This window comes from Lolium perenne, chromosome 4 (genome assembly GCF_019359855.2).
Source record: "Lolium perenne isolate Kyuss_39 chromosome 4, Kyuss_2.0, whole genome shotgun sequence".
Classification (NCBI taxonomy): Eukaryota; Viridiplantae; Streptophyta; class Magnoliopsida; order Poales; family Poaceae; genus Lolium; species Lolium perenne.
This window is the reverse complement of record NC_067247.2, coordinates 392,447,175-392,519,263: the sequence shown is the minus strand read 5'-3', so window position 1 is coordinate 392,519,263 and position 72,089 is coordinate 392,447,175. Positions and strand designations below refer to the sequence as shown.

The following is a 72,089-nucleotide window of genomic DNA, read 5'->3' as shown; positions in this document are numbered from 1 at the left end:
AAGAAGAGGAGGGATGGGCGATATGTCTGAAACAACCAGCGCAACTCACCAATTGTAGAATCCGTCCCTAAACCTAGACAATTCCAACAGAGAATCACCAAACCTGCTAAAGTCTGAAGGTGGTGCCGGTCCATATTTGTTATCCCGCCTTCCTATCTCCAGATTGTTCACAGCTGTGTAAGCCGATGTGTAGAACAATCAGGGGCTCCTACCAATAACCCAAGGAAGTGGAGCAGTGCTTTGCAGGAGGAGTTCGACTAGGGAGCCGGGAAGCACGCGAGGCTGGTGCATTGGTACTTGGTGAGGCAGGCAGCATGAGTAGGGAGAGGACATCGTCATAGCAGCGGATGATGGAGATGCGTCCACCGCGGAAGGTGGATGGGGAGTCACGGATGGGGAGGATGCTGCTTGTAAAAGGAAACGATGCATGTGCTGGCGATTTGGTGGTGGAGAAGCAAGATCGCCTACGGTGGTGAAAATGGCGGAGAACACCTTGTTTGCGTGTCGGATTTTTTCTCTGCTTCTAGTGTTTCTGGACCTTAAAATTTGGGATTTTTCAGTGTGAAGAACAAACGAGTAGGAAGGAATCAGGAGAGAGAAGAGGAATCAGAGCAGATTGAGAAAGAACTAGAAGGGAGAGGAGAACGGCATCCACCAGTCGCCGGCAAATCGCCACAATCACCACAGGGGCAGCCAAGGGAGGAGAACACAAGGAAAGGCCTACGGTCCCTCTCCATGATAAGTTCAGGATATATAATTCCTCTCTGCTGTGACTTGTGACTCACATAGTGAGCATAGCATAGCAATGTCCTGTCATTTTTTATCCTCTCTACTGTCACCGTTGCAATATTTTGGACGGGCTAAAATAATCTTGCTTGGTTGGTAAAGCCATATCTCTGAAATAATCTTGATTCCAAGCATAATTTTTTTTTGACATTACTACTGCAAACTTGGAGGTTAGGGTTAGGAAATGCACTTTTGTTCCCAGGTGTGTGTGCTCCCGCTATTTAAAAAAGCATTTTAAAATGTTCAAAAAATTCAAATTAAAATTTCGTGCATACATGTTGCCATTTTAGGTGTGCGCGCTAATTTTCATGGAAAACCGATATTTTTCGTGTCATGTGTAAAAAAGATAAAAAAATATCTCAATAAAAACTATTTTTAGCACCGGATTTTATCTTTTTACACATGGCACAAACAATATCGGTTATTGTAAAACAACTTTGCGAGTGCATAAAATGTTGAGATGTATGTGCAACATTTTTAGCATTCTAAAATTTCTTTAAAACTTGAAAAACAGGAACATCTACACCGAGGTGAAAAAAACCTTGTCCGTTACGATTCTGTCCCAGGATAGAGTTCCTGCGTTGTTTTTCTTTTGAGCATCACACACACCCCTTTTACTTAATTTGTGATATAACTAGGGATACACATGTTCAGAGGTGGCGTTAAGAGCCAGATCATTCTACCTATGTCCAGTGACGTGCCAAAATGAGCTAACAGATTCGCGCTTCATGACACAAAGCAGTCTTTTAAAATTGTTTCGCCCACTCCTGGCACTCTCGTACGATGGTGCCAAAACGTGCTCTGTCAGTTTCTATAGCAGCAGCAGCAACAACAACAACCAAGCCTTTCAGTCCCAAACAAGTTGGGTAGGTTATAGTTGAAACCCATAAGATCTCGAAACCAAGTCATGGTTCCGGAACGTGGATAGCTAACTTCCACGCACCCCTCTCCATGGCTAAATCTTTTTCGATATTCCAAACCTTCAAGTCTCTCTTAACGGACTCCTCCCATATCAAGTTTGGTCTACCACAACCCCTCTTAATATTCTCAGCACGCTTTATCCGTCCGCTATGCACTGGCGCGTTCGGAGGCCTCCGTTGGATATGTCCAAACCATCTGAGACGATGTTGGACCAGCTTCTCTTCAATCGGTGCTACCCAACTCTATCCCTTATATCGTCATTCCGTACCCGATCCATTCTTGTGTGGCCACATATCCATCTCAACATGTGCATCTCTGCTACACTTAACTGTTGGATATGTCGTCTCTTCGTTGGCCAACACTCCGCGCCATACAACATCACAGGTCGGATAACTATCCTATAAAATCTGCCTTTTAGCTTTTGTGGCACTCTCTTGTCACAGAGTACGCCAGAAGCTTGGCGCCACTTCATCCAACTAGCCTTGATTCGGTGACCCACATCTTCATCGATATCGCCATCCTTCTGCAACATGGACCCCAAATATCGAAAAGTGTCTCTCTCCGGTACCACCTACCCATCAAGGCTAACCTCTCCCTCCTCGTGCCTAGTAGAACTGAAACTGCATCTCATGTATTCAGTTTTAGTTCTACTAAGCCAAAAAGCTTTCGATTCTAGAGTTCGCCTTCACAACACTAACTTTCTATTAACCCCCGCTCGGCTATCATTGACTAGCACCACATCTTCCGCAAAGAGCATACACCATGGGATATCTCCTTGTATATCCCTTGTGACCTCATCCATCACCAAATCAAAAAGATAAGGGCTCAAAGCTGATCCTTGGTGTAGCCCTATTCTAATTGGAAAGTCATCAATGTCATCATCGCTTGTTCGAACACTTGTCACAACATTATCATACATATCCTTGATGAGGGTAATGTACTTTATTGGGACTTTGTGTTTCTCCAAGGCCCACCACATGACATTCCGAGGTATTGATACGTCTCCGACGTATCGATAATTTCTTATGTTCCATGCCACATTATTGATGTTATCTACATGTTTTATGCACACTTTATGTCATATTCGTGCATTTTCTGGAACTAACCTATTAACAAGATGCCGAAGTGCCGATTCTTTGTTTTCTGCTGTTTTTGGTTTCAGAAATCCTAGTAAGGAAATATTCTCGGAATTGGACGAAATCAAAGCCCAGGGGCCTATTTTTCCACGAAGCTTCCAGAAGTCCGAAGATGAAACGAAGAGGGGCCACGGGGTGGCCAAACCCTAGGGCGGCGCGGCCCCACCCCTGGCCGCGCCGGCCTGTGGTTTGGGCCCCCCGTGCCGCCTCCTGACTTGCCCTTCCGCCTACTTAAAGCCTCCGTGACGAAACCCCCAGGACCGAGAGCCACTATACGGAAAACCTTCCAGAGACGCCGCCAACGCCGATCCCATCTCGGGGGATCCAGGAGATCGCCTCCGGCACCCTGCCGGAGAGGGGAATCATCTCCCGGAGGACTCTACGCCGCCATGGTCGCCTCCGGTGTGATGTGTGAGTAGTCTACCCCTGGACTATGGGTCCATAGCAGTAGCTAGATGGTTGTCTTCTCCCCATTGTGCTTCATTGTCGGATCTTGTGAGCTGCCTAACATGATCAAGATCATCTATCTGTAATTCTATATGTTGCGTTTGTTGGGATCCGATGAATAGAGAATACTTGTTATGTTGATTATCAAAGTTATATCTACGTGTTGTTTATGATCTTGCATGCTTTCCGTTACTAGTAGATGCTCTGGCCAAGTAGATGCTTGTAACTCCAAGAGGGAGTACTTATGCTCGATAGTGGGTTCATGCCCGCATTGACACCGGGACAAAGTGACAGAAAGTTCTAAGGTTGTGTTGTGCTGTTGCCACTAGGGATAAAACATTGATGCTATGTCTAAGGATGTAGTTGTTGATTACATTACGCACCATACTTAATGCAATTGTCTGTTGCTTTGCAACTTAATACTGGAGGGGGTTCGGATGATAACCTGAAGGTGGACTTTTTAGGCATAGATGCAGTTGGATGGCGGTCTATGTACTTTGTCGTAATGCCCAATTAAATCTCACTATACTCATCATGATATGTATGTGCATGGTCATGCCCTCTTTATTTGTCAATTGCCCAACTGTAATTTGTTCACCCAACATGCTGTTTGTCTTATGGGAGAGACACCTCTAGTGAACTGTGGACCCCGGTCCAATTCTCTTTACTGAAATACAATCTACTGCAATACTTGTTCTACTGTTTTCTGCAAACAATCATCTTCTACACAATACGGTTAATCCTTTGTTACAGCAAGCCGGTGAGATTGACAACCTCACTGTTTCGTTGGGGCAAAGTACTTTGGTTGTGTTGTGCAGGTTCCACGTTGGCGCCGGAATCCCTGGTGTTGCGCCGCACTACATCCCGCCGCCATCAACCTTCAACGTGCTTCTTGGCTCCTCCTGGTTCGATAAACCTTGGTTTCTTTCTCGAGGGAAAACTTGCTGCTGTGCGCATCATACCTTCCTCTTGGGGTTCCCAACGAACGTGTGAGTTACACGCCATCAAGCATATTTTCTGGCGCCGTTGCCGGGGAGATCAAGACACGCTGCAAGGGGAGTCTCCACTTCTCAATCTCTTTACTTTGTTTTTGTCTTGCTTAGTTTTATTTACTACTTTATTTGCTGCACTAAATCAAAATACAAAAAAATTAGTTGCTAGTTTTACTTTACTTGCTATCTTGTTTGCTATATCAAAAACACAAAAAAATTAGTTTACTTGCATTTACTTTATCTAGTTTGTTTTATTTACTGTTGCTAAAATGGCCAACGCTGAAAATACTAAGTTGTGTGACTTCACAACCACAAATAATAATGATTTCTTATGCACACCTATTGCTCCACCTGCTACTACAGCAGAATTCTTTGAAATTAAACCTGCTTTACTGAATCTTGTTATGCGAGAGCAATTTTCTGGTATTAGTTCTGATGATGCTGCTGCCCATCTTAATAATTTTGTTGAACTATGTGAAATGCAAAAATATAAAGATGTAGATGGTGATATTATTAAACTAAAATTGTTCCCTTTCTCATTAAGAGGAAGAGCTAAAGATTGGTTGCTATCTCTGCCTAAGAATAGTATTGATTCATGGACTAAATGCAAGGATGCTTTTATTGGTAGATATTATCCCCCTGCTAAAATTATATCTTTGAGGAGTAGCATAATGAATTTTAAACAATTAGATACTGAACATGTTGCTCAAGCTTGGGAAAGAATGAAATCTCTGGTTAAAAATTGCCCAACCCATGGACTGACTACTTGGATGATCATCCAAACCTTCTATGCAGGACTAAATTTTTCTTCACGGAATTTATTGGATTCAGCTGCTGGAGGTACCTTTATGTCCATCACTCTTGGTGAAGCAACAAAGCTTCTTGATAATATGATGATCAACTACTCTGAATGGCACACGGAAAGAGCTCCACAAGGTAAGAAGGTAAATTCTGTCGAAGAAACCTCTTCCTTGAGTGATAAGATTGATGCTATTATGTCTATGCTTGTGAATGGTAGGCCTAATGTTAATTCTAATAATGTTCCGTTAGCATCATTAGTTGCTCAAAAAGAATATGTTGATGTGAATTTCATTAAAAATAACAATCACAATGATTCTAGGCAATACCCTGCTAATGGTAATTCTTATGGTAGATATGCTTCACCTAATGAAGAAAAGATGCTAGAAATTGAAAGATCCACCAAGAGCTTTATGCAATCACAATATGAGCAAAATAAATTGTTTACTAAAACTATGAATGAGCAATCTACCTTGTTGAAGAATATAGGGAATCAACTTGAAAATCTGAATAGGGAGATCTCAAGTTGCAAACTAAACTTGCTAATGCTGAAACCCGAATCTCATACATGTCTGCATCACAATCTTCTTTAATTAATAAAATGGCTGCTAAACCTGAGGATTTAGATGATAAAATTACTACTACAGCAAATGCCATCCAAGTTAGAATTAATGAGAATATAAGATTAATGGCTGAACTGCGTGCTAGGTGGGATAGAGAAGAAAATGAAAAACTAGCTAAAGAGAAGAATGTAGCTAAAGTTTGGACTATTACCACCACTAGTAATGCTAATGCTACACATGTTGCTGCACCTCCTACTACTAATAATAAAAGAATTGGTGTTAGCAATGTTTCCACTTCTAATACAAAGCGCGAGAAACTGCCTGAAACTGCTAAAACTGCTGAAACTGCCTGTGATAAAGCTGCTGAAATTTTTTCCAACATTGGGGATGATGATCCCATTGCTTTAGATTATAATGGTTTGAATTTTGATGATTGCCACATCTCTGAAGTTATAAAGTTCTTGCAAAAACTTGCTAAAAGTCCTAATGCTAGTGCTAAAAATTTGGCTTTCACGCATCATATTACAAATGCTCTCATAAAAACTAGAGAAGAGAAACTAGAGCGCGAAGCCTCTATTCCTAAAAAGCTAGAGGATGGTTGGGAGCCCATCATTAAGATGAAGGTTAAAGATTTTGATTGTAATGCTTTATGTGATCTTGGTGCAAGTATTTCTGTTATGCCTAAGAAAATTTATAATATGCTTGACTTGCCACCGCTGAAAAATTGTTATTTGGATGTTAATCTTGCTGATCATTCTACAAAGAAACCTTTGGGGAAAGTTGATAATGTTCACATTACCGTTAACAATAACCTTGTTCCCGTTGATTTTGTTGTCTTGGATATTGAATGCAATGCATCTTGTCCCATTATATTGGGAAGACCTTTTCTTCGAACTGTTGGTGCTATCATTGATATGAAGGAAGGTAATATAAAATATCAATTTCCTCTCAAGAAATGTATGGAACACTTCCCTAGAAAGAGAATGAAGTTACCTTTTGATTCTATTATGAGAACAAATTATGATGTTGACACTTCGTCTCTTGATAATACTTGATACACACTTTCTGCGCCTAGCTGAAAGGCGTTAAAGAAAAGCGCTTATGGGAGACAACCCATGTTTTTACCTACAGTACTTTGTTTTTATTTTGTGTCTTGGAAGTTGTTTACTACTGTAGCAACCTCTCCTTATCTTAGTTTTGTGTTTTGTTGTGCCAAGTTAAGCCGTTGATAGAAAAGTAAGTACTAGATTTGGATTACTGCGCAGTTCCAGATTTCTTTGCTGTCACGAATCTGGGTCCACCTCCCTGTAGGTAGCTCAGAAAATTAAGCCAATTTATGTGCATGATCCTCAGATATGTACGCAACTTTCATTCAATTTGAGCATTTTCATTTGAGCAAGTCTGGTGCCATTTTAAAATTCGTCAATACGAACTGTTCTGTTTTGGCAGATTCTGCCTTTTATTTCGCATTGCCTCTTTTGCTATGTTGGATGAATTTCTTTGATCCATTAATTTCCAGTAGCATTATGCAATGTCCAGAAGTGTTAAGAATGATTGTGTCACCTCTGAATATGTTAATTTTTATTGTGCACTAACCCTCTAATGAGTTGTTTCGAGTTTGGTGTGGAGGAAGTTTTCAAGGATCAAGAGAGGAGTATGATGCAACATGATCAAGGAGAGTGAAAGCTCTAAGCTTGGGGATGCCCCGGTGGTTCACCCCTGCATATATTAAGAAGACTCAAGCGTCTAAGCTTGGGGATGCCCAAGGCATCCCCTTCTTCATCGACAACATTATCAGGTTCCTCCCCTAAAACTATATTTTTATTCCATCACATCTTATGTGCTTTTGCTTGGAGCGTCGGTTTGTTTTTGTTTTTTGTTTTGTTTGAATAAAATGGATCCTAGCATTCACTTTATGGGAGAGAGACACGCTCCGCTGTAGCATATGGACAAGTATGTCCTTGGTTTCTACTCATAGTATTCATGGCGAAGTTTCTCCTTCGTTAAATTGTTATATGGTTGGAATTGAAAAATGATACATGTAGTAATTGCTATTAATGTCTTGGGTAATGTGATACTTGGCAATTGTTGTGCTCATGATTAAGCTCTTGCATCATATGCTTTGCACCCATTAATGAAGAAATACATAGAGCATGCTAAAATTTGGTTTGCATATTTGGTTTCTCTAAGGTCTAGATAATTTCTAGTATTGAGTTTGAACAACAAGGAAGACGGTGTAGAGTCTTATAATGTTTTCAATATGTCTTTTATGTGAGTTTTGCTGCACCGGTTCATCCTTGTGTTTGTTTCAAATAAGCCTTGCTAGCCTAAACCTTGTATCGAGAGGGAATACTTCTCATGCATCCAAAATACTTGAGCCAACCACTATGCCATTTGTGTCCACCATACCTACCTACTACATGGTATTTTCCGCCATTCCAAAGTAAATTGCTTGAGTGCTACCTTTAAAATTCCATCATTCACCTTTGCAATATATAGCTCATGGGACAAATAGCTTAAAAACTATTGTGGTATTGAATATGTAATTATGCACTTTATCTCTTATTAAGTTGCTTGTTGTGCGATAACCATGTTCACTGGGGACGACATCAACTATTCATTGTTGAATTTCATGTGAGTTGCTATGCATGTTCGTCTTGTCTGAAGTAAGAGCGATCTACCATCCTATGGTTAAGCATGCATATTGTTAGAGAAGAACATTGGGCCGCTAACTAAAGCCATGATCCATGGTGGAAGTTTCAGTTTTGGACATATATCCTCAATCTCAAATGAGAAAATTATTAATTGTTGTTACATGCTTATGCATAAAAGAGGAGTCCATTATCTGTTGTCTATGTTGTCCCGGTATGGATGTCTAAGTTGAAGAATAATCAATAGCGAGAAATCCAATGCGAGCTTTCTCCTTAGACTTTTGTACAGGCGGCATAGAGGTACCCCTTTGTGACACTTGGTAAAAACATGTGCATTGTGATGATCCGGTAGTCCAAGCTAATTAGGACAAGGTGCGGGCACTATTAGTACACTATGCATGAGGCAGAACTAAGCTTGGGGATGCTGATACGTCTCTGACGTATCGATAATTTCTTATGTTCCATGCCACATTATTGATGTTATCTACATGTTTTATGCACACTTTATGTCATATTCGTGCATTTTCTGGAACTAACCTATTAACAAGATGCCGAAGTGCCAGTTGCTGTTTTCTGCTGTTTTTGGTTTCAGAAATCCTAGTAAGGAAATATTCTCGGAATTGGACGAAATCAAAGCCCAGGGGCCTATTTTTCCACGAAGCTTCCAGAAGTCCGAAGATGAAACGAAGAGGGGCCACGGGGTGGCCAAACCCTAGGGCGGCGCGACCCCACCCCTGGCCGCGCCGGCCTGTGGTTTGGGCCCCCCGTGCCGCCTCCTGACTTGCCCTTCCGCCTACTTAAAGCCTCCGTGACGAAACCCCCAGGACCGAGAGCCACGATACGGGAAACCTTCCAGAGACGCCGCCAACGCCGATCCCATCTCGGGGGATCCAGGAGATCACCTCCGGCACCCTGCCGGAGAGGGGAATCATCTCCCGGAGGACTCTACGCCGCCATGGTCGCCTCCGGTGTGATGTGTGAGTAGTCTACCCCTGGACTATGGGTCCATAGCAGTAGCTAGATGGTTGTCTTCTCCCCATTGTGCTTCATTGTCGGATCTTGTGAGCTGCCTAACATGATCAAGATCATCTATCTGTAATTCTATATGTTGCGTTTGTTGGGATCCGATGAATAGAGAATACTTGTTATGTTGATTATCAAAGTTATATCTACGTGTTGTTTATGATCTTGCATGCTTTCCGTTACTAGTAGATGCTCTGGCCAAGTAGATGCTTGTAACTCCAAGAGGGAGTACTTATGCTCGATAGTGGGTTCATGCCTGCATTGACACTGGGACAAAGGATGTGAGAAAGTTCTAAGGTTGTGTTGTGCTGTTGCCACTAGGGATAAAACATTGATGCTATGTCTAAGGATGTAGTTGTTGATTACATTACGCACCATACTTAATGCAATTGTCTGTTGCTTTGCAACTTAATACTGGAGGGGGTTCGGATGATAACCTGAAGGTGGACTTTTTAGGCATAGATGCAGTTGGATGGCGGTCTATGTACTTTGTCGTAATGCCCAATTAAATCTCACTATACTCATCATGATATGTATGTGCATGGTCATGCCCTCTTTATTTGTCAATTGCCCAACTGTAATTTGTTCACCCAACATGTTGTTTGTCTTATGGGAGAGACACCTCTAGTGAACTGTGGACCCCGGTCCAATTCTCTTTACTGAAATACAATCTACTGCAATACTTGTTCTACTGTTTTCTGCAAACAATCATCTTCTACACAATACGGTTAATCCTTTGTTACAGCAAGCTGGTGAGATTGACAACCTCACTGTTTCGTTGGGGCAAAGTACTTTGGTTGTGTTGTGCAGGTTCCACGTTGGCGCCGGAATCCCTGGTGTTGCGCCGCACTACATCCCGCCGCCATCAACCTTCAACGTGCTTCTTGGCTCCTCCTGGTTCGATAAACCTTGGTTTCTTTCTGAGGGAAAACTTGCTGCTGTGCGCATCATACCTTCCTCTTGGGGTTCCCAACGAACGTGTGAGTTACACGCCATCAGGTATCTTATCATAGACCTTCTCCAAATCAATGAACACCATATGAAGGTCCTTCTTTTGCTCCCTGTATCTCTCCATCAGCTGTCGTACCAAGAAGATGGCTTCCATGGTAGACCTCCCAGGCATGAAACCAAATTGGGTTTTGGTCACGCTTGTCAACCTTCTTAAGCGGTGCTCAATGACTCTCTCCCATAACTTCATAGTATGGCTCATCAGCTTGGTTCCACGGTAATTAGTACAACTTTAAACATCCCCCTTGTTCTTGAAGATTGGTACTAAAATACTCCACCTCCATTCTTCGGGCATCTTGTTTGACCGAAAAATAAGGTTGAAAAGCTTAGTTAGCCATACTATCGTATGTCTCCAAGGCCTCTCCACTGCTCGATGGGGATACCATCAGGACTCATCGCCTTGCCTCATTTCATCCTCCTTAACCTCAGACTCCTGGATACGTCGCACAAAGCACATGTTGGCATCATCAAAGGAGTAGTCTAGCTCAATGGTAGAGCTCTCAATCTCTCCATTGTAAAGGTTGTCAAAGTACTCCCGCCATCTACGCTTGATCGCCTCATCCTTCACAAGAAGCTGATCCTCTCCGTCCTTGATGCATTTGACTTTGTTGACATCCCTCGTCTTCCTCTCCCTAAACTTGGCCATCTTGTAGATGTCCCTTTCGCCTTCTTTCGTGTTTAAACGTTGGTAGAGGTCCTCATACGCCCAACCCCTTGCTTCACTCACCGCCCGCTTTGCAGCCTTTTTTTGATCAAAATTAGTTGGAGAGGCTCCTACTAGGTATTGTATTAAAACCAAAGGATTACATCATCTTGGGTGCATACACCCACTCACAAAGATCAAACACTAACACAAATGGAGAAGTCTAGAGTGTAGCTATAAACAAAGAAATTGAATTTTCCAGGTTTTGGTTAACCCTGAACTTTACACCCGCTTTGCAGCCTTCTTTGCCACCTTGTATTTCTCCATGTTAGCTGCACTCCTGTCCAAATATAGGCATCTGAAACAGTACTTCTTCTCCCTAATAACCTTCTGAACCTCATCGTTCCACCACCAGGTATCCTTAGCTTCCATTCTACTTCCCTTAGTCACCCCAAACTCCTCTACATTGACCTTCCGCAAGCAGGTCGCCATACTCGTCCACACCATGTTTGCATCGCCTCCTTCCTCCCAAGGGCCCTCCTTAATAACCCTCTCCCTGAAAGCTTGGAATGCCTCACCCTTGAGCTTCGACCACTTCGTTCTAGCGACTTTGGCGTGCTTACCCCGCTGGACACGGATCCTCAAGCGAAAGTCAGCAACCACCAGCTTATGTTGAGGGACAACACTCTCTCCAGGTATCGCCTTACAATCAATGCAGGCGCGTCTGTCTTCTCTTCTAGAGAGGACAAAATCAATCTGGCTAGAGTGTAGACCACTATTGAACGTCACTAGGTGGGATTCTCTCTTTCTAAAGAGGGTGTTAGCTACGACCATGTCATAGGCTAGAGCGAAGCTTAGGACGTCTTCTCCTTCTTGGTTCCTGATGCCATAGCCAAAGCCCCCATGCACCCTTTCAATACCTGTGTTAGATGTACCCACATGGCCATTGAGGTCTCCTCCTATGAAGAGCTTCTCACCAATAGGTACCCTCCTAACCAAGTCCTCCAGGCCTTCTCAGAACTCCCTCTTGGTGCTCTCATTGTGGCCTACTTGTGGGGCATACGCGCTAATAACATTGAGGACTAAGTCCCCAACAACCAGCTTGACAAGGATCATCCGGTCCCCTTGCCTCTTGACGCCCACAACTCCATCCCTCAGGCTCTTATTGACCAAGATGCCTATTCCATTTTTGTTTGAAGTTGTTGTAACACCCCAAATTTCAATGAAAAGAAAGTTAGAGAATTCAGAAAGCAAAATTTCAAACCAACAAAAACTTTTCTTTTGCATATAGTACCATGCATAGGACTTGTGCGTTTGAGTGATATGCCATGATGATTGCTATTACTTGTATTAGATATACTCTAAAACCCTGGAGTGATCCTATGAAGATCACCAACCAAATAAATCAAAGAAGAAGAAAATCCCTAAAATGCAAAACCCTAAAAACTCTCACATATGCCCTATGGCATTTTTATAAATTTTGACCCTAGACCTATTTGGTCTTCACCATTAGTTAAATAATGTTGTTAAACACTTATTACCACTTTTGGAATCAAGGGTTCACAATTCAAATGAATTTCCAACACTTTTCCCACTCACATGTGATGATGGCCAAATCTGCCAATTTTAGTCTGATCCCCACTTTGAGCCCCTGCATTTCAATTTTCTCAAACAAATCCTTGCTAACTCTTTGCACCCTTTCAAAGTAAACATCAAGGTGAACAACTTTGATGAAGACCACCCTGCCAAATTCATCTTTGATCACTAGCTATGCTCATCCAAAGTTGCAACTTTATATTAAGATCAACAATCTCCACTTAGCCATTTTGGCCAAATTTTGAAATCAAATTTTTCCACCACCACCTCAATTCATCTCTGGTCATTTACAACTTATCTCAACCTTCACAAATCACAAACTTTCACCTTTTGAACTTTTTCCAATTTGGATAATTTTGCATTTTCCAAAATTGGGCACTATTTGTAACTATTGCAAATAGTGATCTACCTCACCAAATTTAAACCAAAGCTATACTACAATGTTCCCTGGTCCCCTTAAACCCTAAATGAAATATAGTAGAGCTAAGGAGGGAGAGAGAGCAAGCATGGCATGGCCATGCCGGCCACATGCCGGCCATGCCGCACCACCCCCTCTCCCCTTGCTTCCCCAACCCTGGCCCCTGCGCCACAGCATGCCACCGCCTCTCCTACGCTACCCTAGCCCAGCCCTGGTCGAGGAGGAGCTCGACAACGCCCAGACCAGCACGCGCCCATGGCGCCCTGGACGCCCGCTCGCGTCGCGCGTGTGCCCGACGCGGACACACACTGGCCACGCGCCGCGCCACGACTACGAGCACGCCCTGGCCTCCCTGACTAGCCGTTGAGCACGCACGCGCCACCAGGACGTCGCCAGACATGGCCAAGACCACGACCCGTGCCCGCCGCCGCCGGAGACGACGACGCGACCCCGCGACCAGCACGGCAGACACGGAAGCAATACGTCGCCTACAGACGCCGCCCGACCGCGCTGTTGCCACCTACAGATTTGCCTGGACGAGGAGAACACCGTAGCACCCTTGCCTAGCCCAACACCTCGCCGGAACCGCCGCACCTCGGTCGACTTCTTCACGGCCACGCCACACCCTTGGCCATCTATAAATACGGAGTTCCCTGGACGAAGCTGAGCACACCACCACGTTCACCATCCTCCACTGCTTCTCCTCCACCCAACCACTCGCTCGATTGTCGCCGGAGCTGCCCCAATTTGAAGATCGGAGCCCGCCAGTACCGCACCTCGCCGCCGTCGATTGGAGCCGATCCAGGAGTTGCCGCCGGTGCCAGGAGCTTCGCCGTCGTCTACATCTACATCACGCACACTGCCAGCCACCGCGGGAGCCCTGGTTAGCTCTCCCACCCCCTACCCAAGCCGCCGGCGAACCTCTCTCTCGCCGGCGAGACGATGCACCTCGGTAGTTAGATCCCTCTCTAATCCTACGCTCCACGTAGCCCCGTACCGTTTCGGGTTTTAAAGGAGGCTGACAAAGGCGGACCCCACCCTGTCGTGCAGCCCACGCGTCTCGTGGACCGTGGTGGGCTGGACTGGGCCGTTTTATTCCGAATCGGGCCCAGTTTCGTTTCCCGCCGGCTGTTTAATTCAAATTCGATTTAAACTTTTCCAAACATTTCCAATACTGCCCAAACTTTGAAATTAAATAGTTTCAATTTGGCTAAACCAAATTTAGTGAATTTGATATTGTTGGAAAGCCACTGAAATTCTCTACAACATGCCACTGGCCTCTTGGTCAAATTCTTTGTAGAATTAATGTGACAAAAATAACAAGCCAGGGACTTTTCCCTATTCAAATAATTCTTAAAAATCAACCAAAATAGATATTAAGTTATTTCCAACTCTAATAGCTCACCTTGGACTTGCACTAATTAGTTATGCAATAAAATGGTGTGGTCACTTTGCATGATCATGCCATGGTTTAATGAGTGGATATTTTGACTAGTTTAACTAGTTGATATTGTCCAAAACTATTAAAGTTAAATGGTGTGAAGTCTTATACTTCATTTAAACTTGTCTCACATGAATTCATGGGATGTTTGGACCCCTGGTTCCAAACTCTCTTATATGAAATTCTTGAGATTTAAATCAAATGTAGTGTTATTTAAATGGTATGAGGTGATCCACCTCATTTAAATCATTCTACCAAATGATGATGATGATGAACATTTGATTTAGGTCAATATGAGTTCATCCATGATTGTTGGAGAAATTAAATCTTAAGAAGATTTCAATGAGAGGAAATTATTTCTCAAGAACCCTATGGAAACTATCATCTACATATGGAATACACATTCTATTTAAATCCCACAACCCATGCACCCTAGTTTATTTATGTGTGTGCATAGCGTAGTTTGTGTGTTTATTTGTGATGTGTGGAATAGCCATTGAATTAGTGAGTAATTATACTCGTATTCAAATTTAGACGGTAGCACCGGAGAGTACGCCGAAGAAGAAGGTTGCTACCAGGAGGAGGAAGAGGAACAGTTTGAGAACTACCAAGGCAAGCTAAATTACTGTGCAAGCTTTTACCCTTGCAAAGTGCAAAGCCCCTTGGGGCATGGCACCATGTTTCTTATCTTTTCTTATGTGAACCCATCCCAAGTTTTTACTTGTTTTCTAAACGATTTACTTTTATAGTTAACTTTGGTCGAAGTACAAGTTGGGTACTAGAGTAGTGAGTTAGTCTCTTCCAAGCAAGGCAAGATAGCACCCCTCATGAATTAGAGCTAGTGCTAATAAACTAAATTTGACTACTTTAGATGGGAGCCTTGTGATTTTGAAAGGATTTTGAAACCTTGGAATGAAGATGCATTCCATTGAATGATTTTTGAAGGTGAATATGACAAAGAGAAGATGGTGATTTTTGATAAAACATGATGTTGGTTTGAATGCGATACCTTTCCAATTCTCAAGTACCCCCACAATACCTGATTATGGGTAGGGCTTAACTGGAAGTTTATGCGTCTTAGTATGGGTTCCCTCTAAACAAGCGTCATCGGGGTTATGCCGAAAGCTGCCTCTACCACAAAAGAAACGATACGATATGATGCGAAATGAGGTGAATGTCCGGCCCAAGCCTCCGTGCAGTTCCCAAGGTTGACAGTTGGTCTTCACCGGGAGGCCAAGCTCATGGGGAGAGGTGCTCATACTAGGGTTCGTAAGTGAAAGGTTATGGTTGATGATCCGCGTCATCGTGTTACGATTATTCGGGGAAATCCCGACGGATGAAATCAAATGTTGTGGCACAAGTGTGCAACCTCTGCAGAGTGTAAACCTATTCGAATAGCCGCGTCCACGGTTACGGACGGTTGGAAAGGCCATACAGTTTCCGATGTCATATCTTTGAAAATGATGTTGAAAGGTGATGGTGAAATGATTTGTGGTGGATTGAATTGAAATCAGCACTTGAATGGTGGGGATGACACTAATGTTCCCACTTGAGTTAGTTAGCACTTGAGTAAGCTTTTCTCAAAACTTTGTGAACGAAAATTAGCTTTATGCAAATAAACTAGAGCTTAGCAAACCCTACTAGATTGTCTAGCACTTACATTAGATTGAGTTTGCGAGTACTCAACGTACTCACGGCTTTGTCCCTGGCTATTCAAATGGCCAGAGTATGAAGATGAACAAGGAGATGACCAGCAGGACGCCTACGACAACTAAGCGCCTTCCGACGTCAAGCGTTGGCCTGTGGACTAGAGAGTCCTTGTATCTTACGCTTCCGCTATGTTGAACTATGAACTTGTGTTTGTTCGTTGATCAATAGATCAACTGTTCGTGTAATATGGATCATGTGATTCCAATTTGTAAGACTTATGGTTTGTAATGAATGATGACTGTGATACTTAACTATTATGCCTCGCAACAACAATATTCCTGGGATTGCGATGTATGACATAATAGGCATTCGGACTTAAAAATCCGGGTGTTGACAGTTGTCCCCGTTTACCACAACTTGAAACCGGTATCCTTCACCTCCTTCGCCTTATGTCCCTTCCATTTGGTCTCTTGGACACATAGGACATCAACACGCCTCCTCACCGCTGTATCAACTAACTCCCGTAACTTACCCGTCAGGGACCCTACGTTTCAGCTACCTAAGCGTATCTTCTTAGGCTCGGCTAACTTCCTTACCCTCCGCACTCGTCGAGTCAAATGCGGAGACCCTTGCTCATTTTTCACTACACCGGGGTGTTGGTACATCGCGCCACTAAGGATGCGGCGACCCGACCCTTGCTCACTTATCACCATATCCAGATCAAGATACGGCGCGCCACCACGGGGGTGACGGCCCGACCCTTGCCCATTTGACACCACACCCGGTTCCGATGTGGCGCGTCGCTAAGAGGGTTATGCCCCAATGAGGTTCCTTTGGGTTTCATCTCCATAAGAGTGGCTAGGTTTTTCACTTTGGCTCGCCACGCCTATCACAACCCTCCTCCTTTACCCGGGCTTGGGACCGGCTACGTTGAGACAACATAGGCGGAGTTGCAGGATCTGTCAGCTTCTATAGCACCAAAGCTATTTGCCACTTCCAGGCAATCTGTAGCGACTTTTATGTGATGGAGATTTAAATCGCTGACCAGAGCAAGAGCCTCCCTGCAAGCCATGCATTCCAAGGTTGCAGGATCCATAATACCTTCAACAGTGACAACCGAGCAGCCAAGGAAAATTCCATTTGCATCCCGGGCAACAACAACCATCGCACCCTTGTTCGATGTCTTACCCAACGCTGCATCCACATTGATTTTATCCATATTCAGAGGCGGTGCAATCCACTTGGGTAAATTACCCATGATCTGAACTTTCTTTGCTTGCTTCACGTCTTTATACTCTCTAGATCTTGCAAGAAATTCCTTATGAAATAAAAGGTTTACAAAGGGCTTTGATATTCTCATAAAATATTGCTCTTCGTCGTACATACCAAATCGCCCCAAATTGTCACCAAAACTAAGATGAAATCATCATGCTTTAATGATTTCATCACCTAAAAAAATCCACAGTTTTGCATATATCTCCTGAATCATGCTGATATGCTCAACGATCTGTTTGTCGCAGAGCGCCCTGACACACCTTGCCATCGTGCAATCCAGGAGAGCATGGCGTCAGGTATCATCCGCAGCTCCGCATATGTCACAACACGGGCTCTGTGCTATATTCTTCTTATGCCTTGTCTACACTGTCGGCAACGATTGTCTCACCAATCGCCACAAAAAGACCTCCAGCTTCGATGGTACCTGTACTTTCCAAATAGACGTCCACTGTTTCTTTTTCTTCTCTGAATTGGAATGTGCAACTACTCCGTCGAGCCAATCCTCTCTTCTTTTCCTGGTCTCGACCAACATTTTGTAGGATGATCTAACCGTGAATATGCCCTTTCATTCATAGTGCCACACCCAATAATCTCTCCAATTTGTGGTGCTGAGTGGGATATTTCTAATGACCTCAACATCCAGTTCAACAAAGAATTCACGCAAACGTTGCACATTCCATGTTGCCGACACACTGTTAATAAAATAAATAACCTGTGTGGGGTGTTCCTCCTTGAGACATGCAACAACATATAATTCCGAGGCAACTAGTTTTCATTCCACGGATGAATTAGCTCTCCGGCCCCACTCTTTTAATCAAACCCTGCTTCAATACGTCAACCCCATCCATAACAGCTCTCCAAATTTGTGAGAGATGACTCCCAACCAAAGCAGTAACAGATGGCCATTAGGGAAATAGATTGCTTTTAATAACCGAGCACTCAAAGTATCTGGATTTTGCAAAACCCTCCATGCTTGCTTGGCTAATAAAGCTAGATCAAAGAGTTTAATGTCCCTGAAGCTCAAGTCCCCCATATACTTCGGACTTGTCATCACATTGCAGGAGACCCACCAACTTCTCCTTTTTCCTCTTGACAAACAGAAACATGACATAGAGTAAGTTGGTACAGCTTGTGCGACTGACTTTATCAATAGTTCCTGCGTTGCAGTAGACTTGCAGGCTGTGCATAAGGATGGCAATTTTATCCACGGGTACGGGTACCCGCGGGTACCGTACCCGCATGGGCAGGGTATGGGTACACTTTTATGCCCATGGGTAGTACCCATACCCTGCCCATTAAGTCATGAGCAGGACACGGATATAGCCTCGTACCCGCGGGTATACTCATATACCCTGCCCGTTTATTGTCAAATTCATATGTGACACGTCTACTTTTGTTGACTTATGGATTAGAATATGAGAATGTGATTTTTAGATTATGTTAATTGTTATGTACTCAACTACCTGATTGAGTTGAGATAATTAATTCTTTTAATCGAATTTGTTATCGATACATGTAAAATTGTGATTGACTTGTGTACAATTTAACCTACCCACCGGGTACCCAATGGGTACGGGTACCTGTCGGGTATGGGTATGGGTAAAGGTTTATACCCATGGGTACGGGTACGAATAGAAGTTTATACCCATTAACTATACGGGTATGGATATGGTATTGCTCTACCCTGTCCATACCGTGCCCATTGCCATCCTTAGCTGTGCACATCTCCGAGGCGAGACGGAAACGGGCCAAAACTATCAAATTGGGCTTGTCCGGGCCGTCCAGACACGTGGAAACTTTTCCATTCTTCTCATAGCCTTTTAGTCTCTTCCCGGTCGCTCTAGCTATTCCCCACTTTTGTCCCAAAAAAAAAGCTATTCTCCACTTTTTCCATTTTTTTCACCACTTCCCGCACCTCCCCAATGGCGAACGACGGCGGCCGCCTCCTCGCCGCCGGCGTACTCATCCTCTCCTACGACGGAGGATTCGAAACTGCACATCTATCCTCAGCCGACCTCAAGGCACACAAACTGGACGGCGGCGACTGATGTCTCATCCGCCGCTACCACGTCGGGGCTCGGTCCGTCCCCGGTCCTTACCCCCCCTCCCCCGCGCGCTTCACACACGCACATCAACTCGTCCTTTATGATTAGTACAATATTGTTTCGATCCATCAATCCAATTCCGTTCCGTTTCGTTTTGCAGACGATGAGGTGCTTCCATCCGCTCTTCCTTACACTATTGGTTGGGATACATATAACCGCTGCTGCATATTGAAATTTGGCGCTAACTCTTTCAGAACCACATCTCGCTTATGTGACTGCTGATCCTTAAGTCTGACCATAATACCGTATATGCAGATGGGACTGGGGAAGACCCAGCAATAGTCCAATTTCTCTATTGAGCTACCTGAAGATCAAATCCATTGCACCGGGACCGTTTCGTATGCACTTTATTACCTTCTTTAACTTCATTTTTTCTTGTTAAGCGCTTATTGCTCCAGCATTTCCATTTGGACCATTTGATATTATAAGGGTGCTGCTCTTCTTTCAGTAGTATTATGCCCTTAAGTGTCACAGATGGCTGACTCTTGGAATTCGGTTAATATTTCCCTACAGTGGAGTGGAGGTCATTGAGCATTCTTGCGATAAGGTGCATCGTCGTCATCTCCGGAGGATGATGTATGAAGAGGATCATAAAATCTTTTACAAGTTTGTGTACTTAATTTCTCCCTCAATATAGGTAACACATGTCATACGTTTACATATGTTGTTCTTACATGCCTTGGAACAGACTTGTTTAGAAAATTTTCTAATAGTACTTATGTAGACTACATGGGCTTAGCCCAGTGGTTGGGGTCGCAGTGGCGCACCCCAACGACCGGAGTTCGATTCCTGTCAGGATGAATTTTGGAATTGTCATGCCAAGTCCCGCTTCTACTGTATCAAAAAAGTGTCTAGTTCCTCCTAGACGCACTGTTTCATCTAACAGTACTTATGTAGTTATTTTGGTGCTTGGTTATAAGCCTAAAACTTTTTTTTTTCATCATTTCAGTATAGGAATTACCATTTGATGTGATTCTGATGAGCTTGACATAGCATTAATGGATCAACACTTCCTTTAGCAAATTCCCTGGCTCATGTGGTTATCGATGAGGCCCAGCGTCTTCAAGATCTATCCAGTGTATGTAGAACCACTCCTTCACTATGATCGTGGGAGTTGCAGTGCTCTGAGTATAATGCTAGTTCTGCAATGTTTTCAGGTATTGTATAATGTCCTCGAAGAACGTTTTATCTTGCCAAGGCATCTACTACTGACACACACGCATATTCAGAAGAACCTTTCTGAACTACGGGTGTTGACGCACTTCCTTCAGTTTCCATGCCACTCGATGAGTTCCTCTCTATTTTTAAGGAACCCGGGAATTTGCTAGCAGGTATTTACCTTAATAATTTATAGGATTCATCTTTAGCTCTATCCAGTTGCCCTGTGAAATTTTTTTATTCAGTCAAAAACAGGATTTTTGCAACTTGGCTCTGAACACTATATATGCCTCATGTACCACCCGTTCTAGTGTTTTTCAGTAAGCGGCACCTTGGGTGCTAGCATCTGTGGTCTCTTCCTGCTTCATTTTGCATTATATTTATGTAGGTGCGTGGCCATGGGATAGTTAAATATTGTTACTCTTTCATCAATGTTCCGCTTATTTCTGCACAACACATAAAAATAGAATAAATATGGTACATATTTTTTTGTTTGTTTGTTCGAAGACAATGATTTAAATGGCAATCATATCTTCACGGGAACAAGAAGTATTTGTGCTTTTAAAAGGGGAAATTATCCCAGTTCCACCCCAAAGAGGCACAGATTGCCATATACTTCCAATGCAACAGTGGGGCGCTGGGCCACATGTCATTGACACACTAGATGATATTTTCTAGTTCCCTGATATTGGCTATGGCAATGAGCAATATTTCCCTTCCGTAAATAGTTGAGATGGTGATATAGTTTGGCTAGTATAGTCATCTCAAGGATCAGAACAGACAACAGGTTCAAATCTCATTTTGACCTTGTTTTGCCATTTGGTAGTTATCCACGTTATAAGCTATGTGCAAATGTTAAGTTCTGTGTCTTGTTTTTGTAAATCCAATCAGGTGGTACAACTGATGAAAGCTTGCGGTCATCCATACCTATTCTGTAGCATTGAGCCCGAGCCTTATGAGGAAGCGGAGCATTTGGTTCAGGTCAGTTCTACTTCATTTTGAAACAAGACTCTAAAAGCATGTTTAGATTGTGCCTGATTCTAGTGCACTGTGAAATAATCTGCAAGCTTGAAATTTGAACTTGGGACTTTGAGAGTGATATGCAGACCGGTTGTTCAGTAATATTTATTCAGGCTATTGGAAAGCTTATCATGCTAGTAGAAAGCTTTCTAGCGTTATCATCAAAACCAGGCCCACAAAAAAAAAACACTGGCATTAGACAATTTGAAGAACAGTAGACAGGATTACAAGCACCTAGCTTATAATAAAAGATCTGTACCTTTGATCCAAAATTATATGCACCTACCTGCTGACATTCTCCCTGATAGAACAGTTTGCTTGGGGACACTGGGAGTGGTGGCAAACAGAAATTGAAAGTACAAATAGACATATATATATGAGGAAACGATTTACAGAAACAAATCTTTGGATCAAATTAACATACGGAATACTCGATTGTAGTGGAAAAAGAATTGCTAGCAATTAAGTATGTATGCAAGAGACAAAGCTTGCGGCTGTATCACTTTATATCGTAATGGAAACGCTAGGCGCGGATTTTGATGCTTATTTATGCTTACGGGCAACTAATACGCGAGGTGGTATTATGGTGACTTGGAAGAGCAGGGTGGTGCAGCTTGACAACGCACATGTCGACTCTAGCAGCGGCACAACCCAGGGCACCCCTCCAGGGGCGCCGTGGTGGTTGACCTACGTGTGTGGGCCACAGGATGATGTGGACAATGTCGCCTTCCTCTCAGAGATGAGGGATGTTAGGCGCACCCATCCTGGCCCTTGGGTCCTCTACCATATCCTTTACCATATATTTTTTCTCGGATTCGCATCGTAGCGGACATTGACCGGTTTCGGATTCGAATGCAGATATACCGGACTGCAGATTCAAATCGTAAATGTCACACCCTAACTTTTGCAAACATGTTTAATTATCCAAAGTGCAAAAATTAGGGGGAACAAAAACTTTTTCTATAAACTAATTAGATGAATTGCCTTGATCTGTTTGTTATAATGAAATGCTTTGATCTGCTGGTAGTTTAATTGTCTTGTTTTGCTTGTTGAGTTTTGTCTTGAGCTACCCCAAAGAACAACACCTCTAGTGGTAAAACAAACAACTCACCTATTAAAACACATGTGTGGCTTAGGGAAAATTGTTTTCCTTTTTACTACATCAAACCCTTCTCCTGATGGCAACATGTGTGTGCCTACTTAAAATTCTTCTTTGTGGTTTAATCTAGCTCAAACCATCATTGATTCAAAACTTGGGATCATCTACTTCTCTTCTACATCTATTCTGGAACTACATGACCTTAGCTCTACCAAAAACCCTAATCTTAAATCTCAATCAGACCCTGAAGTTTTCTTCCCAGCACTACCTATCTTCTTGGCACGTTGTCACTAACCAGATCACCATGATCTTGTGTTTTTTTTAAATAAAAACTTGCATACCAGGACTCCCACTTCAACTGTCTCTATGACCTATACAATTATTTCTCTTTTGTTTTGTTTAAAAAGAAGGTTTGGAGATAATTTCTTCACTTATTTCTCTCAATTTTATTCGTATTTAAATTTAGTTTCCTCCCTCACTCAGCCACTTAAAAATATCTCTCTCCTTGGTTATCAAACTCATTTAAAAAAATGGTTTTTGATTTCAATAGAAGAATGTTAGGAGTAGTATCTTTTTTGGACCTTATCAGTTTTCAAAAAACAAAAAAAAATCTATTAAGCTATTTCTCTTTTTTTTTTATTTTTTTTTCTTCTCAATGTTTTGAAACGATGATTCTATCTTTTTATGCGCCTTTATTATTATTGAAATGTGGGGGATTTACGATGCTCATATGTGGGCAAGATCATAAGTAGCCCTAGATAAATGTTTATTTTCGAAAATTTCCAATTTCTACATCTTCTCATATAGTTTTAGAAAGTCAAAACCATCTAAAACCCAATAAGCATAATCCTAGAACTTGGAAAGTTTTGCTCCACGCCTAGACCATCACGTTTGAGCCGTCTAGCACTTTTCCCTAGTTCAAAAAAAAAAAAAAAATTAAAAATCTTTTTTCCAAATAAATTCTTGAGTTAGTGTTATCAGCAGAATTTGACCATGTCAGAGGTGGGCCGCGATCAAGATAGATTTAAAGAATATACATGGAAGAAATACGTGAATCGGCCTGTTATGCAAAGTTTGGGCTAGTTGGCCCATGTATCTGTAATATAGTAGGATACGTGTCGTTTAGGTAGAGTTTGTCTCGTGCACGGTGGGGATTATTCCCACGTTAGAAAGTCCCCTGGACTATAAATATGTATCTAGGGTTTATGGAATAAACAACAACCAACGTTCAACCACAAATCAATCTCGGCGCATCGCCAACTCCTTCGTCTCGAGGGTTTCTACCGGTAAGCATCATGCTGCCTAGATCGCATCTTGCGATCTAGGCAGCACAAGCTTATTTACGTTGTTCATGCGTTGCTCGTACTGAAGCCTTTTTGATGGCGAGCAACGTAGTTATCTTAGATATGTTAGGGTTAGCATTGTTCTTCGTATCATATGCTATCGTAGTGCAACCCTTGCATATCTAGCCGCCCTTACACCTATCTTAGGTGTAGGGGCGGCACCCCGCTTGATTATTATTTAGTAGATCCGATCCGTTACGGTTGCTCCTTGTTCTTCAAGGATTAGTTTAATATCTGCAATAGTTAGGCCTTACAAAGGGTTGGAGGATCCAGCGGCACGTAGGGTGTCGTTTGCTAGTCCTAGACAGGATGTTCCGGGGATCAACCTCGTGTTGGTTTTTAGGCCTTGTCTAGGATCGGCTTACGATCACCGTGCGTGGCCGCGAGGCCCAATCGTGAGTAGGATGATCCGATTATGCGGTGAAAACCCTAAATCGTCGTAGATCGCTTTAGCTTTATCTTGATCAAGCAGGACCACCATATATTCGTGCACCTCGTACGAATCATGGGTGGATCGGCTCCTTGAGCCGATTCACAGGATAACCTGAGAGCCGATCGAGGCTCGTATTTAATGTTTACGTGTATGCCATGCAGGAAACTAAGCGAGGCATCTCCATCACCTTCCCGACCGGGTATAGGTCGGAGTGGCACGCCCTTGCACCAGCATCGGACGTGTGTACCAGAGGCTTTGCGGCCGTCGCTCGGAGGGACCAGGGCCAGCCGCAGCCCTAAGTTGTTCCCGGCTCTACTGTGTTGCCCGTCGCTGCCCGCCGGTGGGTTTTGACCGCAACACATTCTGGCACGCCCGGTGGGACGAGCTTCTACATCAACCACATCGCCATCTACATCTGAGATGGCGGACGGCACTCCAGTCACGTACGAGGATCTGACCGACGAGCTCAAGAAGAAGTTTGACGAGGTCAAAGCAATCCTCGAAGCCGACCTCATCGGCTCTTTTCACAGAACCCGTTCACATGGCATCAGGTGGAAGGGGTTCTCGCCTGATGGTGCACTCGATGGGATAGACCTCTCGCCCCGTCGAAGAACGCACCAGTCCCTACGTCAGGAGATCAACTACATGGTGGCTCACTCGCCGCACCGCCACTGCGAGAACTCCGGTGAACACTTTGGAGCGTGTCGCTCTCCGGTGATCCAGGAGATCATGAGGCACCCGCATTTCTCCGTCGGGACCAGCTCTCGGGACACACCAAGGAGAGATGCCACTCCAGTCCCGTCCACCGCTGCCATTTGCGTTGGCGGCACCGTAAGTGCCGAATTCACCGGCATTCGTCGTCTACAAGATCGGTGGTGACCCTAGTGACTCGCGCCCTTGCATGAGGCGCCTAAGGAGATCCCTCACGGGTACATGTGCACGTACGTGCTGCATCGCGGTAATCGGGCACTCACAAACCAGGCCGCGACAACAGGACTTCGGGAAAGCAGGAGGAACGTCGCCGACGGATCCCGAGAAGCGTACGTGGCTAGCTAAATATGCCACCCCGACGAACCTCCGCAGCACAGCTCCCGCAGCTTGGCTCGTAGCTGGAAAAGCAAGCATGGCTGGCTAAGTACGCCACCCCGGCGAATCTTCGTAGTTCGACTCCTGCAGCCCGACCGCGGATCGGATCGCACGATCCTCGGGGACCAGTTCGGCATGGTGCCGAAAAGGAGGACAATCGGCTATTCCAAGCCGTACTCCCGATGAATACGAGTTGGTCCCGCTACCACCCAAGTATCGGCTCCCGACTTCTCCAAGTTCGATGGATCGGATGGTTCCAGCTCCATCGAGCATGTGAGCCGATATTTGGCACAGCTAGGAACGGCCTCGCGTCGGATCCACTACGCGTGAGGTTCTTCGCACAGTCCCTCACGGGATCGGCTTTCGGGTGGTACACTTCGTTGCCACCGGACTCGATCCGGACTTGGAAGCGATTGGAAGAACAGTTCCACATGCGGTTTCACTCGAAGCTTCCGAGTCCGGCCTTGCCGATCTAGCACGTATACGTCGAAGCGCGGAGAAACCGTGGTAGATTACATCCGCCGCTTCAGAAATCTAAGGAACCGATGTTATTCGGCTCGTGTGACTCGAAAAAGAAGCGATCGAGTTGGCGGTGGTGGGCCTTGCCTCACAAATCAAGGACATGGCCTCCTGCGTACTATCCTTCACCGGCGCACATGGTTCGTAAATCACAAGATATGAACAAGCGCCACCCGGACTTGTACCAGGACAAATTCAAGCGTGCAGTAGTCCTGGTCGAGGCAGAGGAAGACGAAGTTTCTGCGGGAGATCAAGAGGTAGCAGTGGATGAATGGACTCGGGGGGCAACCCCCGTGTCCTGCAAATGGGTTAAGCCACCAGGTCCGCCCAGAGGGTTTGATTTTGACCTGACCAAAACTGAGCAAATCTTCGACCTCCTACTCAAGGAGAAGCAGTTGAAGATACCCGAAGGTCTCAAATTCCCCACGGTACAGGAGCTGAACGGAAAGCCATACTGCAAATGGCATAACTCGCTCTCCCATGCCACCAACGACTGCAGGGTGTGGCGTCAGCAGATCCAAATGGCGATAGAACAAGGACGTCTGATTTTCAACCAGTACGCCATGAAGGTCGACATCCACCCCTTCCCCGCCGTTAACATGGTGGAGTGCACTTACCCTGAAGGTTGCCAGCCAGGAGCCTCGTTCAGTATCAACATGGTAGGACCTGGGCACCACTCTGGCAAGGATGGAGACGAGGGCAGCTGCTCTCGTAGCAAGAACACAGAGGAGGCCGCTCCACGCGATCGGCTCCGTCATGATGGCAAGCGCTACGTCACAGAGGGAGAAGTGAAGAACATAAGATATCATCGACCCCTCTCTGATCACCTCCTCAACAAGTATGTGAGTCAGTATGACCAACGCCGACGATCCAGCGATGATGATGAAAGAGATCGTCTGGCTAGAGAAGCCAGAAGACATCGTCGGCATGATCGCGATGAGGAGGAGTGCGAGCGCCGTGCCAAGGAAAAGTCAAGGGAATGAGACGACGAGGATAGGCACTGGGACTGTCCCTTCTTCAGACACTGCTGGGATTCAGGAATGAGCCGATTGCCTACAATCGGCAATTGCCCAGAATGTAACCAGAAGAAGAAGGAGGCAGCCAACGTGTCCGTGTTCCAACGCTTAGGGCCTCTCCCGCCGCAAAGCAAACGCGCTGAGTCCCCTCGGTTGGAAGATCTCGAGGATTCAGAAGACGAGGGAGAAGAAGAAGAAGACAGGTACCACCGGCCAAGGTGGTGCCCTGATGGACTCAGCCGTTCCCAAAAGCGTAGGGTTCAGCGATTGCGTGGCTTGGAGGAAGCCGAAAGGTTATACCTGCACACGCTAAGAAAGGCGCGGCCTGATCTGGCCGCGAAAATTCAGCGAACCCTGGATAAGGAGGGTCGACCACAGAAAATGGAGTGGCGCCCCAAGCAAAGGAAAGCCGATGATGATACATCGGCTGGCACAAACATGGTACTCGTCCTTCCGACGGAGCTTAGTGCTCCAGGATTACACGAGGCACCCAATTTGGACGACTGCGAGCGCATCGACGTGGCAAAGGATGAGGTTGGGCTGGTCTTATCCACCGGCCTGACTGTGTAGCAAGAACAAACCGATGAGCAAACATGGCGAGGCCGATCCTTGGATCGGCCCCAAGGATCTACGAAGGAACATTACAGAGCCTTCATTGAGCGCTTCAATCAATATGGAGGCCGATTCCAGCAATCGGCCAAAATTATCCTCACCACATGTTCTGCTTATATGCAACGTCGATCTAATGGGCAGCGGTTTACGTCGGCTGATGAGTCCGGGAAAATCAATATTGGTTCTACCAAAGCCGACGTGCAAATACGGTGCCTTGGCTAGACTACAGAGCCGATATCTGCAGTTACCTGTCAGCTTCGGCTCGGGGGGCACCTAAACCAGATGAACGTGTGCAGATGAACATGTGTGCAGTAAAACATTGGGGGCCGATTAGAAAAAATCGGCCAGTAAAAAAAAAAAAACTCATAATGGGTATACAGCCGATGCATGGCCATCGACTCAAGAGGTACGGCTGATATAAGTAGAAGCCCGATGGAGCAGTTGTTGCAAGGAGAGGCTCTACTGGATGAATTCCTTCTCAAGACCTTCAACTCCTTCTGCAAGACTTCAAGTTCAGCAGTGCCAGTGTAAGCAGGCAGATCTGGTTAAGGGTGAGTCCAACAAAGGGAGCATACCTATCCTAGAAGCATGAGCGCAGCCGATAACGAATCAAGCGGCTATGGCATTTTTGCCTGGTGTGGATTAAGGTGGCGGCTTAGTCGATGTCACTTTCAGAGGTTGTTGCGTCCAGAGTCTTGGAGGGTATCAGAAATTCAAAACATCCTCACCGGAAGTTGCATCAGTCTGCCAAAGATGAGGAGCCGAGCTGATCAGCAAGGCGCAAAGGATTGAACTAGGAGGAGTCGGAAAGCCATTATGTTAAGGCTTCTTAAGTTCAAGGTACGAATTTGCTGATCTTTTGAACCCTTTCACGTCGGTTCTTTGGGCGTAAGCTTCCCTGCCACGTTTTGATGGGAGCTGAAGAGGCTCGGGGGGCAGCTCGCCCCGAAAAATCTTTGCTCTGGAGAGCCGATTTTGTTGGAATCGGCTGGTTCTGCATTATAACTTGGAGGCCGATGGTAACACATTTGGCTGATTCATCACTGTTCTCGCCTTGGATGAGGCTTGGGGGGCAACTCGCCCGAAAAAGTTCTTGGCCCTGAAGAGCCAATTTGGTTGGAATCGGCTGGCTCTACATCGCAACTGTCCTGAAGAGTGGTGCTTTTGTTACAGAGTTATCAGTTTCAGCATCCAAGCTGATTCAGCGACAGTTCCAGAGTTCTCTTAAAGACGCCTGCTCAAGACCAAATCGCAGGCCTGCTGCGATCGGCTGTGCCAAATGCTGTCGTCATCAGCCTGTCTCGCAGATTATCGTGAGAGACCGATGTGTTGCCATCAGTCATTGAGCGTTGATTAGGCTAACAGTCGACAAAGTCAGATGAGGGAGAATCGGCTAAATCAGCATAGAGGACATCGGCAAAATCAAAGGAAGTTTTCATTAATAATAAGATTTCTTACAAAGAGAAGCCGATTGTTCGACAAAAGGGAACAGATTACTACTGCTAACCCTATGCTAGTAGATCCCTACTCTAAGGGCTGTTGCTGTCTTCGCCATCGCTGGGGTAGCTGCCGTCATTGCTGCTGTCGACGAGTTCCTCGTTGCTGCTACTGTGACCTTCAGCAGAGGCTTCTTCCTCGTCATCATCATCGTCCTCGTCTGACCAAGCCCAGCCTCGGATGCGTTTTGGCGGCGGTTCGTCGGAGGAGGTGTCGTCCTCCTGTTCCTTCTTCATGTCGGAGGAGATGTCTTCGTCTTCGTCATCCTCTTCTTCTTCTTTGGTGACGGAGGTGAATTTACCTCCGAAGGGAGGGTCGTCGTCGTTGCTCTCCGCCTCCAGTGCTCCGTCAACCAGGAACCGGAGGTCATCTTCCCCGTCAGTGAGGGGCATGGCCCCATCTGACCAGACGAGGTCTTCGCCCTCTGGTACGAAATCGACGTCCCACTCCCGCTTGTCCCAATGCTTGGGAGCACGCCGGTTGTACGCCTCCATCTGGTCGTGCTCTGGGATCGACTCGCTTGAGGAAGAGGATTGGAGAGAAACGGAAGAGGAGGAAGAGGACGACATGGCTATGGAAGGAGAGGGTTTTTTGGCTGACGGCTAGTTTGGAGCAGAGGGATGAAGAGGTGAACTGTGCGATGCTGTAAATAAAGGGGGATGGGATAGAAATTTATTGCTCGAGCAGTTTCCGAGGAGGTGGAGCCAAAGTTGTCAAATCGTGCAGAGAAGTTGAGAAGGCAGATCATCATGATGAAGAATATTGCGACGGTTCTGACCTGACACGACATGACCCTTCGAGGGAAAAGCAGAGTGGTTTTGAAATTATCATTACCAAAACCAGGGGGGGGCATGTGTTATCACCAGAATTTGACCAAGTCAGAGGTGGGCCGCGATCAAGATAGATTTAAAGAATATACATGGAAGAAATACGTGAATCGGCCTGTTATGCAAAGTTTGGGCTAGTTGGCCCATGTATCTGTAATATAGTAGGATACGTGTCGTTTAGGTAGAGTTTGTCTCGTGCACGGTGGGGATTATTCCCACGTTAGAAAGTCCCCTGGACTATAAATATGTATCTAGGGTTTATGAAATAAACAACAACCAACGTTCAACCACAAATCAATCTCGGCGCATCGCCAACTCCTTCGTCTCGAGGGTTTCTACCGGTAAGCATCATGCTGCCTTGCGATCTAGGCAGCACAAGCTTATTTATGTTGTTCATGCGTTGCTCGTACTGAAGCCTTTTTGATGGCGAGCAACGTAGTTATCTTAGATATGTTAGGGTTAGCATTGTTCTTCGTATCATATGCTATCGTAGTGCAACCCTTGCATATCTAGCCGCCCTTACACCTATCTTAGGTGTAGTAGGGGCGGCACCCCGCTTGATTATTAGTTAGTAGATCCGATCCGTTACGGTTGCTCCTTGTTCTTCAAGGATTAGTTTAATATCTGCAATAGTTAGGCCTTACAAAGGGTTGGAGGATCCAGCGGCACGTAGGGTGTCGTTTGCTAGTCCTAGACAGGATGTTCCGGGGATCAACCTCGTGTTGGTTTTTAGGCCTTGTCTAGGATCGGCTTACGATCACCGTGCGTGGCCGCGAGGCCCAATCGTGAGTAGGATGATCCGATTATGCAGTGAAAACCCTAAATCGTCGTAGATCGCTTTAGCTTTATCTTGATCAAGCAGGACCACCATATATTCGTGCACCTCGTACGAATCATGGGTGGATCGGCTCCTTGAGCCGATTCACAGGATAACCTGAGAGCCGATCGAGGCTCGTATTTAATGTTTACGTGTATGCCATGCAGGAAACTAAGCGAGGCATCTCCATCACCTTCCTGACCAGGTATAGGTCAGGTGGCACGTCCTTGCACCAGCATCGGACGTGTGTACCAGAGGCTTTGCGGGCCGTCGCTCGGAGGGACCAGGGCCAGCCGCAGCCCTAAGTTGTTCCCGGCTCTACTGTGTTGCCCGTCGCTGCCCGCCGGTGGGTTTTGACCGCAACAGTTAGCCGAGCAAGTATTTAGCAAAACTTGAACCTATCCATACACGGCATCTTGCCTTTGTTGTGTGACCCAAACCACCCCTTCATCTCTCTCTCTGCTCACTTCTTGCTCACGCATGCGCCTAGGACACCACTATGGATCGGCGCGAGGCAACTTTGAAACCACCTTGGCCGCTCATGCCATTCTTCTAGCCCGACACCAAGCCACCCAAATACTTTGCCTGGACTCTCTCTTTTTGCTCCTGATCACATCATGGCATCAGCTTGTGATCGACACGATCACTGTGTCGCATCCGAGCCCACCGAGCGGACACGCTCGTCTACGTCGCCCACGCCAGTTCGCACGTCCCTGCACCCAAACGACCGTTCTAGGTCGATCTTTGTCCGTGCACGCGCGCCCCTTTCCTCTCCCTTGCTGACGCCAGCCCTCTGACGTCAGCAGCTCGCCACCCAAAACGCCCCAGCAACGTCAGCTTGGCGTGGCATACCGTCGAGCGCTCTCTGTGCAGTGGCCCTCCGTCGCTCTTCCGGCCGTTCCCGCGCTTGGAGGCGCTCCGAAAACCCTAGCACGCGTCGGACACGCTCCCCCGCCGCCGCGCTGGCCAATGGCGAAGCCCTGGACCCGTAGACCATCCCGCTGCACTCTGTCCATGGTACGCCCGCCCCGGCCTATATAAACCGCACCCCGCCCACTCCACTCCGCACACACCACTCCCTCCTCTCCCAGAACACCTCCCCGAGGGTGCCAAGGCATCCCTCTGCTCGCAGCTCGCCGGAGCAAGGCTCGCCGGCGTGGTCACCATGAGGGTTACGAGCAGAAGGAGCTCGCCCCGACGTTCTTTTCCCTTCCCCCTCCATCACTGTCCGTTCACCACCTCCTGGCCGCCCTAACGCACCCTTTTCACCGCCCAGGTTCGCCGGAGAACGTCGCCGTGGAGCGGGCCGAAAACTGCTGCAAGCAAACGCCATCGGAGGGAACAGTTTTGAGAGGAGAAGCACGCGGCCGGACCCGTCCCTGGACAGCCCCACCTCGCCGCCACCCCGCCCGGCCTCCGCCGGCGCCCTCCGCCACTTGCAGGTGAGCCCCTGGACCACCCCTCCCGTTCTTCTTCTGTTTCTCCCGAGCGTACTGGCGAAGGGAGGAGGTGACCGATCCTCCGATCGTGAAGGTGCATGGCCAAGTGGCCACGCTGGCCCATGCAGCCGGGGCCCGCCACGGGCCCTCTTCCCTTTTGTTTTTCTTTTTTCCCTCCTCTCCACCTGGAAACCCCATTGGGCCGTCCCAGCTCGTCCTGCACGGCCCAACTAGAAATCCAGCCTTGCCCTTTTCTGGAAAATAATCCTGCACCTCATCTTAGTCACTTTTAATTCACCAAAAAATCCAAATTAATCCAAATAACGCGATTCCAATTTTGTAGCCTTCCTAAATTAATTCCTCACCACCTCAGACAAGAATGAGACCAAGATCCATTTTATTTTTGCCTAGGAATTTAAAATGGTAAACACATGCTGTAACCTTGTTAATTAAATTTTGAGAGTTTAAAAAACAATTTAACTCCAAACCCAATTTTATAGTAAACTAGATGCAGATTCCCATCTTTAGGCACTGGTTTGAGTATTTTAGGACAACATATGGAATTTTGGTATTTAATACAAGTTTATTCAGAATCTGTGTTTAAGGATTTGTTTAGGGAGCATAAAATGTTATTTTTGAGTGAAACCACATTTGTTGCACGCAAATTACTTTTCTAAACAACATATCCAGAGCTCATATTTATTTGAGCATCTGAGATTTTCTAACATTTTAACTTTGAATTGGACCCTCTGAATAGTATTTTAATTATTAAAAATCTTTTAAAACTTCAAAATTGGTAAATCCAATTTTGTATGAATCTCTATTTCAATAGCTATCAAGAGGTATAATTTTTGCTTGCTTTACTTGCATAATGTTCTGTGAGCTTAATAAAATAGTAAAATGATTTCTGCTTTTTCCAAAAATGTTTAAAAATAAAATATGAAAGTTTTTTTTACAAAACCAATGCACTTGTCTTCTTTGTGGTGTTATCTACCAGGGAGTTTTTATTTCATGCCGTGGTGATAACAAGAGAGGCAATTGTTAATTGGTGATGCTCTCATGCCCTTTTTAGGAGAATAAATTGGGTTTTCTAAATTAAAACTCTTAAAGTTGTTTGGTGGTATCTATAAGTTCTTAGTATGGTAACCCTTAGTTGAATGGTTAAATTCTGATTGTTGCATGTTTGTTTTGTTGGTGCAATGTGATTGATTGCGTTCCTTTTATATTTTCCCGCGATAGATGCGAACAATTCCGGAGAAGAAGAAGTGGTTCGGACGATGATTTTATTTATATTGTTGGAATTATTATTGGATGGAGTTGAAGAAGTCCAGGGACAAATAAGCCAACCAAGGCAAGCCATCTTTTGATCTCTTGCTATTTATCCTTCTTGTTGTGCTCATTGCTCCATTATACACTTGGTTCCTTGTATCATATGTGATTTTTGGTCCTCTACTCTATGCATGCTTATTCCCAAAGTATGTTGAACCCCTTGTTGATGCTTTGCATACTTGCTCGCAAGTATGTGAACCCCCTTGTTGATGTTATGCATGCTTACCCTAAGCATGTATGCCCCCTTGACCATATCCATGTTGTCATCTTCTTAGTAGTATGATGATTAACATCATGACCCCTGTTTGAATCATCTTAATTATGTTGTCCCTATACATGCTTATCCTAAGTATGTATGATCCCCTTAACACCTCAATTATCATCCCCTTAGTGGTATGATGGCTAGCATCATGTCATTGTGACTCTTAGTTCCTTCATAAAACTATAGGTTGGGAACCCCCTTGGAAAAATACCTTGTTGAAAATCATTTTTGAAAACCTTGGGTGAGTTGGACTTACCCAAGTGTGTGTTTATGAAAGGAAAGGATCTTGGCAAAGATGGTTGGAAAGAAAATCTTGTTTTCAAAAACTTTGGCGTCTAAGTATTCACCCGTGACAATTAACCCGCGCAACCACATTACCCTGGAGTGGGACGGGGCTTAGCTCGTAGTTTGTTCTTCTTATCATGGGACACCGCACAACTATATAAGGGTAAGGTTACCCCTGAATCCGGATTGTCGTTGGTGGAGACAATAGTATAACGGGAGGCCTTCGGGGCTGACCCGTCCGGAAGACACTATGGGTCTCCTGGCTTGGCGGTGGAGCCACGCTCAAAGTGAGGTGAGCTGCCACGGTGCCGGGGAGGTACATACTCCATAGGGTAGGATCCCGTGCTAAGACGAATAGGAGAAAGGCTATGTCCGAGTTTTTGTCATGGCATAGTTGATATGCGGGGATGATGCCCACATGATGAACTCGCGGATCTTGTGGGGAAAGTGTGCAAACTCTGCAGAGTCAAATCTATTCGAATAGCCGTGTCCGCGGTCATGGACGGTTGGAATGGCTGTTGCTTAGCCTAAAGAGTTTTGTTTTATGAAAGTGTTTGACAAAGGAAAGGAAGGAACTTGTTTTCGGAGTACCAGGAAGGTACTGGAAAGTTGTGATGACCATTTGGAGATGGTCGGAAAGGAAATAAACTGGTTACTCCCATCCTAGTGTTTTATGTTGTAGAACTCTTTTGAAGTATCTTCTTGAACAAAGATATAGAGATGTCATAGGATCTTCTTAGTGTCCCCTTCAACTGTGATGTTGGGATGCTACATCCACAAGAGAAACTATTTCTCTTTCTCATGCTACATCCACAAGAGAAACTACTTCTCTTCTACATGCTATTTCCACAAGAGAAATTAGCTCTTCCCTCTTGTCATCTAGATTAGCACTTGTTATCTTGCACTCTGGCAAAATACCTTCTTGATGGTTTGCGAGTACAATTCCAAATGTACTCACGGCTTTGTCCCGGCTATTTACTTGGTCAGACTTGGAGGATTTTCAACGGACGAAGAAGGAGTTGACGACGTCTATGCGAGCTAGGAACGTCTTCCCAGTCAGTTGCCTGTAGGGTTAAGGCAGATGACTTGGGCTCTACGCTGCTGAAGTGATTCCGCTACTTTGATGATTAGATTAGGCCCTTCGAGGCTAGTATGTAAAGATTGGTCATGTGACCTTGTTGTAATTTTCTTATTCCGTTTTGTAAAGGATAATGAAATTTTGATATCAGTTCGGTTATGTGTTCACGGCGCACTGATCATGGGATCGTGAACTGTATACATAACGGGTATTTCGGATAGCTAGTCCGGGGTCCCCACAGAGCTGGTATCAGAGCTATCCTGACTGTAGGAGACCTTAGTTAGCATGGACGTTAGTTAGGAAACAAGTACTTCGGAAAAACTATTTACGAAACAAATTCTTTCCTTAGTCGGAAGCACAACTTCTACTCCTATTACTTCTTCAAAAACTTCTAAATTCTTATCTCTCCACTTTATTAAAATGTTTGACAATTTCTTACTCTATTGTCTCATCCACTTCAAATCTACATGTTGGACGGTGTCCCCAACTCAGACCGATGACTCTAACTCAAAGATGGATCAATCTCTCAGGAAGACTCTTGTACATCCAACAACGGCTATTGAAGATTGGAGGCTGACTTAGTGTGCACATAAAGGGATAATTAGATCATGTCTTTGGTTGTCACCAAAGTCTGTCAAAGAGCTGACCTTGTTCCTCCATGGACTCGCACTTTTTGCAGTCGTCTGGGATCAAGTCCTCGGTTCTTGGCTAGTAATTTTTAGGACAACTACGAGAAGTTGTCGACTTTGGGAGTATCTCGACAGCTACTCCTCTGAAGACCCCACGTCCCTGGGATGTTGAGACCAGAAGATCTACGCAGTTTTCGCCTCCACTTCAACATCGACGACTCAACACCAGGCTGTTTCACCACCAACTGCTTCGAGAATCCTTGTTGAAGACGATGTCAGCCGGTTAAAGACATCAACATATGTGACCACCCCCAAACATATAGGATGGATAGGACAAACTCAATCGCTTTGATTGAGCTACCCCCACGTATTAGGTATCCCTAGATACTTAGAGTTCCTTGTTTGGTTTGATGATTGCTTGTAGTTTCCTCGTGTGCTGCTTGAGTGATTTTATCTGTTTGTTGTGTATGTTTGTCTTGGTCCTTCGGTCTGAAAAACCCTCTTAGTGTGATAAACCAACTTAGGAAGCCCCCCAAAGATGTTTTCACCCTCATCTACCTCGCTGATGGATTGCTAACATCTAGTTAGTTGGATAGGTTAACAAAAGGCTCTAACTCTAACCCCGTTAGTAGTTGTTTTTCAACCTTCGAAAAAACTAACCAAGACCCCTATCTGCACTAACTACTTTCAAGATCACCTGGAGCATCTCTACTACGCCAAGAAAGCAGAAGCCCCTACATTCAAGAGTGACTGCACCTCTGCGAGAAGACATACTAACTTTGTCTAACCTTGGAGTATAATCGCGCTAACCTCGAGGATAACTTTTTGAAAACTACCCTCTAACACACCGTCTAACAAGCTGAGAGAGCAATAGTTTCAAAGCCAACCTACATCACCTGGTTCATCCGCTCATCAAGTGAAGCTCCTGAAGATACCTCAAGACTTAAGATTAGGTGTACTTTACCCGCTTATCTCTTAGCTGGTATAAGTCAGCACTGACACCCAAGCTGAAGATTGTCTCCGACAACCTTTGATACTCCTTCATATGGACAAGAACCAGGCGCTTCATCGACTTACTAACTTACCGCGTGTTATATGGATTAGTAAACACCGTGAGTGCCTCTTGAAGCTATGGACTACACATCACCCTCTGAAGATGTTCTACTCAAGACGAGAGATATCACTTCCTCGAAGCACCGACAAGACCCGTGCTAGAAGCTCTGAGTCTCCAGAACCCCCGTTGAACAATCTCTAACTCTAAAAAGTTTTCGACTCTGTTAGGGCACCGTTGGATTACACTACCTCCCCTAGAATCATGAACCCCGCTAGGATCCCTAATAAAACTATAGATCCAAAACCTGCGTGGAGTAGTCAACCTCTTCACGAAGCTTGCCCTCGGAAGAAATCTATCGTGTCTCCCGGAAGCTGAAGCTATGACTGTGTCGACGACTGCACATCTACAAAAGAATGGAGTCTAACTTTAGTTAAACTTCACAACCTCCCTAGTCCTACGCTTAGTAATCTCGGGACGAGATTATTTTAAGGGTGGAAGATCTGTCACACCCTAACTTTTGCAAACATGTTTAATTATCCAAAGTGCAAAAATTAGGGGGAACAAATTTTTTTTCTATAAACTAATTAGATGAATTGCCTTGATCTGTTTGTTATAATGAAATGCTTTGATCTGCTGGTAGTTGAATTGTCTTGTTTTGCTTGTTGAGTTTTGTCTTGAGCTACCCCAAAGAACAACACCTCTAGTGGTAAAACAAACAACTCACCTATTAAAACACATGTGTGGCTTAGGGAAAATTGTTTTCCTTTTTACTACATCAAACCCTTCTCCTGATGGCAACATGTGTGTGCCTACTTAAAATTCTTCTTTGTGGTTTAATCTAGCTCAAACCATCATTGATTCAAAACTTGGGATCATCTACTTCTCTTCTACATCTATTCTGGAACTACATGACCTTAGCTCTACCAAAAACCCTAATCTTAAATCTCAATCAGACCCTGAAGTTTTCTTCCCAGCACTACCTATCTTCTTGGCACGTTGTCACTAACCAGATCACCATGATCTTGTGTTTTTTTTTTAAATAAAAACTTGCATACCAGGACTCCCACTTCAACTGTCTCTATGACCTATACAATTATTTCTCTTTTGTTTTGTTTAAAAAGAAGGTTTGGAGATAATTTCTTCACTTATTTCTCTCAATTTTATTCGTATTTAAATTTAATTTCCTCCCTCACTCAGCCACTTAAAAATATCTCTTTCCTTGGTTATCAAACTCATTTAAAAAAATGGTTTTTGATTTCAATAGAAGAATGTTAGGAGTAGTATCTTTTTTGGACCTTATCAGTTTTCAAAAAAGAAAAAAAAATCTATTAAGCTATTTCTCTTTTTTTTATTTTTTTTCTTCTCAATGTTTTGAAACGATGATTCTATCTTTTTATGCGCCTTTATTATTATTGAAATGTGGGGGATTTACGATGCTCATATGTGGGCAAGATCATAAGTAGCCCTAGATAAATGTTTATTTTCGAAAATTTCCAATTTCTACATCTTCTCATATAGTTTTAGAAAGTCAAAACCATCTAAAACCCAATAAGCATAATCCTAGAACTTGGAAAGTTTTGCTCCACGCCTAGACCATCACGTTGAGCCGTCTAGCACTTTTCCCTAGTTCAAAAAAAAAAAAAAAATTAAAAATCTTTTTTCCAAATAAATTCTTGAGTTAGCCGAGCAAGTATTTAGCAAAACTTGAACCTATCCATACACGGCATCTTGCCTTTGTTGTGTGACCCAAACCACCCCTTCATCTCTCTCTCTGCTCACTTCTTGCTCACGCATGCGCCTAGGACACCACTATGGATCGGCGCGAGGCAACTTTGAAACCACCTTGGCCGCTCATGCCATTCTTCTAGCCCGACACCAAGCCACCCAAATACTTTGCCAGGACTCTCTCTTTTTGCTCCTGATCACATCATGGCATCAGCTTGTGATCGACACGATCACTGTGTCGCATCCGAGCCCACCGAGCGGACACGCTCGTCTACGTCGCCCACGCCAGTTCGCACGTCCCTGCACCCAAACGACCGTTCTAGGTCGATCTTTGTCCGTGCACGCGCGCCCCTTTCCTCTCCCTTGCTGACGCCAGCCCTCTGACGTCAGCAGCTCGCGACCCAAAACGCCCCAGCAACGTCAGCTTGGCGTGGCATACCGTCGAGCGCTCTCTGTGCAGTGGCCCTCCGTCGCTCTTCCGGCCGTTCCCGCGCTTGGAGGCGCTCCGAAAACCCTAGCATGCGTCGGACACGCTCCCCCACCGCCGCGCTGGCCAATGGCGAAGCCCTGGACCCGTAGACCATCCCGCTGCACTCTGTCCATGGTACGCCCGCCCCGGCCTATATAAACCGCACCCCGCCCACTCCACTCCGCACACACCACTCCCTCCTCTCCCAGAACACCTCCCCGAGGGTGCCAAGGCATCCCTCTGCTCGCAGCTCGCCGGAGCAAGGCTCGCCGGCGTGGTCACCATGAGGGTTACGAGCAGAAGGAGCTTGCCCCGACGTTCTTTTCCCTTCCCCCTTCATCACTGTCCGTTCACCACCTCCTGGCCGCCCTAACGCACCCTTTTCACCGCCCAGGTTCGCCGGAGAACGTCGCCGTGGAGCGGGCCGAAAACTGCTGCAAGCAAACGCCTTCGGAGGGAACAGTTTTGAGAGGAGAAGCACGCGGCCGGACCCGTCCCTGGACAGCCCCACCTCGCCGCCACCCTGCCCGGCCTCCGCCGGCGCCCTCCGCCACTTGCAGGTGAGCCCCTGGACCACCCCTCCCGTTCTTCTTCTGTTTCTCCCGAGCGTACTGGCGAAGGGAGGAGGTGACCGATCCTCCGATCGTGAAGGTGCATGGCCAAGTGGCCACGCTGGCCCATGCAGCCGGGGCCCGCCACGGCCCCTCTTCCCTTTTGTTTTTCTTTTTTCCCTCCTCTCCACCTGGAAACCCCATTGGGCCGTCCCAGCTCGTCCTGCACGGCCCAACTAGAAATCCAGCCTTGCCCTTTTCTGGAAAATAATCCTGCACCTCATCTCAGTCACTTTTAATTCACCAAAAAATCCAAATTAATCCAAATAACGTGATTCCAATTTTGTAGCCTTCCTAAATTAATTCCTCACCACCTCAGACAAGAATGAGACCAAGATCCATTTTATTTTTACCTAGGAATTTAAAATGGTAAACACATGCTGTAACCTTGTTAATTAAATTTTGAGAGTTTAAAAAACAATTTAACTCCAAACCCAATTTTATAGTAAACTAGATGCAGATTCCCATCTTTAGGCACTGGTTTGAGTATTTTAGGACAACATATGGAATTTTGGTATTTAATACAAGTTTATTCAGAATATGTGTTTAAGGATTTGTTTAGGGAGCATAAAATGTTATTTTTGAGTGAAACCACATTTGTTGCACGCAAATTACTTTTCTAAACAACATATCCAGAGCTCATATTTATTTGAGCATCTGAGATTTTCTAACATTTTAAACTTTGAATTGGACCCTCTGAATAGTATTTTAATTATTAAAAATCTTTTAAAACTTCAAAATTGGTAAATCCAATTTTGTATGAATCTCTATTTCAATAGCTATCCAGAGGTATAATTTTTGCTTGCTTTACTTGTATAATGTTCTGTGAGCTTAATAAAATAGTAAAATGATTTCTGCTTTTTCCAAAAATGTTTAAAAATAAAATATGAAAGTTTTTTTTACAAAACCAATGCACTTGTCTTCTTTGTGGTGTTATCTACCAGGGAGTTTTTATTTCATGCCATGGTGATAACAAGAGAGGCAATTGTTAATTGGTGATGCTCTCATGCCCTTTTTAGGAGAATAAATTGAGTTTTCTAAATTAAAACTCTTAAAGTTGTTTGGTGGTATCTATAAGTTCTTAGTATGGTAACCCTTAGTTGAATGGTTAAATTCTGATTGTTGCATGTTTGTTTTGTTGGTGTAATGTGATTGATTGCGTTCCTTTTATATTTTCTCGCGATAGATGCGAACAATTCCGGAGAAGAAGAAGTGGTTCGGACGATGATTTTATTTATATTGTTGGAATTATTATTGGATGGAGTTGAAGAAGTCCAGGGACAAATAAGCCAACCAAGACAAGCCATCTTTTGATCTCTAAGCTAACTCTAAAAAGTTTTTGACTCTGTTAGGGCACCGTTGGATTACACTACCTCCCCTAGAATCATGAACCCCGCTAGGATCCCTAATAAAACTACAGATCCAAAACCTGCGTGGAGTAGTCAACCTCTTCACGAAGCTTGCCCTCGGAAGAAATCTATCGTGTCTCCCGGAAGCTGAAGCTATGACTGTGTCGACAACTGCACATCTACAAAAGAATGGAGTCTAACTTTAGTTAAACTTCACAACCTCCCTAGTCCTACGCTTAGTAATCTCGGGACGAGATTATTTTAAGGGTGGAAGATCTGTCACACCCTAACTTTTGCAAACATGTTTAATTATCCAAAGTGCAAAAATTAGGGGGAACAAAAACTTTTTCTATAAACTAATTAGATGAATTGCCTTGATCTGTTTGTTATAATGAAATGCTTTGATCTGCTGGTAGTTGAATTGTCTTGTTTTGCTTGTTGAGTTTTGTCTTGAGCTACCCCAAAGAACAACACCTCTAGTGGTAAAACAAACAACTCACCTATTAAAACACATGTGTGGCTTAGGGAAAATTGTTTTCCTTTTTACTACATCAAACCCTTCTCCTGATGGCAACATGTGTGTGCCTACTTAAAATTCTTCTTTGTGGTTTAATCTAGCTCAAACCATCATTGATTCAAAACTTGGGATCATCTACTTCTCTTCTACATCTATTCTGGAACTACATGACCTTAGCTCTACCAAAAACCCTAATCTTAAATCTCAATCAGACCCTGAAGTTTTCTTCCCAGCACTACCTATCTTCTTGGCACGTTGTCACTAACCAGATCACCATGATCTTGTGTTTTTTTTTAAATAAAAACTTGCATACCAGGACTCCCACTTCAACTGTCTCTATGACCTATACAATTATTTATCTTTTGTTTTGTTTAAAAAGAAGGTTTGGAGATAATTTCTTCACTTATTTCTCTCAATTTTATTCGTATTTAAATTTAGTTTCCTCCCTCACTCAGCCACTTAAAAATATCTCTCTCCTTGGTTATCAAACTCATTTAAAAAAATGGTTTTTGATTTCAATAGAAGAATGTTAGGAGTAGTATCTTTTTTGGACCTTATCAGTTTTCAAAAAAGAAAAAAAAAATCTGTTAAGCTATTTCTCTTTTTTTTTTCTTCTCAATGTTTTGAAACGATGATTCTATCTTTTTATGCGCCTTTATTATTATTGAAATGTGGGCGATTTACGATGCTCATATGTGGGCAAGATCATAAGTAGCCCTAGATAAATGTTTATTTTCGAAAATTTCCAATTTCTACATCTTCTCATATAGTTTTAGAAAGTCAAAACCATCTAAAACCCAATAAGCATAATCCTAGAACTTGGAAAGTTTTGCTCCACGCCTAGACCATCACGTTGAGCCGTCTAGCACTTTTCCCTAGTTCAAAAAAAAAATTAAAAATCTTTTTTCCAAATAAATTCTTGAGTTAGCCGAGCAAGTATTTAGCAAAACTTGAACCTATCCATACACGGCATCTTGCCTTTGTTGTGTGACCCAAACCACCCCTTCATCTCTCTCTCTCTGCTCACTTCTTGCTCACGCATGCGCCTAGGACACCACTATGGATCGGCGCGAGGCAACTTTGAAACCACCTTGGCCGCTCATGCCATTCTTCTAGCCCGACACCAAGCCACCCAAATACTTTGCCTGGACTCTCTCTTTTTGCTCCTGCTCACATCATGGCATCAGCTTGTGATCGACACGATCACTGTGTCGCATCCGAGCCCACCGAGCGGACACGCTCGTCTACGTCGCCCACGCCAGTTCGCACGTCCCTGCACCCAAACGACCGTTCTAGGTCGATCTTTGTCCATGCACGCGCGCCCCTTTCCTCTCCCTTGCTGACGCCAGCCCTCTGACGTCAGTAGCTCGCCACCCAAAACGCCCCAGCAACGTCAGCTTGGCGTGGCATACCGTCGAGCGCTCTCTGTGCAGTGGCCCTCCGTCGCTCTTCCGGCCGTTCCCGCGCTTGGAGGCGCTCCGAAAACCCTAGCACGCGTCGGACACGCTCCCCCGCCGCCGCGCTGGCCAATGGCGAAGCCCTGGACCCGTAGACCATCCCGCTGCACTCTGTCCATGGTACGCCCGCCCTGGCCTATATAAACCGCACCCCGCCCACTCCACTCCGCACACACCACTCCCTCCTCTCCCAGAACACCTCCCCGAGGGTGCCAAGGCATCCCTCTGCTCGCAGCTCACCGGAGCAAGGCTCGCCGGCGTGGTCACCATGAGGGTTACGAGCAGAAGGAGCTCGCCCCGGCGTTCTTTTCCCTTCCCCCTCCATCACTGTCCGTTCACCACCTCCTGGCCGCCCTAACGCACCCTTTTCACCGCCCAGGTTCGCCGGAGAACGTCGCCGTGGAGCGGGCCGAAAACTGCTGCAAGCAAACGCCATCGGAGGGAACAGTTTTGAGAGGAGAAGCACGCGGCCGGACCCGTCCCTGGACAGCCCCACCTCGCCGCCACCCCGCCCGGCCTCCGCCGGCGCCCTCCGCCACTTGCAGGTGAGCCCCTGGACCACCCCTCCCGTTCTTCTTCTGTTTCTCCCGAGCGTACTGGCGAAGGGAGGAGGTGACCGATCCTCCGATCGTGAGGGTGCATGGCCAAGTGGCCACGCTGGCCCATGCAGCCGGGGCCCTGTTGATCGCCAAAACCCACCGGCGGGCAGCGGCCTGTCAACACGGTAGAGCCGGGAAGAGCCTAGAGCTGCGGCTGGCTGAGACCCCTCCGAGCGACGGCCCGCAATGCTCTTCTGGTCACACGCGGCGATGCGAAGTGCAAGGGCGTGCCACCTGACCTATACCTGGTCAGGAAGGTGATGGGGATGCCTCGCTTAGTTCCTGCATGGCATACACGTAAACATTAAATCAGAGCCTCGATCGGCTCTCAGGCTATCCTGTGAATCGGCTCAAAGAGCCGATCCACCCATGATCCGTACGGGGTGCACGAATACCTGGTGATCCTGCTTGATCAAGATAAAGCTAATGAGGTCTACGACGATTTAGGGTTTTCACCGCATAATCGGATCATCCTACTCCAGGTTGGGCCTCGCGGCCACGCACGGTGCTCGTAAGCCGATCCTAAACAAGGCCACACAACCAACGTGACGTTGATCATCGGAACATCCTGTTTAGGACTTGCGAACGCCACCCTACGTGCCGCTGGATCCTCCCCCCCTTCGTAAGGCCTAACTATTGCAGATATTAAACTAATCCTTGCGGAGCAAGGAGCAATCGTAACGGATCAGATCTACTAGATGATGAACAAGCAGGGTGCCGCCCCCACGCCTGAGATAGGCGTGAGGGCGGCTAGACATGCGAGGGTTGCACTACGTAAGCATGTTTATACGAAGAGCTATGCTAACCCTAACACATCTATGATAACTACGTTGCCCGCCATCAAAGACGCTTCAAGACGGGCAACGCATGAACAACGTGGGGCTTGTGCTGCCTAGATCGCAAGATGCGATCTAGGCAGCATGTCGCTACCCGATTGAAACCCTCGAGACGAAGGAGTTGGCGATGCGCCGAGATTGGTTTGTTTTTGGGGTGAACGTTGTGTTGTTGTTTATTCCATAAACCCTAGATACATATTTATAGTCCAGCGGACTTTCTAACGTGGGAATATCCCACCGTGCGCGATACAAATTCTAAACCTTGATCTAAGATATGACCTACTATAATTAAAGATACACGGGCAAACTAGCCCAAATTCTCCGTGCAAGGCCGCTTCGTAGATCTTCCACGTGTAGTCCTCTAAGCCCATCTCTCTTATGGCCCACCTCTGGATTTGTCCAAAATCTGGTGATAACACATGCCCCCTGGTTTTGGAAATAATTTTTCCAAAATCATTGTATTTTCCTCTCGAAGGGTCATGTCGTGGCGGTGACAGAGCCATTTGCGGCTTCCGTCATCATTATGCCCTGTCCTTTCAGCTTCGCAAAATTTGACAGCTCGACATTACCCCTTCGGAAACCGTGATGGCGTAATTCCCACCAGGTTTCTCATTATTTAACCGTGCCGACTAAATAGTCATCTTTATCCTCTTCCTCTGTTCCAGCCATCGGCACTCCAAAAACAACCCTTCGCGCACCATGTCCTCTTCTTCCTCTCGCCTCGTCGGGACTTTCCTTCGAGTCTTCTTCTCCCGAGCCGATACCGCACCGAGCCCACAAGAAGTTTATGTGGCCAACATCCATCGCGCCATTGAGGCCGGGGAGGAGTCGACCATGACTTCTCCATCCGAGTCCGAGGACGACCAATCCTCGACGGACGGGAGAGCGACCTCCGCTTCCTCGCCAACGGGGAATCGGAAGAGAAGAGCGACGACGATCGCTTCTCCCGGATGACTTCACCTCCCCGAGGTGAAGGAGGAGGGAGAGGAAGAGGAGGACGACGACGACAGCCTCTCCGACGCGCCGCCGCCCAAGCGCCATTGCCCCTGGTCGTGAATCTCGGTGATTATGATAGCGACGACGATGACGACGACGTGGAGGACGAGGACAACGAAGGTCCTGCCGGCGGCTGCTACAAGCCGACGACGAGCTCGCGGAGCAGCGCCGACAGCGCCGACGATGGTGACGACGAGGGCGATGACGGCCCGTAGAATAGGACCTCTAGAATAGGATCAGCAACAGAGATGGGGCAATGTATCCCTTAGTACTCCCTTTTGAGAGCAATCAGCTCTTCTATGTAAGAAATCTGGTTTGTCGTTGAAGAACTCCTCCCCAATCTTAATTCTGCCGATTTCTTCTAAGTTTGATTGAGCCGATTCTCTCTTCTGCCGACCCCACCGATCGTCACTTAGCCAATGGCCAACAGGCCGATGACAACGCACCGGTAACTTAATGCCCCATCCCTTTGAGTTCTGGCGGACAACTAGGCAAATCGATGTTCTCACGAGGGAACCAGAATTACTGCCGAAAACGACTTGATCCCGAAGTCGATACCATTGTGTTTTCAGCCTGATGAAATCTCAATCGGCTTCTTAAGAACGGCAAATTCTGCGCCATCAGTTGCCCCCCGAGCCTTTATCAAAGCGAGCATATCAGTGGACTAACCAAATGTGTCGCCATCGGTTTCCAAGTCATGACGCGGAACCAGCCGATCTCAGCAAAATCAGCTCTCCAGAGCAGAGAACCTTCAGGGTGAGCTGCCCCCCGAGCTTCTTCAGTCCACTTTCGCGCTTTGCAAGTCAGATCGGCTCCTCCCCTGTGGTGAATCTGATGCAACCCATCCTTAACCTGATCTGCACATTGCTCGCAAAGAGGAAACCAAAGGTTCTTGAATCGAAGTTATCAAGTCACTCAATTGAGGAGCTCTTCCATTAGAGGCGATGGCCACGTATCTGCATCGGCTAAACTTTGGTGTTGTTTTTTTTTTTTTTTGTTTTTGTTTGGCCGATTTTTCTTAATCGGCCCCCAATGTTCCACCACACGCATGTCTGCACATGTTTATCCGCACATGTTCATCTGACTATATGCCCCCCGAGCCGAATCTGCCAAATGATTGCAGATATCGGCTTTCTGGGTAAGCCAGGGCACTGCACTTGTACGTCGTCTTCGCAAAGATTCATGCTGACTTCCATCTGCCGACGCGCCGCTGCCCAGTAGATCGTTGCTGACCATAAACAGAATATGTGCAGAAGATAATTTTGGCCGATTGCGGGAATCGGCCTCCACATTGCTCGCTCGATGAAGGTTTTGTAATGTTCCTCCATAAAATTTTTTGGGGCCGATCACAAGGATCAGCCTCGCACGGTTTGCTCATTGGTTTAATCTTGCTACTTGGTTAGGCTGGATAAAACCAACCCAACCTCTGACTTGATGCGCCTGCTGTCATCCACCTTGAGAGCATCGTATAATCGTGGAGCATTAAGCTCACGGCAAGACGAGCACCATGTTTGTGCCACCGATGTTTCATCACCGGCTTTCTTTTGCTTGGGACGCCACTCCATCCTCCGTGGACGACCCTCTTCATTCAGGGCTCGCTGAACCTTTGCAGCCAGACCAGGCCGTGCCTTCCTCAGCGTATGCAAGTATAACCTTTCGGCTTCCTCCAGGCCGCGCAACCGCTGAACCCTGCGTTTCGTGAACGGCCGAGTCCGTCGAGGCACCACCTTGGACGGTGGTATCTGCCTTCTTCTTCTTCTTCTAGTCCCTCGTCTTCTGAATCCTCAAGATCTGCCCAACGAGGTGACTCAGCGCGTTTGCTTGGTGGTGGGAGAGGCCCTAAGCGCTCAAACACAGACACGTTGGCTGCCTCCTTCTTCTTCTTGTTGCATTCTGGGCAATTGCCGATTGTGGGCAATCGGCTCATTCCTGAATCCCAGCAGTTGTCCGAAGAAAGGGCAATCCCGATGTCCGGCGTTGTCTTCTTGCTCCCTTGGCCTGTCCGTGGCACGGCGCTCGTGCTCCTCCTCATCGCGATCCCGCCGACGATGTCTTCTCGCTTCTCTAGCCGTACGATCTCCTTCATCATCACAGCTTGGACCGTCGGCGTTGGTCATACCGACTCACATATTTGTTGAGGAGGTGATCGGAGAGAGGTCGCTGATATCTTATGTTCTTCACTTCTCCTCTCGTGACGTAGCGCTTGCCATCATGATGGAGCCGATCGCGTGGAGCGGCCTCTTCGTGTCCTTGCTATGAGAGCAACTGCCCTCATCTCCATCTTTGCTGAGTGGTTCCCGTGCCCTACCATGTTGATGCCGAACGTGGGACCTGGCTGGCAGCCCTCGGGGTAGATGACTTCTACCATGTTAACGGCGGGGAAGGGCTGGGTGTCTACCTTCATGGCGCATCGGTTGAAAATTAAACGCCCCTTCTCTATCGCCGCTTGGATGTGCCGACGCCACACCCTGCAGTCGTTGGTGGCATGGGAAAGCGAGTTGTGGAATTTGCAAGACGGCTTTCCGTTTAGCTCTTGCGCCGTAGGGAACTTGAGACCTTCAGGAATCGTCAACTGTTTCTCCTTACAGGAGGTCGAAGATTTGTTCAGTCTTGGTCACGTCAAAATCAAATCCCCGGGCGGCCCCGGTGGCTTTACCCATTTGCAGGATACGGGGTTCCTCCCCGAGTCCACTCAGCCATCGCTATTTCTTGGTCTCCGCAGCACTTCACCTTCCTCTCGTATCGACCATGACTATCGCACGCTTGAACTTGTCTTGGTACAGTGCAGGTGGCGCTGTTCATATGCCGATAGTTTCGAACCATGTGCGCCGGCGAGGGATAATCTGCTTGGGAGGCCATGTCCTTGAGCTGTGTTGCAAGGCCAGCCATCGCGCTCGATCGTTTCCTTTTCAGCTTATACGAACCGAATAACATCGGTTCCTAAGATTCTGAAGCGCCGGATGTACTCTGTCACCGTTTCTCCGCGCTTCGACGTAGTTGTGCTAGATCGGCAATGCTAGACTCGGAAGCTTCGAATGGTATTGCGTATGGAACTGTTCTTCCAATTGCTTCCAAGACTGGATGGAGTTCGCCGGCAAAGAGGTATACCATCCAAAAGCCGATCCTGTGTGGGACTGTGAAAAGAGCCTCACTCGTAGCTGATCAGACAGTGAAGCCGGTCCTGGTTGCGCCAAATATCGGCCGATGTGCTCGATGGAGCTGGAGCCATCCGATCCACCGAATTTGGAGAAGTCGTGAGCCGATACTTAGGTGGCGGCGGGATCATCTCGTACTCGTCGGGGTACGGCTTGGAATAGCCGATTGCCCTCCTTTTCGGCATAATGCCGAACCGGTCTCTCGCATGGTACCGATCTGATCCACCGCATCGGGCCGCAGGAGATGTATTCGAAGATTCGCCGGGGTGGCGTACTTAGCCAGCCATGTTTGCTTTTCCAGCTCGAGCCAACCGCAGAGCTGGGCTCGGGAGTTTCGTCGGGGTGGCGTACTTAGTTAGCCACGTACGCTTCTCAAGCTCGTTGCCGACGTTCCTCCCGTTTGCGCCGGAGTCCCCGACGTTGTGACCTGGTTTGAGAGTGGCCGGTTGCCACAATCCGGCACATACGTGCATGCATATCCTTGAGGGATCTCCTTGGGCGCCTCGGCCAAGAACCGGTAGTCACTAGGGTCACCACCGATCTTGTAAACGACGAATGCCGGTGTAGCCGGCACTTCACCGGTGCTGCCAACGCGTATGGCAGCGGTGGACGGACCGGAGTGGCAACTCTCCTTGGTGCGTCCCGAGAGCTGGTCCCGACGGCGAGTACCGGTGGCTCATGATCTCCTGGATCACGCGCAGAGCGAGACGCTCCAACACGTTGACCAAGTTTTCGAGTGGCGGTGTAGCGAGTGAGCCACCAAGTAGTTGATCTCCGCCGAAGGGCCCTGGTGCGTTCCTCCGACGGGGCAGAGATCTATCCCATCGAGTGCACCTTGTGGTGAGAACCCCTTCCATCCGATGCCATGGGTACGGGTTCTCCGAAAAGAGCCGATGAGGTCGGCTTCGAGGGTGGCCTTGATCTCGTCATGTTTCTTCTTGAGCTCAGCAGCGGCTCCTCGTAGGTGATCGGGCGTGCCGTCCGCCGCCATCTCGTATGTAGATGGCGATGTGGTTGATGTAGATGATGGTCCCACTGGCGTGCCAGAATGTGTTGATCGCCAAAACCCACCGGCGGGCAGCGGCCGTCAACACGGTAGAGCCGGGAAGAGCCTAGAGCTGCGGCTGGCCGAGACCCTCCGAGCGACGGCCCGCAATGCTCTTCTCGGTCACACGCGGCGATGCGAAGTGCAAGGGCGTGCCACCCGACCTATACCTGGTCGGGAAGGTGATGGGGATGCCTCGCTTAGTTCCCGCATGGCATACACGTAAACATTAAATCGCAGCCTCGATCGGCTCTCGAGGCTATCCCGTGAATCGGCTCAAAGAGCCGATCCACCCATGATCCGTACGGGGTGCACGAATACCTGGTGATCCCGCTGATCAAGATAAAGCTAATGAGGTCTACGACGATTTAGGGTTTTCACCGCATAATCGGATCATCCTACTCCAGGTTGGGCCTCGCGGCCACGCACGGTGCTCGTAAGCCGATCCTAAACAAGGCCACACAACCAACGTGACGTTGATCATCGGAACATCCTGTTTAGGACTTGCGAACGCCACCCTACGTGCCGCTGGATCCTCCCCCCCTTCGTAAGGCCTAACTATTGCAGATATTAAACTAATCCTTGCGGAGCAAGGAGCAATCGTAACGGATCAGATCTACTAGATGATGAACAAGCAGGGTGCCGCCCCCACGCCTGAGATAGGCGTGAGGGCGGCTAGACATGCGAGGGTTGCACTACGTAAGCATGTTTATACGAAGAGCTATGCTAACCCTAACACATCTATGATAACTACGTTGCCCGCCATCAAAGACGCTTCAGTACGGGCAACGCATGAACAACGTGGGGCTTGTGCTGCCTAGATCGCAAGATGCGATCTAGGCAGCATGTCGCTTACCTGATTGAAACCCTCGAGACGAAGGAGTTGGCGATGCGCCGAGATTGGTTTGTTTTTGGGGTGAACGTTGTGTTGTTGTTTATTCCATAAACCCTAGATACATATTTATAGTCCAGCGGACTTTCTAACGTGGGAATATCCCACCGTGCGCGATACAAATTCTAAACCTTGATCTAAGATATGACCTACTATAATTAAAGATACACGGGCAAACTAGCCCAAATTCTCCGTGCAAGGCCGCTTCAGAGATCTTCCACGTGTAGTCCTCTAAGCCCATCTCTCTTATGGCCCACCTCTGGATTTGTCCAAAATCTGGTGATAACAGGCCCGCCACGGGCCCTCTTCCCTTTTGTTTTTCTTTTTTCCCTCCTCTCCACCTGGAAACCCCATTGGGCCGTCCCAGCTCGTCCTGCACGGCCCATTGGATACCTTAAAACGGATTCGGGGCCGATTTCGGTGCGGAAATTATCCTATCCGTTTACACCCGTAGCTAACAATATGCCGTTTTAGCGTGATATAGCATGCTATTTCGCAAATAGCATCACATCGAACAAAATTATTAAAATATAGTGTGCACTGTCCAAATATGTTATAGCATGCTATTAGGGAAGAAATAGCGTGCTATTTTAAACCACCATGCTGAGAATTACAAGTGGGCATTTATTTTGTTATTGGAAAAAAACTTGCCACCTACTTAGAGAGAAATGGGTAATAGCACACATTTATTGGGCGTATGAAATAGGTACAGACTCCCTCCGTTCTGATTTAGTCCATATTCTGGAAAAAAAGAGACAAACTAGTATTGCATTTATTATTACTATTTAGATATATGAACAACTAATCCAAACTACATTGGAAATACCAACGTCAAACGAAGAGAGCAAAAGCATTTCGTTTTCAGTGTTGTTGTTAACTAAAAACTAGAATGTAGAGTATTTGAGAACAAAATTTAAGTCTAGAATGCATCTCAGTAATGCAGAGATGGGACCTCCAGAAAACTACCAGGAGAATCAAAATGTGGACTGTAAGTGTTTTGCTTTTCTACGCGATTAGACAGGAAGAAACGCCACCAGTCATAGGGCTTATCACACACGACTATATAAATAGGAATTTGTGTTGGAAATTTTATACACAGTTAGACAATAATAAGCGTGTGCGGCTCATGTCATCTTCAAAACGGTGACATCATATCAGCCTTGTGCGTTGACTTATAATCATCAGCTTACATTTGACGCGTGTTGGCTTCATGCCTTCTTGAGCTCTGGAATGCTGCGGGTTGGTGTTGGAACTTTCCTGGCCACATATGGCCTTCGATGTAACACAGTAATAATGTGTCGTTTGCACACGGCTCTGATTCTATAAAGCTTGTGTGTGAATGAGGCTTTTCACGCATGGTTTCTTTTCCTGGCATTTTCAGCTTTCCCTTCTTTCCTGGCTCGACAATAATTACTACGAGCGGTACCGTCGGTTTCTGCAAATCCACGGCTATGATATGTCTCACTGTAACTCCACAGGAAACAAAAGTCTAGGTAGCAGCTAAATCAGGGCCACACATAATACTAATTAGTATAACCATTTTTTGGCAATTATTCTAGAACCGGAGGGGGTAGTAGAGATTGAGCAATCATGGATTTACTAACTGATGACGACGGGGTTAAATGAGACAGGGATGACTCGCCTTTGCTTCAACAACAACCACTCATTGGCCGGAGGCATGGGTGGCGACAACTTCTTTCACCACATTGTCTTCTAATTTCAGAACACCAACTACCTCCATCTAAAGATAGTTGTCTTAGTTTTATCTAAACTAGCATAGTGGCCCTCGCAGATGCGAGGGCTTTGCATATATTTTTATGTAATTTTCCGAGAACTAAGAGAGTAGGTTTCACATATACTCATATCACACAATCACAATTGATTATTATGAACATAACTAATTAGTTCTATATCCACTACATATATATATTAACATAAGTAACTATAACTTATTTGGTAAATATCTCTAATGGTGTTTGTTGCATTAAACAATATGTTCTACCAAAAACGAATCTATGTTGATTGTGATGCATTTAAGTGCATATAGGCAGTTCTATCTGTTGTGATTGGTTTAGGTATAATTACAGCTGGCATTGCATGTATACTCTACTCATTGACACATCTCAATCTTTTCTATACTGTACTCATTGACACATCTCAATTTTTCTATACTCTACTCATTTACACATCTTAATTTTTCTATACTCTACTCATTGACACATCAGTAAATAAATAAAAATTAAACTTAAATCTGGTGTTGCATGCATTTTGGTTGTCATGTACTAAATTCAATATTTGCAGTCCAACATTTTCATTTACATGTCCAATCTTGGCATTTTTGCTCTTTTAAATTATGTCGATTAACATGTCAACAATGAACACATGTTGGCCTTGGCTCGGATTTAATTTTGCTAAGATATGTCGAGATCACATATAGTTATGTTTGCTAGTTAGATGGAGTTGGCCGATACTATTAATCCCAGAAATCTCTGCCTCTATGTTCCTCTTTTTTATTTACGTATTTTGGAACTACACGGTATATTACCTTGACACACAAATCCATATATTGTACGACTTCAAATACTTGATTAAATCATAGCAGCATTTCTTTTGGAAAACACAATATAGTCGGAGACGCTCGCAAAAATGTGCATACACTCGCATCCTACTTCTATGAGCACATCCACACGACCAGGTAAATAGGACTAATTTAGATGATGTGGACTAATGTGGTGCCTGAAAAGTGGATGCCACATGTTTTTTATGATTCATAATTTGGGTTTACCTAATACACTATCAAGCTGTGGATCATAAATACCTTTCATATTCAAATTAAACGCGTTGAATATAATTTTTTTAAATTATTCTACGATCATATGTATTTAAGCCTAGTAGTACACCATTATTTATTTGTACATTCGAACTCCCAGCTATATATGTGAATTGTTCTCTAACTATTTTTCTTGAAATTTATACTCCGTCCATTCCGAAAAGATGTTGTAGATTTGTCTACATCTAGATGTATTTATACATTAAATAATGTCTAGATATATAAAAATTTAGATAAATTTACGATATCTTTTTCACACGAAGAGAGTATTATTTTATGGATTATAGAATTATTATGGTAGTGTGCCTACATAGGCCATGAAAAACCTTTTGCTACTTTATGCGTGCCAAATTCTATTAGCACACAATTAGAGGTACAAATTAACTTCAAACCTGTCTATATGTATTTTTCTTGAAAAAAGTTGATAAGCATACACTTAAGTCTGTAATAAGCAAAAGGAGTTCACGTGTGTGTGGATGCACTTAGTCAACACATTAAGGTTTTTCATGTAAAAAAACACTAAGGTTTGTATAGGATAAAAACATATTTAAGTTTGTCTAGTGCATGCATGTACGTATTCGAGTTAGAGATTCAATTAACTTTTACATTAGTTTTTGCATGGAGTAGTACGACCCATGGACTCTTGCTGCATGAAAAAAGGACTAATTGAAATAATCATGTTCCGGTACGTAATAGTTCCAGACTCTTTATATTTTCTTTCTATACGGAAAGGAGGCATGTACGTGGCAAATATGACATATCTTATATGTCAAAAAAATGCTCGTACATGTTACATAAAATAATCCTGACCATTGTACGTGTCAAATATGACATACCTTATATGTCAAAAAATATGCTCCTACATGTTACGTAAACTCTTCTAATCCTGACCATTAAAATAACAGATCTAACAGTTGAAATAATTCGGTTGATGTGGATCAACGTAGTATCTCTATTTTAGACACTTATTTTGCTTTTAGTATATAATAGATAGATTATTTTGCTTTTAGTATATAATAGATATGGATGTATATGGACACATCTTAGTCCGTATCTAGAAAAAGTTGAGACACCTATTTTTAGACGGAGGCAGATCTGCACCCATATCAATATCGTACTATATCATGGCAGAGACCTGTTAGTGAGGACCAGAACTACAAGGGCGTTTATTGACTCTGAATTTGTTCAGTCATGTCTGACAGATAATTTTAAACAGAACATAAATGAAAATATTATTTTCCATATACGTGGACGACCTGGAGACCAATGGAGAGCTAATCAAGATCGATGGTGCCTACTGCAGGTCTGAATATGATGGAGCTCCTGCTAACCAATGCCGCTATACACTGGATCTCAGCTGTTAGCCTGTTATATAATCCGTGGTGCGGAGACAAGTTTTAAGTAGTCAGCCTGCAGGCACACACAGGCACAGCACAGCACAGTCATGGCCATGGCTGCTCCAGACACGTCTTGCCTGGTGGGCCCTGTAGCGTTCAAGGACTTGAACTGGAAGGACGAGGGCGAGATGGTGATCACCCCACCGGATGAGAGTGCAGACATTGTTTCCTCCCTGCCAAGCAACATAACAGGCCCCAACATTCAGCTGCGGCAGTACCAGGGTGTGTGGCTGCTAGGCACGGTGGTTCCCGGGCTTATCTCCCTCCACCGTCGCTTCAGGTCGCGGCCGGGTGATGTGCTCCTCGCGAGCCCTGCCAAGTCCGGCACTACCTGGATCAAGGCGCTCACCTTCGCGACCATGGCACGATCCTCGTACCCGCCATCCGCCCTTGACCACCCGCTCCGCCGCCTCAACCCACACGAGTGCGTCCCCTACATGGAGGACCTGTTCGTGGACGGCCACGAAGCCAAGCTGGAGGCACTGCCGTCGCCAAGACTCATGCACACGCACCTGCACTACTCCCTGCTCCCTCGCTCCCTCGCCAACTGCAAGACCGTATTCGTCTGCAGGTATGTATATATACATATGCATTTATTTTTAGTTTCTTTCCTTTCTCTTGATATTTTTAGTTTACCAACGAGGGAAGACGCGCGGTGTATGTGTCGTGTAGGGAGCCCAAAGATATGATTGTTTCGCTATGGCACTACCTGCATCGTGCTGGAGTGAACTTCTCCTTCTCGGAGGTGTTCGAGTTGACATGCGATGGCAAGAACCCCAACGGCCCATTCTGGGACCACGTCCTGGGATACTGGAGTGCGAGCAAAGTCAGACCGGAGGGAGTCCTGTTTCTGAGGTATGAGAAGATGCTAGTCGATCCGGTTGGCACCATCCGAGAGCTCGCGCGGTTCCTGGACGTGCCATTCTCGGCAGCCGAGGAGACGGCGGAGTTGCCGATGGAAATTGGCAAGCTGTGCAGCATAGACATCATGAGAGGCCTCCAAGGGAACAAAACAGGAAGCATTGGGCAGTTCAAGTTTGCGCACCAAAGCTTTTTCAGGAAAGGGGTTGTGGGGGACTGGGTGAACCATATGACGCCTGAGATGGCCCGCCGCATGGATGCCATTGTCGAGGAAAAGCTCCAGGGATCGGGGCTCACCTTCACGTCTTGACTCGGGTAGGTGTAAGTTACTTATTTTTATGTATATTTTGGCTGGGTTTCCTTGTGCTGCCATGATCATGTCCGTCCCTCCACCTTGTGCAGGTGCACGACACAGGGAGCTCGCGCATGACAGTGGAAGCAGCTACCGCTCTATGATCATGTCCCCGCGCTCTGAGCTCTCAGCTCCCGTCCCTGAACTGCAAGCTCTTGTAGCAGTGCGAGTCGACAGTGTCTATCGGTCCAGTGTGTATTGGCAGTAGGCCCTTGCTGTTTCCCTTCTTCATCGTGATAGCTCCGCGAACTGTGTGCTTCATGTAGTTTATATATGTTTTAAGTAGAATGAGATTGATTGGGTGATGCCTATGTGTTTCTATTTGCTGAGAAGTATAAATGACGATTGATTGGATTGGGTGATATAAAAACAACTATATATTTATATATATGTTTTAAGTAGAATGAGATTGATTGGTGTGCCTGCCTATGTTTTCTATTTGCTGAGATGCATAAATGTCGAAAGAGGAGTATCTGCTTGCTCAGTTTGTTATGGCCTGCAAGGACTTCAGTTACTCTCTGTTGATTTTTATTTTACCCCATGTCATATGTTCAGTTGCAGTCCTCTATCTCTTCTTCCCTCGTTTTTAGGGACTTCTTCCTAGTTAAAAGCTGTATCGCTGAATCAGCCATGGTTTATGCTCAAGGAGGGACCAGGCCGCTGAACACGACAGGGAGGTGAGCCACTACAAAGGATTTCTACAGAATGTCCAGTGACAGAGGCGTAGTCTGGGATAAACATAGTCGGGTTAGCAGTCTGTCGTTCCACTGCGCCATAATTTCTTTCTTTGGCTAGCTTTAGGGGCAGGTTAAACACTACGGATAACATGACTCAGAAGTGCTGGTATGTTGATGCTGGATGCGACCAATGCCCAGCTATTGAATATTTCCCAATTCATTGACACACTACATGACATTTCTCGGTTCCATTCTCTTGGGTATGGTAATGAGCAATATTTTCATTCTGTAAATATTTGAGATAGTGAATTGATGATGCAGTTTGGCTACCATAGTCATCTCAAGGATCAGAACATAATATGGAAAATTAGACTGGTTACCAGGTACTCCCTTCGGTCCTTTTTAATTGACTCGGATTTAGTACAAAATTAAAAAGGACCAAAGCGAGTACTAATATAAGGTGCTCCGACATTTGATATGCATTGTTTGTCAATGTTTTTATCTGTTTAGAACAATTTCTTCCTAATAGTTCATATCAGGTCCTTTCACATCATTCAAATTGAATTGTCTGTGACATTTCTGTTATTTTCAGGTCTTTTCGTTTTGCTTTCTTGAGATGTTCACATAAGCACAATGGCACCCGATGTGCTCGGCGCCGTTTTTGTAAAAATGTGAACATGCACCCTTCCTGCAGCATCTTATTTATTTTTTTAATATGAAGTCAGGTTCTTCGGTTTTTAAAATGTCAATATATTTCTCAACTGGTAGTCAAGCTAATAAAGCAAACGGACAATTCAAGATCCTTGAACATGTATTCAGAACATTTATGCTGCGTAGTAAAGATGCTTTACTAATCCAAAGGTGAATTCTGGATTTGCCTCCATTAACTGAGCTGACAGTGTCAGTATGAAAGTATGTAAGCTTCAGCATAATATTCTTGCATTTTGTCCCCTTTAGCTTTTTAAAGTCCATTCATCTGGTACCTCTGACACCTGTGTAGAAGAAGATATACTTATCAGTGTTGAGAAAAGAGCTGCAAACACTTCTTTCATTTACTGGTGGATCTCGTCATCAATCTTTGCAAAACATTGTAATTGTTTTCCTTTTCTTCCTAACAGCATCTCATTTATATGTTCCGTGCTTGGCACTAGTTCTTTTCTTAATGAAATTAGATGGTTTGTTTTTAGCTGGCTGAATTTTAGACCAAATGGTTTTTGTTTTTCAGCCTAGCAGCGTCGTGCTTGGCACTAGTGCAAAAAGAAAGTATTTTATCAAGCATGTCATGCCAAATGAGATCACTTCTCAGTAAAATTGTACTTAGAGCAGTTATATTAGAGAAAGAACGGAAAATGCCAATAAATTATAAAGCACTCACATGAACCCTTAGTTGTACAGGTCAAGTGAGACAGCGAGCCACTCGACGCTGGACCTAGCGTGGGTGAGTAACCTTCTTGTGCGCTTCGTACACAAACAAAAACACGATGTTACACTAACAGAAAGTACTACATGGACTACCCAATAAAATCATCTTCGTCAGTTGATCATATAGCAAAATTGTGCAATATACCACCGTCTACATAATACAAGCAATATGGATACACATTACCAAGGTAATTAAACATTCGTCTTCAAAGGTTTGATATCTTCTACTACTACAAACAACGACAAGGTACATGACAAATGACAACAGGGTAGTTAAACATCATAGAGCAGCAGCTTTTGGATAACCATCTAATTCAGCTTACTAAATGCTGAATACAGTGGGTATAGATAAAAACACTTGGACCTAACCACATTTTGACACAAGTTCAGAAAAACATGCCTAGCTTACACTCATTGTTGTGACTTCAGACTCAGAGTACAACATATCGATTGCATCTTACACATGAAATACTTCAAAATTACCAAATGGTTACTCCAATCTCTGAATGATATCCTATGCAACGTGGGATTGTTGGAATAAAATGTACAAGCAAAAAAAAGCCTACTTCAGAATTTAAACTAATTGTATGCTGATTTCAAACAGAAATTCAGAATGTATAGTTCCAGAATTTGACACAATCCTATACTGGATCAACCTAAGTTTCGATGGATCCAATTTAGTTTATCCATGACACAAATAAATTGAATATGGTTAGTTCACCATTCACCAAGCATGCATCGATGGGGAAAGTAGTACTTCCTCCAATTCATATTACTTGACGCTAATATAGATGTATCTAGATACATTTTAGTTGTAGATACATCTATTTTAGCAATAAGTAATATGGATCGGAGGGAGTATGTGAAATCAATTCAAGAAGGGGAATAGGGAATGTGTGTTTACTAAGATGTGCATCATCCGACTGATGTGGTGTAGAGGTTACCCGGACACGTGTTCCTAGCGCCCCGAGGCGAGGACGTGGTCATGGAGGAGGCTAGGGAGGACCTCTAGGAGCCGATGTTTGGGCAGATGGCGTCTCCCGCGACCGCCCTCTAGCTGTCCGGCAGTGTGCCGACACGTGGGGGAGGAGGGTGCTCATGAGCGGGCAGAGGCAAGCTAGGGAAGGGGAGGGCGAAGGGGCAGGAAAGGCTGGCGATGGCCGATGGGGGCTGAAATCCTAGCGCTGCACGGTAGGTGCCGACAGCTGTGCGAGGTGCATGAAAATGGACAATATGCAATTCCAACCGTACGCTTCATCTTTTTTCTGAGAAAACCTGTTGCGGGATATTTTTCTTCTTTGACAAAGTGAACTTCCTAAAATACCCCCAAGCACAAATATACTACAGTACATCATATCTGGTGCAGTATTATAAATCTGCGCCCTTAGATCAGTGATAATAAAGGGTCCGGAATGACATAGTGTACCGTAAAATGACTCATTTTCATTAAGATTTTGGATGGACGTGCTAGGAGCTTTGGATAGATCATTCACCGGGAACCTAGGGGTTTCATTTCAGATTTATCAAGACACGCCTGCAATACCTCTTAAGCCAAAGCAAGAACGAGTAATTGTCCTCACAAAGTACAAATAAAATCAACTCGTACAAAATACGCTGTGGCTTTAGGATTGTATCTATTATATACTAAAAATAAAATATGAATGTTTAATAGAGCCACCACGTTAAGCCACATCATTAAGATTATTATAACTGTTAGATCTAAATATGTGGCTGAGATTTAATAAGATATTACAAATTACGTTAAAAGTTTAGTCTGATCTGACACGATTTATGTCACGTAGGTGGGCAATCTGCTCTAACAAAATATTTGGTACTTACCAAATACAAAAAAGACTACCGTGCAGATAAGCCATAAAAAAAGAAGGCACCGGTTGGGTAGTGTATTCTTATAGGACTCTAATTGCATCCAATTAAATCTACCAAAACTACATACGAGGTACATGCAAATATATAGATATATATTTTTGTACTTACCAAATACAAAAAAGACTACCGTGCAGATAAGCCATAAAAGAGAAGGCACCGGTTGGGTAGTGTATTCCTATAGCACTCTAATTGCATCTAATTAAATCTACCAAAACTGCATACGTACATGGAATTATATAGATATATAGTACATGAGAATTGGGAAGGTGTCTGTACATGCAAAGTATATAGATATGGTGTTCAGAGATATATTCACGGACATGAACTGGGTCTAAATTAGTTGGGTGGATTAAATATATTCACATATGAGATAGTAAAATAGAAAAAATCGAACGGTGTATAACACATCTGCATAGGCTAGAAAATTATGAAACTATTGATTGATTGTGATAATCTCGCGATTTAACGAGAACATAGGTGATATAAATCTACAGTTCTTGAGTTAATAGATAGACACATCCAAACATTAACTTCTATGCATATGTGATGACCGTCTTGACGTGGATTAACTCAACAAAAAATACATATTGTGCACATCAATGACACCTAACAACAATCCTATGCCCTTAAAAAAACAATCCTACGAGTAGTATCCAGTCAGCGAAACAAAGTTTTCGTTACAAAATTACAAAAAAAAAACTTTCTTGGTTTTAAAAATTATACCGGTGGACTATTAGCGGTTTTTGGACATGCCAAAAATACTAGTCAAAATACTTCCCATAATTTATCAAACAAATTTATAAACTTTTCAAAAATGTATCAAAAATCTTTAAAATTGAGCAAATTATATAACTACCGGGGTAGTCCGTCTGGTATAAATTTGTCACCGTGCTAACCGGAATAGCTATTTTTGGCAAGATTTTTGGAAATCTCGACAAAGGAAAATATTTATTTTAAACCAAGAGGCCCAAATCAAATCCATCTGACATCTTTTATTTTTTTACTCGGAACCAAGTCCAGCTCACGCCAACTAGGATAAGCAAGAGGGTGATTGGCTTCGGTTCTAGGCCTAATGCGTCTGGATAATGGCTATATCATAGGAAGGAGAGCATGGGCATGGTTAAGCAGTTTGATGCTACGTAAGCACTTTATTCGATCAATTATTCCACATCAGCGTGGAAAATGCGTACATCTGCAGATCAACCTTACCCGACTAGATTGGCGAGAAATTCTATAATTGTTAACTTTGCTAGCTCATCTTTTCATGCAATCCGTCTGTTCCACACGAGGGCATCCATGAGAACAAAAAAGTTTCCTAGCGACTAACATGTCAAGGCATATACATGGGGTATGTTTGACTGCGGCTGTTGTAGAGGACCAATATAGCTCATGGGCAAGTGTTTCTTAATCACCTATATGCCTCGAAAGTTTCCTCAATTGAAATATCCTTGCCATGTCCGATAACAGGTTAGTCAAGGCCCTATATACCATGGTTATGTGCAAGCAACTATGTGAACCATGATCATAGTTTATGGTGGATGTAGAATTCATTTTGAAGTTAGAATTAAATGTTCATAGAGCCATAAATTTATTTGACAAACAGAATGGGTGCATTTAAGATGATGCCCTCGCATTTGCGAGGGCCACCTGGCTAGTTTATATAAAAATATCTTCTACTTGTGGTTGTAGGATTTGTAGAAACCCACATATGCGATCACAGCCGAAACACAAGGAATAATTTGAGAAGCGCACACAGTCAGTTTGTGCCACTAATTGCAGCATTTTTGCATTTCATTTATCTGATATTAAAGATACATAATGTGGGAAAGACTCATCAGCCACATAAGAATTACGACGAATTAAATGAAATTAATGAAAGTACGCACACCACCGATGCATGCATACCCACACGGTATACATCACATACAACACTAGATGAGCCAATAGAGATACAATAACATAACACTGAGAAACCATTCTTCCCTGGAGTGGGTGTGCACTTGCCGACTATTGGTGGATGGAGGGAGTTGCACCAAAGAATGGCATGAATAGTAGTAGCTAGGTCCGCTGCTGTATGGGTGACCCAGCCATGGTGATATCCTCCAAGCTCCCATAAGTGCCGAGTGTCTTTTTAAGTTTCTTGTCTCTCCTGAGCATAACCAATCTCTCAGCCACCTCCATCATATCTGGTCTCTCTTCTATGTCTTCGTGTAGACATTCAATTGCTAGCTTGCTAATTTCTTCCAAGATAAACATGTCTTCTTCATTTGCAATCTCCATGTCAAACATAGCCCTCCCACTATTCTCTTTCTCGTAAACTTTGCAGAAATCAATGATGAGGCTTTGGTTCTCGCCATATACGTTCTTCTTTCCAGTAATGAGTTCCAGGAGAACGGCTCCAAAGCTGTACACATCACTCTTTTGTGTTAAAAGGCCAGTTTTCAAGAAAACCGGGTCCACATAACCCATGCACCCAACTACTTTCTTGGCAAATTGTCCCTCTATATTAAGCTTTGACAGCCCAAAATCAGAGATTTTGGGTGTTAAATTTTCATCAAGGAGTATGTTGTCCGGCTTGACATCGCCATGTCGTATGGCCTGAGCTGTGGATGAGTGCATGTATTTCAACCCTTCTGCTGCCCCAATTGCAATATCCAAACGCAGATCCAGTGGAAGTTCTTGGTTTTTCTTCTGGTGGAGAATGTCTTGGAGGCTTCCATTAGCCGCAAACTCGTATACCAGCATTGGGACCTCCACCTCAAGGCAGCAACCTACCAGTCGAAGAATATTCTTATGGATCATGTTGGTCTGAATCTCCACTTCGTCGGTGAAATCTTTCCTTGATTCTTCATTTACAACGATAGAGCCCTTGACAGCCACAATAGTATCATCAGGGAGAGTTCCTTTATAGACGTTACCAAAGGCTCCATTACCAAGAAAATCTGAATTGTTTCTTGTGATTTTCTTCAGTCCCTCCTTGGTGAAAATGGTCAGACCTTTCACGTTCTGAAGTACCTTACCCCCGTTCTTTTCAAATGATTTGTCCAGTTGTCTCTTTTGGAAGAAAACCAGTACTAACAATAGAGCAATAACTATGAGGGATAAACCTAGGACAATCCCTGCAGTTTATCAACCAATTATTCATGTGTAAGAAATTGTATATGGCAAAAGACAAATTAATGCGTTGCGTGTAAAAATAGAATATGTAAAGTACATATAATTCAATTGTTCATTTTCTGAGATGTGAACGATGGTGTATTTAAAAAATGACCATATCTATTGTATTTAAAATAATCATACCATGTAGGACATGCCCGTGTCGGATTATTGATTGAACAAACTAAATTTTATGCACTCAAGCGCACACACGATGTATGCTCAAACCTCGAGATGCAGGTAGCCATACGTCTGCATGCGACGGGCCATAAATAAGGCTTACTGTATGAAAAATCACTTGGTATGGGCGAGGAAGCTAAAAGCATGGCTACTATCACCTAAACTCCACAGTGGGACATATACCGAATTTTAGTATTTTACAAGTCTCCATTTTCTCCACTAACAATTACATCTTGCTTCATGAGTTTATGTCAATGCATGAGCGAGCCTATGGATGCAAAACTCATACAAACCTTTTTTTTTATGAAAAATAGTATGGAATGATAAAGTTTGTATTAAAAAATACAAAAATACAAGCGTGGCATACTAAATTGGTATACTAAAGAAATGTATTCACGATCGATCTATAAGTACTAATTTCATGCATTTATATTGAGTACTAAATCCTTGTACTAAAGAAAGATATTTCATGCGTTATATCCCAAAGTAACTACAGTTTCAGGTTATTTCTCCTAGCTATATCATTCCATGTTGCTTTAAAGAAATTAGTATTTGATGATCAATAGCATAATGCATGATGGATATAAACCATCCAAGCCATTAAACTAACCATTAAATATATTCCATAATGGATCTAACAGTATTACCAAACCCACCAAACTTTTTTTCCATTATTAGTTAGGTTGGATCAGGTTTGTAAAAATATTGGAGATTAGTTTTCACGGAATGATATAGCTAAGATAAATAACCTCCACCAGCAATAAAAATATAAAATGAAATCAGAAATAACCATAACAGGACAGAACTATGTAGTTAGGAACAATATAAGGAAATATGGGTGTGCATACCAACGGTAAGCTTGGCTGCAAGAGGGAACTTTGAACTCTTTGCAACGCACAACAGTGTCTTTGAATCAACATCACGCTCGTATCCTTTACTGCATGGGCAAGTGTGCGAGCCAGCGATGTTCGTGCATTCGCTATGCGCAGGGCACGCAGTATCTGGGTCGCGTTGACACTCATTGATATCTGCATCATAAGTGGTTCATCCGTGTAAGTTAATAGTCACCTGCTAGGCGTGCTTGTAAAATGTTTGGCAAAGAAAATGCACACATATTTTATACTGTAGATTATACGCAACTTAAAATATAATAATGAAATTTCATGGGATTAATTAATTATACAAGTTATAGACAAACAACAATCAAAGTAAATGTACTACTTAATTAAACACCATGCGTAGGCTAATTGAAAGAAAAAAAGATGGATAGCTTAGGGCTAGACATGCGTAGAGCCTTACCCTGGCAACCGTTTTGGATGTAAGGATTGCCCTCGTAGCCATCGGAGCAGTGGCAGACGTACCCGGGCCCATTTTCAGAATCAGCGCAACGGCTGTTGACGCTGACGCAGGCTGATTCCTTGATAGCGCTGCAGGATTGGGAGTCACGAATTGCCCAATCGAGGACCAGCGGCATGGTCTGGTTCCTCGGCATGCCTTTCAGGTCAGCCGCCTTGAAGGAATATCTACCTTTCTCCACGATGAAGGCGAAGTTGCAGGGGCTGTAGGGGAGATTTTCGTGCGGCCAATTGCTGAGCTTCATGCGGGTGTCGGTGAGGCCTGGTGGGAGGTTGATGTGGCAGCAGCCAATGCCCTCGCAGGCATCATCCTTGGGGGCCTGGGCGTCCTTGCAGTAGGCCACGCAGCCGCCATAGTAGGACTCGGCATTGCGGGCAGGCACCCCACTGCCCGTGTAGATGAAGGTGTTACAGCCGAGGACGTAGAGGTCGTTCCCGGTGTTGGAGATGAGATACACACCCTGAGTGCTATTCGCGCTCACATTCAGAGCACCGGCGAAGTTTCCGTCATCAGTGCCGTCGGTGTTGAAGCACTCATATGCCACCTTCGTCTCCACCCGGATCTCCGCGCGTGGTGTCACGCTGAGGCTAAGGACGTGTACCTGGTCCGCGAACCACGTTTCCAACAAGGAGTTTAAGAAGCCCAAGTCGTAGCGGGAGGTGGCGCCCGGAAGAAGCGGTTGATACACCCCGCTTGAGTTGTCGCAGAGGATCTCGAAGCCTGGCCGGAAGCAGTTGGCGCCGATGCCGAATGGGTAGGGGATGTCGACGCTACCGCAGCTCGACTGGCAGCCTTCCTTTGCGGTGGGGTTATCAGCGCCAGCGGTGGCTACCACAAGCAAAGCGGTGGCTAACACTAGCAACAACATCGTGGCCGTGGGGGGCGACATTGCTGTGGCTTTGCTATCAGGATGCTATCAACTCAATGCGATTTAGCACTGCCTGCCTACTGCATCTATATAAAGCCTTGTCTCTCGCTTTATTTTATTTGACCAGCGACGATGATGTCCATTATTTCATTCAACAACATTCCTTCGCTGGAGCACAAGAATATCCGAACATGCATGCTAGTACTAACTAGCTTGCTGGGCTTTTAAAAGAATGTACTACGCGTTACACCTAAAAGACAAAAAAGAATGGGTTAATTATTGGTTTGCCACTACAGCCCGCGCATGACTCAGTTTTGCCACTAGAGCAGAATGGTGCTCAGTTTTGCCACCGCTTCTGGCGCAGCTGCTCTGTCGAGGCCAAACGGCCAGGCTTCAAACGTTTCCGTCTCTTGCCGTTACTGAAAGTGGGGCCAGATCTTACAGGTAGGACCGCGCAATGACAAATAGGTGAAGACCGAACTACCCCTGCTCCCGCATACAGCAACACACCGATCTGCTGCACCCACCACCATCCGCGCCCCTGCCGGCACCACCTGCGCCGCCACGACCTGCGACGCCACCACCTGCGACGCCACGACCTGCGACGCCACCACCTGCGCCGCCGCGCGGCCGTCCCGCGTGGACACCTTCTCCACCGCCTCCTGGAGCACCTGCTCTGCCCCCACCCCCTAGCGACGTAGTCGCTCGTTCCGCCACTGCGCCCTCCACCTGCTCGACGCAATGGCTAGTGGCGGCGACGACCTTGGCGAGGTAGGCGTGGGGCCGGAGACCCGCCGCGTCCACGACTGGGTTCCCGAGGGGTAAGCCTTGTTCCTATTGAGCTTTCTTGTGTAATGCAATAGTCGATTTGACATGGAGTGCTCATTGCGTTTGATTTTGCTTTTGGTGTGCTCATTGCCTCTCTGTTTTTGGTTGATTAGGATGGAATTGCGGTTTGCTTTCTTGGTGAACATTAGAATGGAGCGATTCATTGTGGATGCAAAGGATCAAAAGAAATTCCAAGGAGGGTTTGATTATCGGTTGCCAATGGATTGTAATTGGAGTTTTAGACAATTTGGCGAGGTAATTTGCGGCCCATATCCTTGGGGTATGCATGATGAAGTGGAATTCAAATACTACGATGGCGGAATTGATTGGGTGAAAGTTAGTAATGATGAAGAGCTCGCTACCATGTTTGCTAAGCATAAGGAGAAAGAGCAATTTCATGTGAGGCTGCAAAATGATGTGGTTGTGCCGGCAGTTGGAACTTCTCGGACAGATTCATGTCGTCGTAATGGCAGCTCTAGCTGTAACAGTTCAGTTAGGGGAGCTTCAGTTAGTGCACGGCGACGTGGTGGCTCGTCAAACATGGGCACCGGCAGTAGGGTCCCAAGAGAAGTGGAGCCTGAATACATCGATGATGAAGAGAGGCTATATTCTGATGTTGTGCAGAATTTACGGCGGCCATGTCGGGCTGAAAACCGAGATGAGTGTGACAATGAGGCTTTTGTGATTGATGATGAGGAGGTTGAGGACGAAGACCTTCCAGCTATTGAATGGGACCCTGCAAACTCTCAGATGGAAGAAGGTACCATCTTTGCATCCATGAGTGAGTGTAGAAATGCACTTGTGACATACTGCATCAGGGCAGAGCGTACATTTGAAGTTGACAAGAGCGACAGAGTACGTTACAGAGTGCACTGTCCGACTGAAGATTGTCCATGGAGGATGCACGCGTCTAAAATGCGAAATAGCACGAATGTTCAAGTCAAAGTGAACCCTTTTAGGCACACATGCCTGGAATCAACCCTGAGGAAGGAAACAATCAGTAGAGCCAAGTCAAGATGGGTGGCTGAAGAAGTAAAACGGTGGGTGACAGAAGACCATCAAGTGGGTACAAAGGAGTTGCAGAAGAAGCTCAAAGAAAAGTTCAAGATAGAGGTACCATACATGAGGGTTTTCAATGGAAAACAACATGCTATGGATTCTATTTATGGTAATTGGCAGGAAAGTTTTAAACTGTTGTATTCATTTAAGGGTTAAGTGGAGAAGACCAGCCCAGGTAGTATTGTAGATATTGATCACCCCACCGTGGAGTACACGTTGAGGGGAATGACAATGACCAAAGAGTTCTTTAGAAGGGTTTTTGTCTGCTTTGAGGCTTGTCGCCGGGGTTTTATGGAAGGCTGCAGGCCCTATTTGGCTATTGATGCTACTTTTCTCACAGGGAGGTTTAAAGGACAGTTAGTAGCAGCTTGTGCAGTTGATGGACACAATTTTGTATTTCCAGTTGCTTATGGCGTGATAGAGGCAGAGTCTGAGGAGAGCTGGACTTGGTTTTTGCAGATTCTGCGCCGGGCTATTGCACATCCCAATGGGTTGGTAATTCATACAGATGCTTGCAAGGGTTTAGAAGTAGCCGTGGACAATGTGTTCCCTGGAGTAGAGCATAGGGAATGCATGCGTCACCTTGCTGCAAATTTTGGGAAGAAATTCAAAGGAAAGGTGTATGCCGACAATTTATGGCCAGCATCTTTGACTTGCAGTGTGAAGAAGCACAACTATCACATGAGGCAGTTATACAAAAATGACAAAGTGAAGGAATATTTGGAAACACACCACTCCAAGTTATGGGCCAGAAGCCAATTCAGTGAAGTGAGCAAAGTTGACAATGTGCATAATAATCTTGCAGAGTCTTTCAACTCAACGATCCGAAAACTAAAGGGTCTTTATTTGGCGGATTTGCTTGACAAGATAAGGGTAGAATACATGCAGAAATTTCTTGTTCGAGCAGGAATAGCCGAGGCAAAATTCATGGGACACATTATAATCCCTTCCGTGATGAATGAATTGAAGCAGAAAACAAGAGGCTTGGAAATGGACATGACTCGTTGCTCAGCTACGACGGCAGAGGTATCATTTTTGGATAAAGAGAAGAGGGAATGGAGATATCCAGTGGATTTAGAAGCTAGAACTTGCAGTTGTAGGCAATGGCAGATAACTGGGTTGCCATGCATTCATGCCTTGTTTTTCAATTGAAATGATGATCCAATTGATAATGGAAATGATGATCCAATTGATGATCCAATTGATGATCCTTGTTATTCACTCCAAAATGAAGCTTTGGTGAGGTTTTTGAAACTTTTCATGTTCCAAACCCTAAACCTCTTGTCTTCACCCTCGAACTTGTACCCCAGTGTTCGAGATATCACATTAGACACATGGTTTTTTTGTTGAACAGCATGTAGACCATGTTTATCAACTAGAATGGGTAGTATATGACATAAGAAGTCTATGTGAGAAGGTTTTCCATTTTTTTGATTTTTTTTGAATTTTTTATGCTCATTTCAAATTTAGTCAAACCTAACTTTGACCATCATTTTATCAAGTTTGAAACATGGAATTGTAAAACTAAGCATGGATCCTTGTTATTCACTCCAAAATGAAGCTTTGGTGAGGTTTTTGAAACTTTTCATGTTCCAAACCCTAAACCTCTTGTCTTCACCCTCGAACTTGTACCCCAGTGTTCGAGATATCACATTAGACACATGGTTTTTTTGTTGAACAGCATGTAGACCATGTTTATCAACTAGAATGGGTAGTATATGACATAAGAAGTCTATGTGAGAAGGTTTTCCATTTTTTTGATTTTTTTTGAATTTTTTATGCTCATTTCAAATTTAGTCAAACCTAACTTTGACCATCATTTTATCAAGTTTGAAACATGGAATTGTAAAACTAAGCATGGATCCTTGTTATTCACTCCAAAATGAAGCTTTGGTGAGGTTTTTGAAACTTTTCATGTTCCAAACCCTAAACCTCTTGTCTTCACCCTCGAACTTGTACCCCAGTGTTCGAGATATCACATTAGACACATGGTTTTTTTGTTGAACAGCATGTAGACCATGTTTATCAACTAGAATGGGTAGTATATGACATAAGAAGTCTATGTGAGAAGGTTTTCCATTTTTTTGATTTTTTTTGAATTTTTTATGCTCATTTCAAATTTAGTCAAAGCCTAACTTTGACCATCATTTTATCAAGTTTGAAACATGGAATTGTAAAACTAAGCATGGATCCTTGTTATTCACTCCAAAATGAAGCTTTGGTGAGGTTTTTGAAACTTTTCATGTTCCAAACCCTAAACCTCTTGTCTTCACCCTCGAACTTGTACCCCAGTGTTCGAGATATCACATTAGACACATGATTTTTTTGTTGAACAGCATGTAGACCACGTTTATCAACTAGAATGGGTAGTATATGACATAAGAAGTCTATGTGAAAAGGTTTTCCATTTTTTTGATTTTTTTTGAATTTTTTATGCTCATTTCAAATTTAGTCAAACCTAACTTTGACCATCATTTTATCAAGTTTGAAACATGGAATTGTAAAACTAAGCATGGATCCTTGTTATTCACTCCAAAATGAAGCTTTGGTGAGGTTTTTGAAACTTTTCGTGTTCCAAACCCTAAACCTCTTGTCTTCACCCTCGAACTTGTACCCCAGTGTTCGAGATATCACATTTGACACATGGTTTTTTTGTTGAACAGCATGTAGACCATGTTTATCAACTAGAATGGGTAGTATATGACATAAGAAGTCTATGTGAGAAGGTTTTCCATTTTTTTGATTTTTTTTGAATTTTTTATGCTCATTTCAAATTTAGTCAAAGCCTAACTTTGACCAGCTAACCCTGTTCTTCTAGAAGGAAACCGGACCGATCCGTGGGTTGCTCTGTTTTGCATTGTGGACCGTTCACTGCGGTAACGCCAGCCGTCCGATCTAGCCTTCTAGAACGTTTCGGGGCTGATCCGTGGACACCCTCGTTCTTCAACATGATTGGTTCCTTTCTCTTTTCTGCGGTGGGCTATAAAAACACTGAAATCTCCGTTGGTCCGTTGGGCCGTCCCGCGTGTCTAGGCCTGCGATGCATGTGCCATGCATGCGCCATGCAGGCGCCACGCCAACAACCCTTTCCACGTACTCGCCGACGCCTTTTAATGCATCGACGCAGCGTCTCAGCGTTGCCATCGTCTCAGCTCTCGCAGCGATGCAGCCGCATCAGTTTTGCCATCGTCTCAGGCCGTCCCATCGTCGATCGCGTCAAAACCAATAATTATTTTTGGAAGACGGCTAGACACGCGTTAATTCATGGGTCTCTTTATGAGCCAACCTCTTTATAAGGGGCCTCTCTTCCTCTCCCACACACCAACCGAGCGAGCCTCTCTTCCTCTCCATCTCCAAAGCACCACGCACTCAAGCGAGCCTCTCTGCCTCTCCGAAGATGCAGTACACGGGACCGACCTTCCGCCGTCCACGCACCAGGCCGGAGCTACTCTATCCGGCGGACGTCCTCGTCGACAACACGCTCCGTGTGTGGGCAAAGTCGAGGTGGAGGACCGAGATCGAGCTCACTCGAGAGTTCCTCGACGAGGGCTTCTCCCACCTCCCACCGGGCTCGCCCGTCATGTACTACGTCAATGAGTCTCGTGAAGGCGTCGCTCTCAAGCTGCTCACGGTCACCTTCGCCAACCGATTTGACGCGTACGCCCTCCTCGGTGAAGTCTTCTGGTGCGGCTGCGAGTCAATCTTCTTCACCACCTACAACGTCTTCATCGATTGCGATGCCATCTTCTTCTCCGGGAAACCTATGCACTTCCTCCCGTACTACAAGTGAAGACGCTGGTGAAGACGGTGGTGCGGCGCAGGTGCTGCGGCAGGTGGTGCGGCCAAGATGTGTTCTCGTCAAGCTCGTCATGTTTTTTTAGCTTTACGTTTTCATTTTCTATGTGGTTCCGTGTCGAGTCGTGTCAAGTCGTGTGTCACTGAACTTATCTATCTAGGGTACCCATCTATCTATCTATCTAGGGTACCCATCTATCTATCTAAGTTATTTCCGTGTAATGGTGGAACTAAGCATCTTATGTATCGAATTTATCTAAGTTATTTTGCGTGATGATCTGGCTACCAATATTTGCATCTCATATATCTTAGTTTTCTGTGATTTTGATGTAATATATCAAGGGTGTATGAGCAATGAAATCACAAACATGGATCCAAGTATGAACTTTGATGTAATATAAGTAGGGTACCCATATAAGTATGAAACAAAAAATCACAAAATCCGTGTAATGGTGGAACTAAGCATCTTATGTATCGAATTTATCTAAGTTATTTTGCGTGATGATCTGGCTACCAATATTTGCATCTCATATATCTTAGTTTTCTATGATTTCGATGTAATATATCAAGGGTGTATGAATTATGAAATCACAAACATGGATCCAAGTATGAACTTTGATGTAATATAAGTAGGGTACCCATATAAGTATGAAACAAAAAATCACAAACACGCAATGCTTGAAATCAGATAAATGCACCCTTTTTCCCTCGCAAAAATAGAAAGATGCACCTTTTTTTGTTTGATTATTTTTCCAACCTAAACCACAAACACGTAATGCTTGAAATAACAAAGACGCACCCTTTTTTTGGTTAA

General features: G+C 45.0%; 3 protein-coding genes across 3 annotated transcripts; 1 reads left to right on the top strand and 2 right to left on the bottom strand.

The window, feature by feature from the left end:
* Positions 1–11,250: 11,250 nt before the first annotated feature.
* LOC139830377 (uncharacterized) lies at positions 11,251–11,802 on the bottom strand. Its single transcript, XM_071818373.1, has one exon. It carries the CDS (start codon positions 11,800–11,802, stop codon positions 11,251–11,253), a length of 552 nt encoding a protein of 183 aa, XP_071674474.1.
* Positions 11,803–19,706: 7,904 nt separating this feature from the next.
* Positions 19,707–56,454, top strand: LOC127297514 (cytosolic sulfotransferase 8). Its single transcript, XM_051327839.2, has 8 exons — positions 19,707–19,791; positions 19,967–20,090; positions 20,403–20,531; positions 20,611–20,784; positions 21,503–21,592; positions 54,741–55,405; positions 55,507–56,010; positions 56,098–56,454. The coding sequence occupies exons 6-7, from the start codon at positions 54,882–54,884 to the stop codon at positions 56,003–56,005; spliced, it is 1,023 nt and encodes a 340-aa protein (XP_051183799.1). The 5' UTR covers positions 19,707–19,791; positions 19,967–20,090; positions 20,403–20,531; positions 20,611–20,784; positions 21,503–21,592; positions 54,741–54,881; the 3' UTR covers positions 56,006–56,010; positions 56,098–56,454.
* A 5,361-nt stretch (positions 56,455–61,815) lies between these two features.
* On the bottom strand, positions 61,816–65,624 carry LOC127297513 (wall-associated receptor kinase 2-like). Its single transcript, XM_051327836.1, has 3 exons — positions 64,669–65,624; positions 64,218–64,397; positions 61,816–63,152 (listed from the first exon to the last, which is right to left on the bottom strand). Exons 1-3 carry the CDS (start codon positions 65,612–65,614, stop codon positions 62,092–62,094), a joined length of 2,187 nt encoding a protein of 728 aa, XP_051183796.1. The 5' UTR covers positions 65,615–65,624; the 3' UTR covers positions 61,816–62,091.
* Positions 65,625–72,089: the final 6,465 nt, after the last annotated feature.

Excerpts from the sequence above, each read along its gene's own strand:
- LOC139830377 (XM_071818373.1), bottom strand. The coding sequence starts at position 11,802 with ATGGTCGTAGCTAACACCCTCTTTAGAAAGAGAGAATCCCACCTAGTG.
- LOC127297514 (XM_051327839.2), top strand. The coding sequence starts at position 54,882 with ATGGCCATGGCTGCTCCAGACACGTCTTGCCTGGTGGGCCCTGTAGCG. Across the intron at positions 55,406-55,506 it reads AAGACCGTATTCGTCTGCAG|GGAGCCCAAAGATATGATTG; the intron begins GTATGTATATAT and ends TGTGTCGTGTAG.
- LOC127297513 (XM_051327836.1), bottom strand. The coding sequence starts at position 65,614 with ATGTCGCCCCCCACGGCCACGATGTTGTTGCTAGTGTTAGCCACCGCT. Across the intron at positions 64,398-64,668 it reads CATCCAAAACGGTTGCCAGG|ATATCAATGAGTGTCAACGC; the intron begins GTAAGGCTCTAC and ends CTTATGATGCAG. Across the intron at positions 63,153-64,217 it reads TGCAGCCAAGCTTACCGTTG|GGATTGTCCTAGGTTTATCC; the intron begins GTATGCACACCC and ends GATAAACTGCAG.